The 72,089-nt window shown below is 43.2% G+C and overlaps 1 protein-coding gene across 11 annotated transcripts; it reads right to left on the minus strand.

Moving 5' to 3' along the window:
* Nucleotides 1–22,265: 22,265 nt before the first annotated feature.
* Nucleotides 22,266–35,912, minus strand: YPEL5 (yippee like 5). 11 transcript variants are annotated; one of them, XM_054677764.1, is made up of 6 exons: nt 35,737–35,826; nt 34,258–34,554; nt 27,719–27,872; nt 26,886–26,946; nt 26,003–26,167; nt 22,266–24,175 (listed from the first exon to the last, which is right to left on the minus strand). In XM_054677764.1, exons 5-6 carry the CDS (start codon nt 26,141–26,143, stop codon nt 23,951–23,953), a joined length of 366 nt encoding a protein of 121 aa, XP_054533739.1. In that variant the 5' UTR covers nt 26,144–26,167; nt 26,886–26,946; nt 27,719–27,872; nt 34,258–34,554; nt 35,737–35,826; the 3' UTR covers nt 22,266–23,950. The 11 variants fall into 11 exon arrangements, with proteins under 11 accessions (XP_054533739.1, XP_063645254.1, XP_063645256.1 ...); XM_063789184.1 differs by lacking the exon at nt 27,719–27,872 and adding an exon at nt 31,119–31,182; XM_063789186.1 differs by lacking the exon at nt 34,258–34,554 and having other exon boundaries at nt 35,737–35,912.
* Between the last annotated feature and the right edge of the window lie 36,177 nt (nt 35,913–72,089).

The raw sequence follows: 72,089 nt of genomic DNA on the forward strand, positions 1-72,089 counted from the left end.
ACCAAAAGTTAATCTAGAGAAACTCAAGTTGGTCATTGTATTTTTTGAACCACATAAAGGATTTGTCTTAGAAAATCCTTTCTCTGGTGGCTGGGCGCGGTGGCTCATGCCTGTAATCCCAGCACTTTGGGAGTCTGAGGCAGGCGGATCACCTGAGGTCAGGAGTTTGAGACCAGCCTGACCAACATAGAGAAACCCTGTCTCCACTAAAAACACAAAAAAATTAGCCAAGCATGGTGGCGCATGGCTGTAATCCCAGCTACTTGGGAGGCTGAGGCAGCAGAATCACTTGAACCTGGGAGGCAGAGGTTGCGGTGAGCTGAGATTGTGCCATTGCACTCCAGCCTGGGCAACAGGAGCGAAACTGTCTCAAAATAATAATAATAATAATAAAATAAAATAAAATCCCTGACGGATATTTAATGGGGATTTAATAAATGGCCATTTCTTTAAAAACACTAATTTACATTAAATAGAGAAAGTTACATGTGCTCAGGTTGGAAAAAAAATTGGTAAAACAAATGGTATAAAATGAAAAATTAGTATCTCTTGTAGCTCAGAGAAAGCTACTCTTAATGGTTACTTTTATTTCTTCTAGAAATTTTCTATGTAAAAACCTAACACAAATGGAAGCATGCTATACCAACAGTTTGGAGCCTTCATTTTAGTTAAAAATATGTAATGCTTATAAAGTTATCTGCACAAGGCCCAGACTCTGAGCAATGTCCTGACCAGAAACATCCACTACAACCAAAAGTTAATCTAGAGAAACTCAAGTTGGTCATTGTAGTTTTTGAACCACATAAAGGATTTGTCTTAGAAAATCCTCTCTGGTGGCTGGGCGCGGTGGCTCATGCCTGTAATCCCAGCACTTTGGGAGGCTAAGATGGGTGGATCACTTGAAGTCAGAAGTTCAAGACCAGCTTGGCCAACATGGTGAAATCCCATCACTACTAATAATACAAAAAAATTAGCCAGGCGTGGGGGCACACGCCAATAATCCCAGCTACTCGGGAGGCTGAGGCAGGAGAATCGCTAATAAAAATACAAAAAATTAGCTGGGCATGGTGATGCGCCTGCAATCCCAGCTGCTCAGAAGGCTGAGTCAGGGGAATCATTTGAACCTGGGAGGTGGAGGCTGCAGTGAGCCGAGATCACGCCGCTGCACTCCAGTCTGGGCAACAGAACAAGACTCCGTTTAAAAAAAGAAAGAAAGAAAGAAAGAAAATCCTTTCTCTTGGCTCACACCTGACTCCACTTGGCTCCACACCTGAGCTGACCTGCGTTTCCTCCTTCAAAATTCCCTAAAAAACTTCTCTCTCAGTGTGGGTCCTGCTTCCTCCTTTCTTTCTCTTGCTCATTCTCTCCTCCCCCATAGGAAAAGCTCCAGAAACTCCCCTAGCAAGGCTGGATCTCTCCAAGCTTCAGAAAGAGGAAGACAACTGAACAGGCAGGGCTCGCATCTTCTTTAGAGGCGGTGGAGTTGGGGGACAGCTGGTAACAGGATAGATAGCAACAACCACCTTGAAGATAATGCACGAAGTGTCAGCACTGCACAGTACATGAATGATCTCACTTAACTCCTGTGCAAACCCTATGCCACGGCTGCTATTATCATTCACGTTTACAGGATGAGGAAACTAATGCTCATGCAGGGTGAGTAGTTATGTTAGGGCATGTGTAATTTAGATAGCTAGTGTGTACAGAGACTAGGGTAAAACCTATGACAGTAGAGAGATTCCTGCTTACATGCTAGTAGGTTTTGTCCAGTCCCGCTTTCCCCCTGTTGACTTTTCTATGGACCTTCCCAAATGTCTAATGATGCCTCCTATTATATTTACAGGGGAAAGCCTCCCTTCCCTACATCATAATCATCAGAGCATAATTAATTCCTCTCTGGGAGGGAGCTCTTTGGGAACTGCTGGCGGGAGCCTGAATGAGTCCTCTTACCTCCTTCTTATGTGCCTAGGCTGGAGGTGGCATGGCATCATAAAAGCTAAAGTCTTAAGGTCTTTCGATCTGTATCTTCTTCAAATTTCAGCATCTTAGTTTTGCAAGGAAAAAGGAATATGAGAGCAACCTTAAATGCCCTTATTTGTCACCCTTAAACGTCCCTATTTGTCAAAATCCATGTAACTATGAGGCCTATGGTGGTTTTAAAATAGGTCCACAAATTCTTTAACCCTTCTCCCGCTAAAGATGGAAGCTATTTCTTTGTCTCTTAAATATGGGTAGGACTTAGTGTTATGTATTATAACAAACATAATGGGGCAGAAATGATACTCTGTGACTCCCAAGGTTATAAAAAGCATAAAGTTTCTGCCTGGCTCTCTCTCAGGAGCCTGGCCCTTGGACAGCCACCATACTCTGCAGAAGCCCAGGCTGCGTGGAGAGGCTGATGTTGGTGTCTGGCCAACTGCCCCTGCTGGGCCTTCAGCCCATAGTCAGCATCAACAGTCAGGCGTGTGAGTGAATGAGTCTTCAGATAATGCCAGCCCCAGCCTTTGCTTCTTCCAGCCATGGCCCCAGACATAGTGGAGCAAGGACAAGCCATCCTCACTGTGATGTGCCCTGTCTGAATTTATGAGCCATGGAAACTGTGAGAGTTAAATTATTATTGTTTTAAGCTACTAAGTGTTGAGGCAATTTGTTAGGCAGCAAATAGACAACTAATACAAAGCCATTTCCAACCTCTTGAGTGAATGACTGGAGCACAGTTTTCTCATTTTTTGACTATTCTGCTAGATGGAAAGCAAATTATAGACTCCTGTCCAATGCTTGACAGTCCTGGGCCTGGGACCCTGCTTGTCTACACCCACTAAGACCTGGAGTATCAGGGACCTGCCTTGGTTTCAATGGAGGCTTGCCTGGACCCTTCAGATCGGAGCTCCATTTGTCATCCTGCTTCTTTCTGGCTGCTAGAGTTGCTTCTCTTTCTTCCTCAGTTCCCTGGTACTCATGGTAGATGGTGACTGAGCAGAACAATGGGAGCCGATACCTTGGTTTATTCGTCTCTGCTGCGTACCATTTGCTATGGTCTGAATGTTAGTGTCTACCTACAAATGTATTTGTTGAAATCCTAACACCCCAGATGATGGTATTAGGAGGTGGGGCCATTGGGAGGTGATTAGGTCATGAGCCTTCATGAATGAGATTGATGCCCTTAAAAAAAGAGACCCAGGGGAGCTCTTTCACCCCTTCTGCCATGTGAGGACACAGTGAGAACACCATCTGCAACCCAGAAGAAGCTCTCGCCAGAATCTGACCATGCTGGCACCCTGATCTCAGGCTTCCCAGCCTTCAGAATTGTGAGAAATAAATTCCTGCTATTTGTAAGCCATCCAGTTTATGGTATTTTGTTATAGCAGCATGAACTGGCTAAGAATCCATTGCAGCAGGAACTCAGTGAGGGCATGTGTGGACCTCCAAGCCTTGCTCGTAGGTCCCAGGCAGAAAGCACCCTGCAATAGTTACAGGAGATATCAATGTTCCCCAAGTCCCTGCTGTAAGGTTATGAATTCAGCATATCAGCCCCAATTGCTATCTACGCTGCCATATGCTCCTTTGAGAGTGGTGAAGGAGACCTGCCCAGAAATGCTCTCCGACGTGGCTCTGGGACTGCCAGCTCCCCTTTGGGTGGGACCTTGTAGATGCTCATGTGGGCAGCAGCATCTCTGCTCTGGAGCCTGTTCAGCCTTGTGTTATTTCTGGGGCATGTTCTAACCCTTTCCCAAACATTTTCTCTGTTCCCTAGCACAGGACTCGCTGCTAGTCCTTCTAATTTCCAGCGGAAAGCAGTCTGTTTTGACGCTTCCCAGGTGTTCAGTCCCATAGGAGCAGCTGAGTCCTCAAGGCAGCAGCCGGTAGGCAGGCAGGTTGCCGTCCTTGAACCAGCCTGACCATCTGACTCTGCTACTGCAAGGGAGTGTTAGAGACTTTCTCAATTTGGTGACTCATACTCATCCTCCACTTGGAACATCCAGTTCTGAACCTTGCCGTCTCCCAGAAATTGTCATTCTAGCCTCAGCCTCATCTCTACAATGTCCTTTTGGCTTCCCAGTGATGTTCCAGGAAACTTGTTCATGCCGGGTCATCTGTCTCCCGTTTCAGGCAGCCAGCATGGAAATGGAATTTTGGCTCCCATCCAGGGGGATGATTTTAATTCAGGATGCAACTGGGCTCTGCCCTTTGACTTCAAAGCCACCCACGTGGTACAGATATAGAGTGGTATAAGGATTAATGAAATACGGCGTATCGTTCTACTTCATTTAATGGCTGCATCCTGTACCATGGATGTACCATAATTTGTTTAACTAATCCCCTATTGAAGAACATTAAGGTAATTATTATTGTTATTAGATGAGCAGCTGAACCTTGGAAACACACTCTTAAATGCTTTCCTTCTGAGGAAAATGAAGAAGCTGGCTGTTTCTTATCAAGAGGATCATGCCCCTTGGAGATGATTATGCCCCAGCCTGAGACACGCTGATATCCTCACAGGCTGTTCCCAATGGGAGGGGGCCACTCAGGGGCACTGGGGTGGGAAAAGATTGGCTGTCACCACACCCTTTAAGGAATGGATTTTCCAACCAAGGACAGTGAAGGGCAAGCCTCTAAAATGTCCGCTAATGAAAGAGTAACTACAATGTTCTTGTATGTTGCTCTGATTATCATCATCCCCAGAGCCTTCCTGTACCCTGCCATGGACTGTGTCTTCCTGGAAGTGCTTGTGGTTTGATGTTGCCTCCTTGCAGATGTTCAGAAAGGACTGCTTGCTGGAAAGGAGAGAAGCTGAGAGATGACCACATTCCTCCTGGATTAATATGGGCTCTGGTGGCTCCTCCCTGTGATGTGCCATGGTCGGTGCCTTGGGACCTTACTATGTCATCAAAGGCAGCCACATTTATGCATACATAAGGGAAGCCAGAATCTACAAGAACCGTCCCTCCAGGAGGGAAACACTCCATTGAACAGTGTCAAATGGACCTCTTCAGAACCTGGACTCGATGGGGGACCACAGAGAGACAGCCATGGAAGCAGAGGGCAGCTGCCAGCAACTATTGCTGCCATGTGCCAAACACGGTTCTTAACATCTCACGTCTCAACTCTCTTTAATCTCATAACAACCCTGTGAGGTAGGTGCTGTTGTCCCCATTTTGCAGATACAGAGGCTGAGGCACAGGAAGATTAGACGCCCATCCCAAAGCAAGAACCCAATGGTGCTGGATCTGAACCCAGGCACTGTGACTCAGGCTCCTACCACTGCACTGAGTGTCTTTCAATGTAGTTGAAGTAGAGGTGGTCACAGCAGAGAGCAGTCAAGAGGAGACAGAAACTGAGAGATGGATACAGAGCTTTGTGATCAGCAGGGGACTAAGGACATCCACTTCTGAGGGGACAACAAAGTGACCAGGCCACCATAATAACCCTGAAGGACAAGAATTTTGTTCCTGTGCACCGGTGGGTAGTGGGACATCTGAATGGATGGCTTCCCAAGCTCTGCAGCCTCAGGTAACAGGAGCCAGTCTTTGTTTCCTGTGGCTTGGAAGAGCCTAACTTGTTTTATTGTTAATTGTGCAGATAATCATTGAGTTAAATGGTGACAGAGAAAGAAAAAAAAAGGGATACCCAGGCGTGGTGGCTCACGCCTATAATCCCAGCACTTTGGGAGGCTGAGGTGGGCAGATAATGAGGTCAGGAGTTCGAGACCAGCCTGGCCAGCCTGGTGACACACTGTCTCTACTAAAAATACAAAAAATGAGCTGGGCATGGTGGTGCGCGCCTGTAATCCCAGCTACTCAGGAGGCTGAGGCAGGAGAATCACTTGAACCCCTGAGGTGGAGGTTGCAGTGAGCCAAGATTGCACCACTGCACTCCAGCCTGGGCAGTAGAGGGAGACTCTATCTCAAAAAAAAAAAAAAAAAAAAAAGGTTAGGGTAAGTAAACCAACAGCTCCAGGGCCCAGCTGAACAGCAGATCAAAAGACAAAGGAATTCCATATCTTGGGACTTTTAAAATTGGACCACACCACCTTGGCAACTACAGTAGTAGTCTGTGCATCAACAACTACCAATTATTTTCGATTACATTGTGTTTCACAGTTTCAATAGTTGTTCATGTCCTGTATTTACTTAATTGTCACGTCAGCCCAAGGAGTCATACCAGGTAGGTATTGCTATCTCCATTTTACAGATAAAGAAGCTGAGGCCCAGGGAAGATGTGAATTGCAAAGGGTCTTGCAACTAGGGAGCAATGAAGCCAGAAAGGGAACCAACACATCATTTTCATTCTTAGTTCCAAAGTACCAGTAGGACCAATGGGAGCCAAGTTATGTTGGCTCATGAGACACAAGTGTGCACACCATTCCCAACTCCACATTTAGGGATATCACTTTGGTAGCCTGAAATCAGTCATGGTAAGATTATTTACACCATGGGAATTGTCGAATGCTGCAAATCAGGGTTCCCCAACTCCCCCTGCTACACCCACACGGCTGAGAATATCCTGATAATTTCTTAAGTTGGTGCTAAAGAATATTTTATGGTCCTTAAGATCAAAGTTGATGCATAATAACCAAGATAGGGAAGTGCTGTCTTTCCAACCATTTCAAGTTCCCGTATTGTGGCGCAGAAATCATAAGAACTAATATTTATTTTGTGCTTGCTAAGTGCCAGTCTCTGGGCTATATGCTTTATACATCATCTCATTTATTCCTTATCATAACCCTTTTCTAAAGATGAGGACGTTTGAAAAGTTAAGTAAATTGCTTAAGGTCACACAGCCAGAAAGGGGTGAAACTGGGATTCAAATCTAGGTTTCTCTGCTTCTCAATCATGGAGCCACCATCCTAATTACTACTATTATTTCATAAGTAGACGTCTGTTTTATGGCACCCTATCTTCCTCCATCTTGTAAACATATAATGGAATTATAACTAAAATCAATCAAGACAACTAATTTCTAACACACAATGAATATTTTAAGGGCGACCTCAAATCTCAGTAAAATTCCATAACCGATTAGGCCATTTTAGCAATTTATGCTCATGGTCTATAGAGAATGTCAAAATTAATATTCTGCTCTCTTATTATTTTGACCATCAGAGAGATTTTACATGATAATTGGCTCTTAACAGCTGCAATCCAATTTAATTTATTTATGAATACCTTGTATTTATATTTTATGGATATTATTTTAATTATTAAATCACTACATCTTAGAATGAGAAGTAATTTTGTTATAGAGCAAATATTCTTCATGTTGACATCCCTAATGTCATTTTAAAAGTGTATGAGGATAAAAAGATCGCCTAGGTTTCAAAGACAAAATGTATTACATTTTGCTGAACATTTTTTCAGAAAATAAATACTTCACATGCAGAACTATTTAGAGAGCTAAAGTAACAATCTTGATGATTAAGGAAAAACCACCTGCTAATGCGCTTTAACCTGGACTATCCCAGAATTAATATCCTAATTCAGAGATGTGGGCTGACTGGAATTAGACAGCTGAGCCAGGAGGGCAGTGGATCTGGGGTTTATAGTGGAGACCTGGCTTCAAAGCCCAAGGCTGCCATCATCAGTCTCTATGACCTTGGGTGAGTTACTGAACCTACTCTAATCATAGGTTTCCCATTTAAAAAATAGGATTAACAATACCTACCAAACAAAAGGGTTATGGTGAGGACAGGACTGGCTCTATACTTTGCAGGTGCAGTGTAAAGTGAAAATGCAGGATCCTTTGCTCAAAAAGTATTACAAATGTCAGGAGAACAACAGCAGAACACTAAACCAAGCACAGGGCCCTTCTGAGTGCGCAGCCGTGTGCAGCAGCAAGGTCATGTATGTCTTCAAGACGATGGTGAGGATTACATTACATGTCTCATCCCCCTTGGGAAACTGCATCCCCCTTGGGAAGTGCCTGAAGAATGGCAACTATTTGTGTTTTGGCCACCTTACTTTTACTTTGGCTCAGTGGGCCACCTTACTTTGCCACCTGAAATCTAAGAAAAAAGTTATTGTTTTAAAAGATAGGCACAGGTCAAGCTTTACAGAGCAGGTTTTTAGATATCAAGGGCTCAACAGATTCAGAGCAGAGTGGGTCATAGGACCCAGGAGGGGGCCCAGGCCCAAGGCTGATGTACCCCCAATATCCTTTTTCTTCAGTTGTATGTCAATTTTTGAAAAAGAAATAGAGAACGCAGGATTCTGTTTCCTAGCGAAGGTCTTGAAACCATAAAGTTAATCTCATTGGGCTTTGCACTACATTGAATTAAACTCCTAATTCTAATTTCACCAAATAGGGTTACCGAAAGAACAGGAAGTGATGCTTGATAACTGAGTTCCACTGTCCAGAGGGAGTTAAGAGGGAACAGAAAATCAATTTTGTGACTGCTGAGAAGCGGGTAAAGCTATTCCAATATGCTGGGGGGAGGTTGTTTCTTTGTAATGAGGCAAACACATTTCTGACAAGAAATTTTTCATGTGGAGGCAGGCCATAATGTTCTTCTAAATATGTTTTTGGGGCCAGGTGCTGTGTCTCACGCCTGTAATCCCAGCATTTTGGGAAGACCGAGGTGGGAGGATTGTTTGAGCCCAGGAGTTTGATGCCAGCCTAGGCAACGTAGTGAGACTCTGTCTCTACCAAAAAAGAAAAAAAAAAAAATTAGCCAGGCATGGTGGCACGTGTCTGTGGTTCCAGCTACTTGAGAGGCTGAGGTGGAAGGATTGCCTGAGCCCAGGAGGTGGAGGCTGCAGTGGGCCGTGATTGTGTCACCACACTCCAGCCTGGGCAACAGAGAGCGATCTTGCCTCAAAAAAAAAAAAAAGAAAGAAAAAAATTTTGGGGGGCATTCTCTCCATCGTGGGCTGATAGAGGCTCTGCTGATTTTCTTTGTTCTTACGTACTCCAGGAAAGAGCCCCTGACAAGACTAGGGATTGGAAAGGTGAATGTACCTGGGATTGAAGAATTCTTCCATCTTGCATAGGTGTTCCAAAGAGCTCCTTTTTGGGTGATTTTTCCTAAAAATGCATAAATGTGCAGCTTCTCCCCAAAGCCTACCACTTAGACTCTCATAGTTCTCCACTTTCTTCCCTGGGCCAGAAGGGACCACCCCAGCTTCTTGATGGCTGTAGAGCACCCTTCATTTTGCACATGGCTGTGTTTTCTATGTAAATAGTGACTTAGTCTTCTGGAGGGTCCTGCACAGCCTTTAGCATCGTGCCTTAGACGTAGTTGGCACTCAATCATGATTTGTTGAATGAATATATTCCTATGGCACTGTTTCTTTTATCTACTTAGTTTTAGCATGCCCTACAGACCATAAGCCCCTTGAAGCATTCACTTATAAAAATACTTATTGAGCACCTGCTATGCAGGTAACAGGCAAATTCTGAAAACAAAAGGAATGAATGTGGATTAACCCTATCAAATACTAAAGCATATGCTATTCTACAATTATTAAATTCTGGCTATATACGTAATTCCAATGAATTATAATGTGCTGTAATATAAAGAAGACATTAAAAGTAATTTATAATGTTACTTTATGTATGTATTACAATGTGTAGATGCTTAAACACACCACATTATGAGAAAAAAAATGCCTCTGTTGCATTTCCACAAGTCCCCTCAGGGAGGTGGGTGGTCCTGCTTCCTATCCAGTCTATGGGAAGGGGGAGTAGGTGCCAGGGATCATTCCTGGGGCTGGGGCTTCTCGAAGTACCTTAACTTTTACCCTCTCACCCCTTGTGATGACCTCTCACCTCCAGCCCCATACACCAACAAGGAATAAGGTGAAGCATCCAGGATATGTCCAACTCTTTCCTCCCTCCCCTGCAAAGTGCTGCCTTTACTGGGCCAGGGAGATGTAGCAGAAGGACCTGGAAGGCCCTGATAGCCTGGGTCTCAGGTTCTGGGGAGATGCGAGCCGTAAGGGCTGTCTGTTCTTTCTGGAGGGCACAGGAAGAAAGCAGGAGGGTTTTCTCAGCTGTTTCACTCATCTCTCCCCTCTCCTGGAAGGAAGTAGGCCCTGCACTCTCCAGCCCTGACTCCAGCTGGCTGTGTGGCCCTCTTTGGGGCTGGCTGGCTGGTCCTTAGGTATGGTCCCTGATGATCTAAACTGGTGATTAGAGTGGATTCACAGCACTTCTAAGGTTGCGGCAGATCCAGTTGAGGCTGGGTTTGATCCCTACTTGGGTTTGCAAATGGGCATTGGGGAGGGACGGTGATGTCAGAGTCTGACGGGGGGCCCCAAATCCTCAGTCATCAGATGCTTCTGCCCTCCTGCAGCCAGAGACTCACATGCTTGTTATGAAGCAACCACAAGAGTGGTTACTGACAGCGTCAGGGGCTGGGGTTGACACAGGACAGCAGAAGGAGCAAGACCTGTCACTTGGGCCAGGTACTCTGCCCCTTCTCAAGGGCAGAGGAGTTGCTTGGAAGAGTTACAGGTGCCCTTCCCCAAGTGATGCCACTGGCCATGGCACCCTTCTTGGGGTCTTTGCTCAACTCCAAGAACAGGAGTTCTTTGGCCACTGGGGAGTTGTATTCAAGCCCATGAAGCAAGTCTCAGAATCATTCTCTGGGTTTCCTGGTACAGGGCAGGAGCCTGCTCTGAGCTGGTTCTTGGGACTGAGCATTCCCCTGGGGCCACCAGCAGCTCACTGATGGAGCAGGGGCCTGGGGTGGCTGGCCTCTCCTTTACTGGTCTGGCATCTCCTCTGGCCTAAGCTGGGTGTGCTCACTGCTTTAGTGAGGAAAATGCCAACACATCTAGACCAGAACATGGTCCAATGACTCTCCCTGCTGACCACATGCTGGACTGCATGGATTTGCAGAAGGAAATGCCAATCTGTTTTCTCTCACTTGGAAGGGAGAGGGAACTATTTTTTTTTTTTTTTTTTTGAGATGGAGTCTCACTCACTCTGTTGCCCAGCTGGAGTGCAGTGGCGCTTGGCTCACTGCAAGCTCCGCCTCCCAGGTTCACGCCATTCTCCTGCCTCAGCCTCCCGAGTAGCTGGGACTACAGGCGCCCACCACCACGCCCGGCTAATTTTTTGTATTTTTAGTAGAGACGGGGTTTCACCATGTTAGCCATGATGGTCTCAATCTCCTGACCTCGTGATCCGCCTGCCTCGGCCTCCCAGAGTGCTGGGATTACAGGTGTGAGCCACCGCACCTGGCCGATGTTTTTTTTTTAAAGCAATGTATTTGTTAATTTTTGCTTCATAACAAATGAGTGGCTTAAAACAATAAAAATTGATCATGCACAGTTTCTATGGGTCAGGAATTTGGTGGTTACTGTGGTCTGAATGTTTACATCCTCCCTAAATTCCCATGTTGAAACATAATCCCCAGTGTAATGGTATTACGAGGTGAGGCCTTTGAGAGGTGGTTAGGTCATGAGAGTGGAGCCCTTGTGAATGGGATTAGTGCCTTTATAAGGGGTGGAAGAGACCAGAATTTTTCCCATCCACCGTATGAGGACACAGCAAGAAGGCACCATCTGTAAGGAGGCAGGCCCTCACCAGACACTGAATCTGCTGGGGCCTTGGACTTCCCAGCCTTCAGGACTGTGAGAAATAAATGCTTTTTGGTTATAAGCCACCCAATTTATGTGTTTTGTTATAAGAACCCCCAATGGACTCAGACAATTTGGCTGGCCAGTTCTGGCTCTGGGTCTCCCATGAGGCTGCCATCGTACATCAGCCAGGGCTGCAGTCATCTCAAGGCCTGACTGGGGGCATCTTGGAGGCTGGATACCACAAGTACCTACCATGAGCTAGGTGGTGTACAAGTAATATATAGCAACAACAATCATAATGTACAATTGGAAGTTATTTCATGTTTACTATGTGTCCAGATGTTAAGTACTTTCCCTGAGTTACCTCCTTTATCTTAATAAAAACCCTACAAGTTTGGTCTGGTTATCATCTCATTGAAGAGGTTAGAAAACTGGGGCTTAGAGGCCAGGCCTGGTGGCTCATGCCTGTAATCCCAGCACTTTGGTAGGCCGAGGTGGGCGGATCATGAGGTCAGAAGATCGAGACCATCCTGGCCAACATGGTGAAACCCCGTCTCTACTAAAATTAAAAAAAAAAAAAAAAATTATCCGGGCGTGGTTGCACGTGCCTGTAATCCCAGCTACTTGGGAGGCTGAGGCAGGAGAGTTGCTTGAACCCAGGAGGCAGAGGTTGCAGTGAGCCGAGATCGCGCCACTGCACTCCGGCCTGGCGACAGAGCAAGACTCCATCTCAGAAAAAAAAAAAAGAAAAAGGAAAGAAAACTGAGGCTTAGAGAGGTTAGGTACTGCGGTCACACAGCTAGTAAGAGGTTGGGTCAGCATTCACACTCATAAGACTGTGCTCTGTGTTCACCGTGCTTGAATGCCTCCCTAGGCATTTAGGATTAACAATCCAGGAGGTGTGCACAGATGAGGAAATTGAAGTTCAGGGAGGTCAAAAACGTGGTCGAGGTCACAGAATCAGTAAATGGCAGAGCCAGGATTTAAACAGAGGCCTGACTCCAGAGCTCATGCTCTGTCCTCTCCATCACATTGCTCCAGAACAGAGGAGACAGACACAGAAAGGAGAGAGTGCAAAAGAGCCAGGTAGCCAGTCCTTGTAGCACCTCCTGCTTGTTAGAAAAGGCATCCCCTTCAGGGTGGCTAGGTGCTTGGCTTGGCGAGCTCAATCCACACTCTCCTCCTTGGCCAGGCACTCCTGGTCGGGGCAAAATCTGAGTGTGACAGCCCTGGGGAAGGTGACAGGAGACGAATGGGAAAGAAGTAGCCGTAAGCAAAGGAGGATGCTTGCAGAAGAAAGAAGAGAGAAAATAAACAGAAATAAAAGAGAAGGGAGAAAGAAAAATAAATTACCAGATGAGGAAAGAAGGGAAAAGAAAGGACAAAAAAACAACAACAGAAGGCCGGGTGTGGTGGCTCATGCCTGTAATCCCAGCACTTTGGGAGGAGGCCAAGGCTGGAGGATCACTTGAGCCCAGGAGTTCGAGACCAGCCTAGTCAACATAGGGAGGCCCTATCTCTGCAAAAGTTTAAAAAAGAAAACAAAAAGAAAGAAAGAAAAATAAAAAAACAGAGCAAGCACTTGGGGTCTGATTGGCCCTCCCAGGTGTAGGCTTGGGACCTTCTCCATGTGTGGCAAGGGAGCCCACCAGGTTGGGGGAGCAGGAGACCCAGTGGAGAGCTTGAAGCCTCCTCTGACTCCAGCTCGCATATTCTTCCCCATGCCCTTGCCTTTCTGGGTCACTCGTCTGGGGAATTAGGGAGAAGAAAAGACACTCCAGCATGTATCTGGCCAGAAGAAAAATGTAGCTTCAGAGAAAATGGGGTGGCAGCAAGGTGAGTTGCCTCCTGGGGAAACCCAATTCAGAGGATAATTGCTAGAGTATCAGAGAGCTGATTAATTGATTAAATAGACGACAAAATCGGCTGGGTTAGGTGGCTCATGCCTGTAATCTCAGTGCTTTGGGAGGCCAAGGCAGGAGGATCACTTGAGTCCAGGATTTCAAGACCAGCCTGGGCAACATAGAGAGACCCGTATCTCTACAAAAAAATGAAAAAGGACACAAAATAGGAAAGCATGATTAATGGCTTCACCACTGTGCTTCTCTTTGCAGTTTGGTTCCCAAAGCAAATGGCTTCATTGGCAGGGTTAACGTTGATTATCACTGGCCACTGATGAATCAATGTCTGTTTGCCCTTGTGTATAAATTAGTCAATTCTCACTTTTCCCATGAGGGTATTGAGTGAGAGAAACCAGCTGGAGGAGCTGCTAATTTGAAGTAAGTATAAAGAGTTATGAGACTTGGAGGCAGGAAGACCTGGATTTGAGTCCTAGTTCTGCCAGCAGCTAAAGATCAGGAACACCACAGCCACCCCATGGCTTCCAGTGGTCTTATGATCAGCCTTCAGTGGGCTGCTGCTCCTGAAAGCTGACCAGCCTCCTAGAGGCCAGTCTCTAGCAGGAGGGTTGAGCAGAAAAATCTTTTTTTTCCTGCCTCCTGCCTTTCCCTGTTCCAATAAGGTCTCACAATTGCCAACTGGCTTTCTAAAAAATATATTTGACCATTTCACTCTTCTACGTATAATCCTTCTATGGCTTCCATCACCGACAGCAGCAAATTCAAATTCCTGAGCATGGCAGGTCAGGCCCTTTGCAGTGTGCCCCCTCACTACCTTGTTAGTTTTGTCTTCTATCAGTTCCTGTGTACCTTGTTACTCTGGGCTTTTTCTTATGCTGTTAGCTCTTACTGAAACCACTTCTCCTTCTGCTTGCTTGGCACTCTGTTTCACCCTTCAGCTTGATCATCCATGTATCCATCCATCCATCAGCCATCTAATTATCCATTCATCCAACCACCCACAAAACTCAGCCTGCACTTATTAAAACTCTGTTTCAGTGCTTATCAAGCTTGTCTGCACACTGGAATCACCTGGTGAGGTTTGAAAAATGCTGATGGCCTGTTCCACCTTCAAAGATTGTGACTTAATTAGCCTGAAGTGGCCTGGCTTTGGAATTTTTTAAAGATACCTAGGTGAATCTAATGTGTAGACAAGTATTGAAGCTCTTGAAGACTTAGAGATAAAAGTTGGTTGAGACTAGAAATTTAGCATAGAAGGAGAAGTAGACCAGTAAATAATTGTACAACCATGTACACAAGTGCTATGAAAGGGGTAAGCCAGAGTTTCTCAGGAAGGGACACTGATGGGCATGAGAGATGGGTGGCCGGAGGAGTTGAGTCTTCGAGGACAAGTAGGAGAATTCCAGGGAAAGCAGGAAGTAGACATCCAAGTCAGAAGAAAGACCGAATGCAGCAGAGCAAGCTGGAGAGAGCGTGCCACTTCCGGGATGAACGAGGACTTGGCGTGACTGAAGCTTTGAGGGGAACGAACCTATGGAGGCAGATGGGGCCTCACAGGGCAGGGAGGGAAAAGCCGGTGAAGGCAGGTGTCATGGCTGTGACTGGTCCAACTAAGCAGCTGTGAGGTAGGGGAGGTAAGGGAGTTGGTGGACTAGGAAGGAAGATGGTAGAAACTGGTGGTTAGGCCTTCCCTTCTCCAGAGAAGCCGTCCTCACATTTTTCCACCCACATGCTCCTCCTCACGACAGAGATCCTGTGCATCTTTGTTCTTCCGGCCCACAGCTCTGTGCCTGGGAGAGCATAAATGCTCATGCCTCATCTCGCATGGTGAGGTAGGAAAAGCACAGGACAAAGAGCTTCAAAGGCAGACCAACTAGACTTAAGATCAATTCCATTCCTTACAAATAGTGTGCTGTTGGATGAGTCAGCCATATGCTCTGAACTCGGTTTTCTCTATAAGAAAATGGAGATGATGCCAAGCTCATAAGCTTATTTTGAGGATTAGAAAAAGAGGTATGTCGGTGGTTCTGAAAGTGTGCTCTCTGGACTGGCAGCACCAGCATCATCTACTAGTTAGAAATGCAGGTTCTCAGGCCCCACCCAGCCCTGAGGAATCAGAATCTCTGGGAGTGCAGCCAGCAGGCTGTTCTAACACACCTTGTGGGTGAGTCTTATGCATGCTCAAATTGGAGAAACACTGATATATGTCAACTACTTCATCCTTGCTTGCTTTTCTAGAAGCCTAGCTACTCTTGAAAAGTGGAAAGAAACAACTGGCACCTTGCTCTGGGATCTGTACCAGTCCCTCCTTTTGTTTTCCTTCCCAAGTCTGGTTATGGCAGATGTGGGGCTTAGATGGTCAGGCTTGGAAATCAGGCATCTAAAAGGGAGTTCCACATCAGCTGTCTGTGCGCACGCACATGCTTGACCTCTAAGTAAAACTGTGTGACCTTAACCTCTGAGCATCCATTTTCATCTATAAATGGGAGTGATGATAGTTATGGGCCAGTCATTGGTCTAAGCACTTTACATCTATTATCTCATTTTAGCCTCACAACAACCCTATGAAGGTAGTACTATTATTAACCCTGTTTTAGAGATGAGGGAACAGAGGTACAGAAAGGTGAAGAAACTTGCCTCAGGGCGTAGTGATCATGTGTGAAAGTTGGGATTCACGCACAGGCACTCCGGTTACAGGGTCCCCACTCTTTGCCAGTTTGCCTCACCGGGTTTCGAAAATATTACTACATTTGTAAGACATTTAGCATACTCTGCTGTGCTTTGTTAAGGTGAAATGTCTCACCCTGGGTAGTCATGTCTCTGCTCCTCACAATGAGAACTTGGCTTAGTCACTTCACTTCTCCTGGCCTTAGGTTCCAAATGTTTAAAATGGGAGGTTAGACTAAATTAAAGAATATAAACTGAAGCCCCTAAGGCCTAAAGAATAAACTGTATTTGGCTAGAATTTTCTCTTAAATTGAAAGTGGCCATCTTTAAGGGGTACATGCTCTTCCCTGCTCACCCCGTTAGCCCTGATTTCAGCTGTCTACCATAGGCCCACTTCTTGAGTAACCTGGCACCTGGAGGCATTTAAGTTGGAGATCACTGACACTGATCACAACCAATGGCTAAACCTGAGGTCCTACGGATTTACTATTCTTTGAATTTCACCTCCCTTCCTCCCTGCAATCCATCGTCATGCTTTACCTGGGATGTTTCTTGTGCAAAGGCAGCTCTGAGCCTTGGCTCCTTGCCTCTCACTGTTACAGAAGCCCTCTGCTTGGCCTGGCTGCCAGAGGTGTCAGTGTTCCTATTGGCGTATGCCCCAAAATTGCTGATTTATATTTGTTTCTGCAAGGGAGACAGATAAAGCTTGTTTTAGGGTGTATAGTTAAGCCAATTTCAGAATCTCTTACACATGGAAATAGATTTATTTTCACTTAATCTGAAAGGCTTCCCTGTTTCTAATGCACACATTAAGCAATTGCTGGAAGAGGAAAGACCTTTTATTCTGCTTCATGAGTTCATGCACCCCTACGCTGAATACCTTTCATTTCCTGCAGCAGGAATGCATTCAGTAATTTTACTGGCTTTGCAAATATCCTTCATCTGGCCGCTGGGAAACAGGTGCCAGGTGTTGTTCTATTACTATACTGCCTGACACACATAACAGGCACTCAAGCACTGCTGACTGGAGAAATGAACAGGCAAATTCTTTGCAGCAACTGGAGCCTACACTACCGGTTAAGTAACACTGAACCTCATTCAAGTTATAGTAATATATATCATTTTTAGAATTCCATACAGCTTATAAAGTCCTCACACGTTCTCTAGAAATTATTTTTCCTATTTTAAAGTCGAGGAAATGGAGCTTCCAGAGGTTAACTTCAAAGTCACACTGTGACATTTAATTTTCTGAGGCCTCAGGTTACCATTACCAAATTAAAAGCCAATATTAAAACATAGTTTTCGACAGAAAACATTTTTGAAGTGGTATAAGCTAAAGCTTTAGATACTAAAACAAACATTGCAGAAAAAAAATCATGTATCACAAAGAGGAAACAGTACTATTGCATCGCACTTGATAGTCTGCAAAGCATTTTCTCCATAATTCGATTCTGCCCAATGATGTCGTGCCATTGCAGTAAGACGGTCCCTTGCATCAGCTCCTGGTACTGCACCCTAGAGGACGAACAGCAACAAGAACTGACTGCCCCAACGTTTCTCTTTTCCAAAAGATAGGTTTGACTGGTGGTTGAGTGGAATTTCTTGCACACTCATGCCACCTACTGGTACTTTTCTGGTAGCAAAGCTTCCAGCTGATTTTTTTTTTTTTTTAATTAAAAACATTTTTTCAGTGTAAACTTTATCAGGATCATTTGAATGTTTTACTCATTAGCCCAGTTCTTAAAAATACCGTCCCCTCAAACTTTGAAACTCGCTTCCTGTTGCTGCCCTAAGGAGCCTTCTCTAACACAGAACCTGACTCACTTGAAAGGGACTGAAATATTTTATTCCTTTTGGCATATTGACAAGCTTCAGAGACGCCTCTGAACACCTTGCATTGGGCTGGGATCCTGGGGGAAGGGAGATGGGTTAGCTGGGAAGAGATTACACTCGTGGAATTTTCTGGAGTTCACAGTAATGTCTCCACTTTGCCCAGTATTTCCTGGGAGGGCTCCAGGTAGAGTGGGATAGTTGAGAAGGTGGTGGCCAGCTCCTTCCATGGCAGTTCAACTGCTGGAAAAGAGGGAAATTCTAAGTGAATTCCAAGGAGTGGCGGAAGCCAACCTCCTCTCCCGGGTCGGGGGCATACCAGGGAATTTCTCAAACTGCACCAGTTCCTGAAAACCTCTGGTCTATCCTCAAGGACACAAATATCACCTGCAAAGCTGGGCTTTCAAATTAGCTTTGGCTACAGGTTTTTAAAATTACTATATGGACTTTGTCTTTGTATTTTGCTTTAAATCCAGGAGGAAGAGATAACTTGTTCATCTGTAGGGCACATCAGAAGAAGTATATAAACCATTTATCTCACAACCTTAGGATTCTTTAAAAACTGGACGAACTTCATTCTAGCAGTAGTATGCAATAAGCTGAGACCAACACAGGAGAAAATGAGTCAGTTGCTGTTAGTGAAAGCTCTGGCAGGTTCTCAAAGTTAGCTTGTCTGCGGGGGGAAATGGTGGCTTTTTAATTACCATTGATATTATATTCAATGAGCTTTTTACCTTTTTTCTCTTCTGCTCCATGGTAGGAGAAAAATAGCAGCTTTGAAGATTTTTGAAAGCAATGTAAAATTATATTATAGAAGATTAAGAAAAATTCCTTATAATGAAAAGTCAAGATAGTAATATTTAGTAAACTGCAGATTTCAAATCCTCATTTGCTGAAAGGTTTAGCAGTACATGTTAAATCCAGAAAGGATTTAAAAAACTTTGAAAGCATTCTAGTCATTCTATAATTTAGAACAAATTAGGTTAAATTGTGAAGAGTTGTTCAGGATTACTGAAGAAAGTAGTTACTCCAGATATATGCATACTGCTTATCAACAGGTTTTTATGTTCTATATTTCACTATGTTCTGACAAGATTTAAGACAGGGCTTGTTTTTACAATTCACACTTGAGAGAACTAAGATTCAGAGGTTAACTGACTTCCCAAAGTCACACAGCTAAAGTTAGTCAGCATTGATGGTTTTTTTTGTTTGTTTGTTTTTTGAGACGGAGTCTTGCACTGTCGCCCAGGCTGGAGTGCAGTGGTATAATTTCGGCTCACTGCAACCTCTGCCTCCTGGGTTCAAGTGATTCTCCTATCTCAGCCCCCCGAGTAGCTGGGATTACAGGTGCTCGCCACCACGCACAGCTAATTTTTTGTATTTTTAGTAGAGATAGAGTTTCACCATGTTGGCCAGGCTGGTCTTGAACTCCTCACCTTGTCATCTGCCCGCCTCGGCCTCCCAAAGTGCTGGGATTATAGGCGTGAGCCACTGTGCCCGGCCGAAGATATGTCTTTATATTTCACATGTAGCAGTCTTCCCAGAAACTAGATGCCTCTTTCCCAGGGACTCCTCTGCTCCTTAAAGCCAGTTTATCTAATTGGTGTATTAATCCATTTTAAGACACTTTTTAAAGCAGATGGAAAGCCATATTAATCTGTTTTTTTTTTTTTCTTACCCATACTACTTAGCCTATCAGCCTCTTGTGACATAGGCTTTTATCAGGTGGTAACATACCACAACTATATTTTCAATAACCCTTTGAATGATTCTCATGTATTAGCAGATGTTTTGTAGCAGCAAGGTTGTATGAGGTGCCCATGAAAATGGGGCTCTCTTAACTATAGCACTGGCCATGACATGGGTAATGGGCATACATGGTGGGTGACTATCGGGGTCATCATAAAGCCAGTCCCACATGGCTTGCACATGAAGTATATTAGCTGCTTCATCTTGGGTGTTCTGCTTGGCATTTATAGGGGAAGTTGGACAGTCCCCATTGTCAGGGTAAACAGATCTTACAGTGGCTTTTTTAATCCAGTCCCCCAGACTAGCTGTTCCTCAGGAATAACCTCCTATGTGTCTGGATCATGTTTAACCATCTGCAATCTTTCAATAGTGAGCTGTGGGTCCTCCATCAACCCAAACATTTCTTCCATTCTGCAGCATTTAAAACAAAAGATACTGCCCCTAAATTACTCTCATAGTCCATTTTAGTAAAGGTTCCTCAGGAAGCTAATGATATGGTTCTACGAAATGCAACAAATCCTTGTACATTATACCTTCTGGTTTCAAGTTACTTGGTTTTGCCTTTCCCCGACATTGACTACCTTCTTGGTAACCACAGATCTGAGAGGTATTTTGTTGTTGCTGCATAACTTTGCCCTTGTGGGTGGCTCAGCGGCTGAAGCTCAGCCTGAAACCTAAGCTTGGTGCAGCATCAAAGTTGGACCCAGCACTCTGTTTCATTTTAGCTATTATAGATAATAACCAAGGGATTGTATAGTTCACTTTTTTCTTATTAGCTTGCATTTCCTTATGCATCCAGTGAATCACCTCTCTACGAGTTGGATCTATCTCTAAATTTTACTGGTAGTAACTGAGTGCAGCTGCAGCTCTATACCATGGGTGGCCATGTGGCCACCCAGGAATCAAAGGTTTCTGACCCATCACATTTCCATCATTTTTCTTGTCCACCTTTCTAAGCCAGGGCCCTTCTAGCAAATTCCATCTGTCTGACAGCAATTGGTAATCAACTTGACCTGCAGCCCCTTTCCCCTCCCGGGAGGTTGCTCTGTGAGGCTGGAAGCACCTCACCTTTAATCATGCCTGTATCTTTCCCATGATCAGCTCTACCCTGGCTATCAGTCAATATTCGCATACAAAAAGATAATCATTTGAAAATTCCAAGGATTTTAGGGATTGTATTGCTAGGAAATGGGGACGAAGACCAGGAGACCAAATACATATTTCACAGTATCAAAGAAACATGTTACTTTTGGAGATTGGCAAAAACAAACAAACAAACAAAAACTGGATTTTTGGCTCCATCCGAGACCCATTCAGTACTGGGGAAGGGTATGAGGACATAACTGACATGTTTAACAAGCCTCCCAGGTGGTTATGCTGCAGATGATTTTTAAAACCTAAATATGTAAAGTGATGCCTAGGATTATACAACCCTGAACGATGCTTTGGAATGTGTATTTTATGCTTTACCACAGACATTTCAATTTGAGAAGCCCAATATTTTAAAATAAGCCATACAATTAACACCCAACTTAGAATATCCACCCTAATTTCTGCTTAGTTCTGCTTTCTTCCTATAATAGATCTTATCAGTGCAACGTGCTAGCCTGATAAGAGTCCTTCAGTTTAATCTTGCTTTATTCCCAACTCACACAGATTAGAAGTAAATTTATATGGCTCCTGGTAGGAAACAGGTGTTAAACAGATGAACAATTAGTGGATATCTGTTTAAACTGAGATTTTTTTATAACTGATGTTTAGAAATGAATCATCATAAACATGTCTGAATATTTTACAACTGGTAATTTCTTAATTCTGCCCCACCAAAACTTACCTGTTGACTGACTTAAGCCTGGGCTTGGGCCCAGACTCTGATTTAAACATCCTATATGACTTTATGAGTAGGTAAATTTAGGAAACAGATGGTACTGATATTTTTCTCCTCCAATCCCAAAGTAACAACTCCTAACTGTAACTTAAATCTTCACATAATTACTAAAATTATTTTTACCAGGAATGTTCACTTGAGAGTCTAAATAAAAGCACTTTAAGATCAAAACAACTTACGGTTACTGTCACCTAAGACTAAGAGGAAGAATTTTCCTCTTCAGTCAGGGGGAAAAAAGCTTAAATCTGTATATTCCTCAGTAACCTACTTAGTTCTAAGTTCACCTCTACTTGTTTAACTCTCCCACCCCAAAGCAAAAATCATTCCTATTAATTAGTATCCCCATCTCAAAATAACAATGGTTTTCTGTAAATAATCCAAAGTAGACCTTCCAATATATATTTTTTTTTTTTTTGCAAATGGAAGTTTTTAAAAGGCACAGAGGAGCTTGCTGCTGGTACCTGCCAGTTACCTAAAAGTTAACCTAGTAATAGGAAATTTTTTTGTTTATATATACACTGAACTATAGTTATCAGTATCTAAGGCAAAATGATCTCAGAGAAGTTAATACTGGCAAAGTCAATGTCTTCATGTGTGAATTAGGCAGTTAATCAAGTCAGACATCACTATCATTGCCAAATGAAGAAAGCTACAGGTACTCAAAGATACCAAGTATGTGTTCAGAGATAAAAATTAAGATGATCACTAGACAAGATCAGTGGAAAATAAGCAGCAGTACTGCACCAATGCAAGACAAAATATACTTTATTGTGACAGCAAATGCACATAGTGCTGTAGGTAAGGCATGCTACTAGGAATCTGCATATAATCAAAAGCCAGTATGGAAATGAATGGAAATGAATGCTGTTGTTCTCAGATTGAGTCCATGGTGGAGAAAGGATAGTTTGTGTCCACTTATTTCAAATGCAGTATCATACCTACTTAATCAGTTACCTATGCTTCTAACCAACAGCCCAGTGGCAAATAAGAGGAACTTAACTGTACTCAGAAGTCACTTTTAATATCAACGACAGAAATATTTCACTAATTCAACTGAGGCAAATTTCCTTTCTAGACAAAGGACCTAGAAATTGAGCATGCAAAACATCCATCCATTCATTCATTCAAATAATTAGCCAATTTTACCGTCATTTAATTCCACCAGAAGCAAATACTAGAATATCTAGAAGTAGTTTGGGTAAAGAAACATTTACATTTTAATATTTTGTAATGTCATAAATTTGGGGCTAAAATAACACCAGGTCAAATTTGATCCCTTTGTATGTGAGGGTACAAAGTACAGTTTTCGTTTCAACAGCTGAACTTCTGAGAGAAGAGCTGAAAAAAATTATAATAAGAGATCTAGGCCTTTGATGGAAACTATTAGGCTCTACAGACTTGTCAAAAAATCAATGCAAAACTGAGGGGGAAAGGCTGAAATGCTTTGTAAAGCAGTATTTTTAGACAAGTTGCTTCATTTCCCCCTTTTCTAAAACAGATGCAGATTAAATTTTTTTTTGCATGAATGCACATTGACATTCTGTTCAACTGTTTTCTAAATGCAACACTGCGGGTTTCAACAGTATGCTTTCATTTAAACAAAGAATATTATATGCATGGTCAATTTAGTTTAAGAGATGAAAAAAAACTTTACTACTATGAAAATTGCTTATCAAATACTCTCCTCTTTTATAAGGTGTTTTTAAAAGCAACACAGGACCAAAAGCATCCAACTATTACTTTATTTATATTACTATGCTTAAGTTACATGGAAAAAGACAACCCAGCAGTTCTGTCCCATCTCAGAAAAAGTTTCCAATCAACACCAATTATGTGGTGACAAATAACTAGGAATGGTAACATCTTTGGGCCAAGACTGACAAGGAAGAATGGGCTCTGGTGCTACGGTTCATCTCCAACAAGAATATGGCACACCGGCCAGCACAAGCCATGCTAACACTGAGCCTTTAGCGCTGGGCACAGATTCGGATCTCTTCTCTGAAGCTAGCAAATCAAGTGAAATAACTGGGTTTAAAAAAAAAAGTTTAAAATGAAGCCCAAGTTTAAAAACCATACTCCTAACATTTTCCTTTCACAATTGACATAAAACACACTTTTTCACTCTAACAGCCCAGATTTTTTTCCTTACATAGCTCACCACATAGCTGCAGACAGACTCTTCTGCCTCAAGATGTAAACATAGGGTAAAAAATTAACGGCATCTGCATAATATTCTCTCTACACACTGCTGTTGGATGGAAAATACAAAATTAAAAAAAAAAAAAAAAAAGAAAGGTTCCATCTTAGATTCTCACAACCTCTTGTTCCGCAGTTCATTAATCCGACTCTGATGCTAAGGTGACAGTGTATGTAAGTAGATTTTTGTTTTCAGTGAAGGAGACCTGGGAAAAGATGGATTTCTCTCTGTATCTTCAAGAGTTATCAGATGGTACATGCTCCTCAAAGCCCTCACTCTCTCGAACTAGAGCACGTTCCAGGATCACGCGGCCTTCCTTATATCGCTGGCTGTCTTCAGTGGCAAACTCATAGATCCATCCCAGTTTGCTATTGCAGTTTTTGCAGCTCACATCTCGAACCATGTGGCGGCCAGTGAGCATGACCCGATCTTGAACTTCACTGTACTGCAGGTTAACTACCTAACAAGGGACAAGGAAAATCAAAATTGCAAGGCATGTTAGTTATTTGCCAAGTATGTACAAAATATTATGGTTAATGCAACAGCAACTTCAGAAAAGGAGAAAGAAGTTGTTACTTTAGTGAAACCTGTAATACCCAAGACTTATTTATAGAAGCTGCTGGGGCAGGCAGACATCTGGAAATTGCACTACACTAGACATCTAATGCAATCATGCACTACCATACTAGCCTAAGTCACACTATTTAAACATACTAGTTACATTTCTGTGTTGCAGGTAAGAAAAAGTCCTGGAATTGGAGCCATAAAATGTAGGTTTGGGTCCAGTTGTAGTAATTCATCATTATTCAATGATGAGTGCAAATAATACAATCCATGTAAAAGAACCTAATGCACCATAGTTATTTCACAAAACAGTCTGTCAGTTTGTTTCTGAAAATATACTTTATATATAGACTGGGACAGATTAAGCCTACTAAAGACCATACATCTGCAGTACATAGTTTTAAAGTGAATTCAAAGACAATGAACACAATGAAGTGGGTCTGAGACAATGTGTAATGAATTTCCACTGATTCTGAATACCCAACAATCTTCTACACTTTCCTTTTCTGTAAAGGGCCAGATAGTACATATTTCTGGCTTTGACGGCTCTGTGGTCTTTGTTGCAACTTTTTAACTCTGGCACTGTAGCATGAAAGAAGCTGTAGACAATACGTAACGCACAAGCAGAGCTGTGTTCCATTACATTTACCAAAACAGGCAGCTGTCCTGCTGCAGTGTGCCCTCCTCTGTACCAAAATAAATGTCAAAGAGTAAGCGCCATCAATTCTGAGAAAAGCTGCTTCTACATGGAACAGAGGAGTGCCCACTGGGGAAGTTCATCTGATCTTCTAAGAACAGTACCCTAGACTAGCTATGTTCCTTAGCCTAAAATACTTGGAAATTCAACTTTTCTATTATATACCAGATTCTGGGAGGCAGAATCACGGCATCCAATTTGAAAGCAAGCCAGAAATTAGAGAGACAGGCAGACTGGGCACACACTTGCAAATCAGAAAAACACTCTTCCTGTCAGCAAATCCATGGAAGGATGATTGGTGAGCATGAATTAGAGCATGAAAAGTTGGTTAGATGATCCTTATTCGCTGTCAAGTTATAATAGTTTAACGCCACTATCTCCCTATACGGATAAACCAGTGACATGTGGAGAAAGGTAGGTGGGTATCTTGACCTGTTCCTTCCATAGTCTGTGCTGAAGTCGCTACCAAATTCTTACACTGAACATTTCCTGAGGCAACAGAGATCACACTTCTTTATACTTTTTTTTTTTTTTTTGAGACTGAGTCTCACTCTGTTGCCTAGGCTGGAGTGCAGTGGCGCTATCTCAGCTCACCACAACCTCCGCCTCCCAGGTTCAAGCGTTTCTCCTGCCTCAGCCTCCCGAGTAGCTGGGACTACAGGCACACACCACCACGCCCAACTAATTTTTGTATTTTTAGTAGAAATGGTGTTTCACCATGTTGGCCAGGCTGGTCTCGAACTCCTGACCTCGTGATCTGCCCACCTCGGCCTCCCAAAGTGCTGGGATTACAGGCATGAGCCACTGTGCCCAGCCTACTTCTTCAAACTTCCAAGGTTAAAATCACATCCTAGTAACACCTTCCTAAGGTCCCATCAAAGACGAGCTAGTGGGCAATCATTTCTGTAGATTTCAAGCTCTCATTCTCACTCTTCCTGGTATCTCTAAGCTCTGAGGGGGTATTCTGGTGTTGCTGTCAAATACAGCCAATGAGCCCACTTAGGAATCAAACTTTTTCTCACTAACCTTGTTAAAAAGAAATGCTCTGCCAGTGGCGCCTGTGAAACGAGTGGAGATGAGTTCTGAGCGGTTGGTCAGGATCGTATCACAGTTTGCACAAGAAAACAGACGGGTACCACCGATATGATCAAGGAAAATTCTGCCCATTTTTATGGCTGAAGTTCTAAAAACCTAGGAGCAAATAGAAAAGGATAACAAATGCATTATAATAATCATGTTAGCACCTACTTGGGGGGTGTCATAGAGAACAATTTATATACGTTATTTATGTAATCTCTGCTTTGTAGTACTCAATGTGTGAAATAGCTGATCCTGAACAAAAAGATCCAAAGTTCACACACTGAACAAATAAACAGGCATGCCTAACCTAAGAAGATTTTAAAGCAGTGAGCCAAGGAAGTAAACCTATTAGCCAAGGCCAAAGAATAGTGTCACTTCTCTTATGGCTGGTGTGGAAAAAGAAAATGGAAAGTGGAATTTCAGAAAATGAATGCTGTAAAGCACTGGCAGAGAGGTGAGAAAAAAGGTTTAGCATAAATGTTAAGTATACGTTCTGAGCATGTATAATTTCAGAAAAGAATTGTGAGGTTTCAGTGGGATACAAGTAGATAAAGGGGCAATTAGAAAACAAGAAGAGAGTAGTCTGGTTTGAGAACACAGAGTGAGTAGGTCTGTGATCACCAGGTGCATTTACAACTATAGAGGTGATGACTAACTTTAAGTCAATGTCTAGGGAGCACTGTTACTAGGTACTTATTTCAAAATTGTCACAGCTCTGTGAGGTTGTTACCATCACTTCACAGATCATCCAAGTCAAGGCTAAAAAGGTTATTAACTGGTCAAAGGTTACAAAGCTGTTAACTACAGAAAAGTACAGAATGCAATTCACCTAATTCAAAGTTCTTCCATGATCCTACACTGCCTCCAAGATGGTCCAGGCTGGCATAAGGCTAAAGCAATGAGAACAGAATAAGGGAAAGATAAGCTTTCCCATACATAACTTGATTATCTTTAAGAAATCTTACTGATTCAATACATCATAAAAGCGCTGAAACACTGAAAAGACGTAAGTTTGAAACATGTCTGAAACTAGGCTAACACTTTATAACATTCAAAAGTTAGGGAAGTTACTATATGCAAGTTCTTAAATTCATCATAACTAATTATCCTAAACAGTATTCTTAAAGATCTAGATATAGTCAAGAATATACCACAGTTTTAATTTAAAACATAATTTATTCTCAGGTATAGTTATCAGCGCCTGTGTTTTAAATATTTATTATACATCTTTCCAATGGCATGCAGAGCTAATGTAACTGCCACTGTGGGAAAAAAAAACTCCAGAATGCATGTTTGTAACGAGAATCTACTGTTGTCTTAAGATTGGGGGAATTCCATTATAAATTTAAAAGGAAATTCCATTCCTTCTAGGTCTATGAACTTCCCCAGCCATTAGGCGGTCCTAATGTCACTAGAAATGTTATCACAAAAATCATTATGACTCCCCTTAAACATTATGAAAGTTTAATAGGGAATAAAAAACAAATGGTGAATATAATGACAATGTGCAGCTAGTAAAAGGAAAACCAGCATATTAGCAAGCATCACAATGAACCTTGCACTAAAACACAGACTTAAGCTATAATATTTAACTTTCTAATTACATTTCTATAAAACAACAAAAGGAAACACTTATTGCCTTATTTCAGCCTTTAAGATTACCGCATTATTTTTTTCCAGATGATTAAGAATACAACACTTGGCCAGGTGCGGTGGCTCACGCCTGTAATCCCAGCACTTTGTGAGTCTGAGGTGGGCGGATCACCTGGGGTCAGGAGTTCAAGACCAGCCTGGTTAACATGGTGAAACTCTGTCTCTATTAAAAATACAAAAATTAGTCAGACGTGGTGGCGCACGCCTGTAGTCTCAGCTACTCGGGAGGCTGAGGCAGGAGAATGGCTTGAACACAGGAGGCAGAGGTCGCAGTGAGCCAAGATCGTGCCACTGCACTCCAGCCTGGGTGACAGAGCAAGACTCCGTCTCAAAAAAGAAAACAGAATACATTTATTATTTATTTACATAGAAGTCAGAAGTTGCAAATTCGAGGCCTACAGGCTGAATTCATTTGGTAGCCTAGGAATACAGCAGTGAACAGATACAAAAATCCTTCCCTAAAAAACATATGTGGACATGTCTGTTTTATTTGGGTCACACAGTTTTTAATTTTCATTTTAAAAAGTTGAGATGACATTTAAAATTTGGAAGATCTCATTAAAGAGCCTGTAGTTTGGATTTCTTTTTAACAATGGGGAGGGCACATATTCTCCTATGGCAACAACTGACTGCAAGTGAGCTGCACCCCCTAACCCTCACCAGGCCATTTTATTTGCTCAGTCTCCACTTTGCTTCACACAATTACTTCACCTCTTTGGTCCTTGAACCAGTATTTGAATGTATGACTCCTGATATAAATAAAACATTCAACAAACCTGTGAGCAGTTAAGTTTGGTCATGTTTCTGAATCTTGATCATTAACAGAAGGGAATCAACAGCAAGGTTTTGGAGTCTCAGCCGTTGAGGTATAGGCCTCAGATTCTGTATGTGTTTGAAGACTAGTATTTGTGCAGTCATTTGTAACCTCCAGCTAGGGGTCTGGGATTCATTATTTTAAAGCCAATTTCCCTTAAGACTTTTAAATACAATATTCATGTTGTAATTTATTTCAACTGTAATGGAGAGTAACTACCTGTATCTACATTGACCACTGTGACACCATACGGTTGTGGTAAATGCGCTGGACTTCCAAGTGAACTTTCCCTATACCTTCTGCCTACATCATTTTATCCTTGGCTAAAAACTACTGTGATCATTTCCTACTGAGGGTAAATACACTTAACATGCCTTTTTCCCCTGATTCCATCTATTTTTTCTCTTTACCCAAGTATTTTTACTGGATTCAATTATATGATTCATTACCAAGACCAAAAATATCTGAGCAAAACCTTATGTTACACTATTCCTAGTTGTGGTTGCCATTTATAGAGAATTATATATATAGAACTGTAGAATGTAGTTTTTGTTTGCTAAGAAAGATAAGTTAGAATGACACAGGATCTAGCAGAAGCAAGCAAAACATCACTTGCTGTCAAAGGTCTTTAGGAAGTAGAAAAACCTCTGTAGGGTCCTTAGGCTCCAAGAGGTAGCCCTGGCCTTTGCAGGGTTAGAAACTCAACCTAACACTGCCACTATTCAAACTCTCAAGAGGCTGACATCCATTAAAATGCCACTGCTATAGTCTCAATGTTTGTGTACCCCCCACCATTCATATGTGATATTACCAGGTGATTAGGTCACAAGCACAGAGCCTTCAAAAATGGGATTACTATCCTTATAAAAGGGTCCCAGAGAGCTGCCTGCTCCTTTCCACCATGTGAGGACGAAGCTAAAAGGTACCATCAACAGACATTGAATCTTATGTTGGACTTCCTGGCCTCCAGAACTGGGAGAAATAAATTTGTTGTTTATAAGCCATCCAGTCTATAGTACCCTGTTAGAGCAGCCAGAAGGAACTAAGACAGCCACTTATTTAAGGAGGACAAAGGCCGGGCGCGGTGGCTCACACCTGTAATCCCGGCACTTTGGGGAGGCCAAGGTGGGCGGATCACGACGTCAGGAGATCGAAACCATCCTGGCTAACACAGTGAAACCCCGTCTCTACTAAAAATACAAAAAAATTAGCCGGGCATGGTGGCGGGCACCTGTAGTCCCAGCTACTCGGGAGGCTGAGGCAGGAGAAAGGCATGAATCCAGGAGGCGGAGCTTGCAGTGAGCTGAGATTGTGCTGTTGCATTCCAGCCTGGGCCACAGAGTGAGACTCCGTCTCAAAAAAAACCAAAAAAAAAACAAAGGAGGACAGTCATTAAAAAGCTAAGATATAACACTTGAATCAGGCTTCTCTGGACCTGAATAACATACTGAACTCTGCCTTAGACCTAATAATTATTTAGCATCTACACTGTATGGGACACTGTACTTGGTATTTACATACCACATTTAATTTTGACAATTTTTAAAGTAGGTATTTATCACCTCACTTTTATAGATGAATTAAAGAGACTGTGACTTTCCAGAAGTGGCCAAGCCACTGCATTCTATTATCTCTCTAGTGATTAGAGGGCTGTCAGATTTACTCTCTCCCTCAGGGTTTACCATCAGCCCTTCCTGCTTCCATGCTGTTCCTCCTGTATTCCCTATCTTGGTTGATGCCAACTGCAGTCACAAACTCTCCTAAACTAGAAACCCTAGTAAGTCATTTAAAGAACTGAAAAATTAACAAGACTTCCTAAATCACTTTTGGAAGTTTTCCTCCCTCCCCTTCATCACTGTATTAGATTCAAACTCTCCTCACATCCGGATAAAACTTTCAGGGTCAGTGAGTGTGACTGTTAAACCCAACATACATTCATACATACCACTTCATTTCTGCTACATAGAGCTACAAAAATATGGTCAAAGGCATGTGCTGCCCATTTCTAAAAGCTCATAGAGACTGCTCCTTTATAAAATATGAAACTTTTTTCTGACAGAATAGAAAATTGCAGGTTATTTTTTAAAAAGAAAAAAAAAAAACTGCTTTATTAAGGAATACTCTACATGACAAAGTTTACTCACTACAAGTGTACAATTCAATGACTTCTAGTCAATTTATAAAATTGTGCCACTATCACCACCAATTGGCTTTAGAATGCTTCCATCAGTCCCTCAAAAATTCCCACACACCAGCCTGCAGCCAATACCTTCTCCAACTCCCAGCCACTGGCAACCACTGATCTGCTTTCTGTCTGATTGCTTTTATATTCAAAATATTTCCCAAGTATGCTAATCACCTTGCTTGGACTTAGAGTAATCCCAGATCTCTTCAGCCCTGTATTTCTAAAACATCTTAAGAGTGAGCTGCTTTCACAGACAGCTAATGTTTGGTGTTGATTCTGGGGGCAGCTTACTGTGTCCTTTAGTAGCAACACACAGGCTTTGGTATATGTCAGTGCTGAAGTTCAAGTTTATAGTGAAATGAGAGCTAAACTCATCATAAAGCTTAAGTTTTATTTAAGATGTTCCCTACCTTATCATGTTATAAATAAGGCCTCTTTGGTACTATCTTCTTGTAGGTCCAGGTTATAAAAATCCTAAAAAGGTTGAATAAGAAAAGTACCAAGCTCGACTGTTTAACTGGAAGACTATTCTTAGTTTATTTGAAATTACCTGAAACAGTGAGGGGCTGGGATGAAAATATAAGTGAAATTTATAGATAATTTCATAGATCGTACTTTAGTATTATTTTCAATTTCCTCCCTCTCTCACCAATAGCATATTTAGCTATCTACAACTTCCAATTTCTCTTTTATCAGAAGACTCTGGTGAAATATTAACATTTTAGGATCTCTGCCTTGTTACAGAATTTTTTTTTTTTTTAATTACAGAATCTGTAAGAGGGGAAAAAAAAAAGATGATTCTCTTCAGAAATCTGCCAAAGAGTCTCCAGGAATGCATTATTTTAAAATGCATGATGGATATGATGGACTATATAATTTCCTAGTTTGCTTCCACATCAATAAAACAATTTTCTAAAAAGACTATTGGTTTATTTTACACATACACTATCAAGCGAAATACGGTATCTTGTTCACTTGTCTGGCTCATTGCTGACTGTTTTCCTTAAAAGCTGGGAAGGCTGTGGGTCAATTCAGCTCGCCACCTGTTTCTGTACTGCCCACAAGCTGAGAATGAATTTTGTACTTTTAAATGGTTGGGGGGAGGGGAGAATATTTTCTGACACAAGATATATGACATTCACACTTGAGTGTCAAGGTTTTTAGGAACACAGCCACGCCCATTTGTTTACACTTTACTCCTTCCACTTTACAATGAAGAGGTATGAGGAGCTGCTACAGAAACCTTCTGGCTTGCAAAGTTTAAAATATTTTTTACCTGGCCCTTTACCAAAAAAAAGTTTTCCCTGCTTAAAAACACATTCTGATAGTGAAAGAGCTTTGCATTTAGAAAGCAGTCTTTCCCAGAAAAAATGGAAACTTGGTTGGCATTTGGGATTAAAGCTAGATAGGAGTATTTGAAAAGATTAGTTTAATCCCATTCCCCTTTTCTTTACTGATTTTCTAGCTAAAATCCTTAACTTTCTGTAACCAGTTCAGCATGTTGAAGATCAACTCTAATAAAGATTATAAAAATAGATAATATCTACCAGCTGCTCTCTCCTCTCTCCACCCCCAGGACTTAAACTGTGGAGCTGAGACACTTGAATTCTGGAGATTCCTAGGTTCAAATCTCAGCTCTTCCCCCTTAATAGCTTTGGAAACACTGGGTGAGTTATCCTCTCCTGTTTCATCTGTAAAATGGTGAGAGCAGCAGCCATCTCTGAGTTATGAGAAATTAAGTGGAGATACTGTATTCTGAGAACGGTGCCTAGCACACAGTGAATGCTCAATAAAGGTCAGTAAAACTAGATTATCTTTTTCAACATTCCCCATCCCAACTCACCCTATGACAGATGAGAAAAGCATGGCTCACAAAGGATATGAAACAATAACAATTAACTGGCTTCACTTCCTGCTAATTATGCTAAAGCTAAGCGACCAGGTGATAGAAATCAGAAGCTGGAGGAAAGTTAGAAACCTTCTGAAGCATGTCACAGTTCTGGGTCTTAAAATAGTTACTTGTTGTCCCTATAATTAATAATCCAGTTTGGTTTCAACCCTGGCAAGTGGAATTAGTCAAGGGAGGCACCACTTCCCAGCCCTAAAAATACCAGGGAGGGTAGGTATCTATTTGCATCTCATAGAACCTTCTGATGGAAAAACACCCAGTTCACAGATAAACTTTTCCTTAGTAAATGAAACCATCGCCTCAGGGCATTTCCATAGAATACACACTTCACCAGATCCCCAGTGTTGGACAGACCACAGTGGGTTTTCCATTGCATCAGAAGATGGGACCAAGGCAAGGTACAAAGACTCTGCTGCAGGGAACTGAGTATGCAGGCATCTAGCGCAGAAAGGGTTAAAGGAACCTGCCCCTTGCAGAGGTGGTTTTGTTTTGCAATGACTCTGCTAAAATGGAATCCCGTGGAAGCCAGCTTTCCTATCTCGTTTTTAATCTCTTCCCTCGCCAAAACAAAGGATAAAAACCCAAATAACTTTTAAGAGTGCTGGGTTGATTACTATAATAATCAGCACTTACTGCTATTGTAATTTCATCAACTCTTTATACTGAGTTGTGACTAAACGCTATTTAAAAATCTACGTGGGAAAACAGTTTGATCCATACAATCAACTTTCCAATTTTTGTGCAAAATATGTAACAAGCTAAGTTTTCAGTGACACAAGCAAGCTCTGCTATCCTCTTGCAGTACGTGACCAGTTTACTTTGCTGTGTCAAATGATGTCCTGTTGTGGAATCAGGTCTTCATTTGCAGTACGTTTTAAGGATATATTTTTGTTCTCCCCCCTCAATAATGCCTTATTTTTTCCTGTTTTGTTAGATGACTTTGAAGTTCACTATATTTCAATAACACTTATATTTAAATATTAGAAAATAAGACTAGTCATTTCACTCAGGAAACCGTGTGTGTTAGTGCACAATCTGAGTTGGTCATCCCCCGCTAAACCCTAGCAAGACAATTTCATGGTCTCCTTTGTTGTGATGCAATACCAAAAGCCTCTAACTAGATGGATTGACGTGTAATTTACCTGTCTGGCTTCCCGACTCAAGTGTCAAGTAGCAACTTCAGGTCTAGCTAAGGTTCAGTTCCTGCATTACACTGACATTACTACACAGGATTATCTTAAAACTGACATTGATCTCTATAGTTATTCACCATTAAATCTAGAATGATATTTTAGGCACACATATACCTAGGACTACCTTTATGTCTCATGGACTGTTTTTCAGAGGATAGTAGCTGCTTTAATTACTTCTTTTCATAATTTTTGGCCTTATTTCCTTTCACTTTTTTCTAAACCTGTTTATTTTTCTCATTACTTAAATAGAAAACAGAAAAGGGAAATTAGTCTAGAGAAAAGTTCGCAATGATCCAACCAGGTAACATTATTTTCCAAGCTACATATATTTTACTAACGTCTCATAACTTGCTAAAATTATTGCTCGATCGCATTTGTCCACGACTTTTGATTAAGTTATAAGCTTCTAGAGAAACTATTCTAAATTCTTTGTACTTTACTTCTTACCTAACCCAGTACAAGTATGCGATAAACTTTCAGGAAACGAATTCACCAAGGCACTTCACTTCTGGCATGAATATGTACCCTGGGAACACCACATGCTTTTTGGTTCCTCTTTGGTGGAATGCAGCTGCGACGCTCTCTATGTGGCTATGCAAAGTTAGCTAATATCCTACTCCTCCCAGTTTCTTCACCACCAAGCCTACTAATTTTCCAAAAACACAAGGTTAGCCCGAAGTTACTTCAGGTTTTCCATCTGTCAAGACGACGTGGAATAAAAATCCTCAGATTACCAACAGATCTCTGTAAACAGAAAAAGTTTAAAAATAAATGAGCTGTACAGCTTCCCAGACTCTCCCTTGAAAGGAAGATTAGTTGGTATCAGGATTAAACAGATCTTTGTAGTATTTCAATTTCCCACTCCCGCTGATCCGCGCACTCATTTGTCCCATCTACCTGCAGAGAAGGTACAGGAAAGGGGTTGCAAGGGCACGCCCACCCTCCCAACTGCAAGCGGAGGGAAGGCCGCAGCCCGAATCTGGCGGAGCTGGGCCGGCCCGGGCGACCCCCGGGTGGGCTCACCCGGCAGCCGCAGTGGGGCCCGCGAGCGCCCCCGCCGGCCCAGCTGATGGAGGCCACGTGACGCCAGCCGGCCAATCGGGAGGGCCCGGGGCGGCAGAGCGCGGCGGCGGCGGTGGCGGCGGGGCCTCCCTCGGCACAACAAACACGAGCAGGAAACAGCTGAGCGGGTGGCCGGCGGGCTCTCTTGGTCCCGACACTCGGCGGGCTGCCCAACCGTCACCCTGCGCTGTCAGTCCCGGGTCCTCTGGGCAGGAGGGCGGGGGAGGCGGACGTTCATGGGGGGGAGGGGGCAAAGGGAGACACCGCCCCAGCCCGGTGGCTGGGCCGCTTGGGCCGGGCGTGGGCCCTGCTCAGGACGGTTCACGCCGTGCGGTCATCGCGGCCCAAACAACTCGGTCAAGTTCCGACTTGGATTCAGGGCGGAGACCGGGCGCGCCCCCGACTATGCGACGGGTGGGGGCGGGGCAGCCGCGGCGCGGCGCGGCGGGTGGGGGGTCGCGGCCAGACCGTCCGCCCAGGGGGCGCCGTGGGCCTCGGCGGCGGGCCTCGGAGGACGCGACGGGGAAACGGGGCGGAGGCGCGGGCGCCGCGCGGAGGGGTTGCGGCTGTTGTCGCACCGGTCGCCCGGCTGCGCGGCGGGGGCGGGCCGACGGCGGCCGCCGCGCCAGGCCTCACAAAGAGCAAACAGCCCCGCGCGTCCGCCTGCGGTCCCAGCGCCGGGGCCCACCCTGAAGGATCGGGGGCGGCCGCTCTGGGACCCTGGGAAGAGCGCGGCGAGGAAAAGGCACTTCCTGCCTGGGCCCCCCACCCTGGGCCGATCCCCGAGTGCCTCGAAGCCGCCCGACCCGAACGGGCGCCTCAGTCCCCACCGGCCCCGAGTCCAGCCCCTCCCGCGGGACTCACCCTGAGCGGCGGTGAGATCCGCGGCTGCCAGCGGCTTGTCGCTCTTCAGCTGGTATGAAGCCCCTCGGCCACCCGAGTCTCCAGGTTTAGTCAGGCCCTGGCCTTAGCCCCGCCTCTCCCTGGTTGGGCCTCAACGTCAGTCACCCGGCGTGGCTCCGCCCCCCCGCAGTCAGCTCTCCCGGTTGGCCCAGAACGCCCTTTATTTCTAGGCCCCGCCCGTGTCCTCGGCCTCCTGCCTTTTTCGCGGAGCCCCGCCCCTTCTCTGGCTCACCCTCCCCCACTCCCGCACCCCTCCGCTTCGCGGCCCACCCCTCTCGGAAGCCGCAGACCCAGGGCAGGCTTGCGACAGCTCGCCCCGCCCCTGACCCAGCACCTCGGACTCGTACAGCCAATCAAAGAGGCTAACTCTGCCCCTTCTCTCGAGGCGGCCAATGTAGTCAGTCTGGGGACCCCCCTCCCCCTTTCAGCTGAGCGCACACAACACAGCATCCACGTGAGTCAGCTTCTTAAAGGCGAAGGCTTGGCCTGTCTAATTGCGGCAGCTGCGAGACATCGCGCGTCATTAGCGTCACCAGGTAGCGGCTGGAGCCGAGCTTCCTGATACCTAGTGAGCCGCGGTGATGACAAATGAAAACAATAAGCTGTTTCCTAGACAAACAGCTGCCTACGTAACTAAAGTGCACCGTGTAATTCGTTTCTTGGAGGCCGTTTCCCCGACCACCCCTGGTAGAGGGCTGCCTTTTGCTTTCAAACCCCTAGCCCTCGAGTCTAAGCGCATAGGCACTCCTAAGAAACATCTGTGGATACAGGATTTTTCAACTGCGCTTGACTTTATTTACAACTCATGTGAATGTTTTTTCTGGGTAGTGGAAATGATTCTCAAAAAGATGAAGAAATTCAGTCTTCTATATGGCGAATTTCTGCCTCAGAGAGTGAGATTTGTTTATTGCAAAGAGCAGCTGTTCCCTTAACCCTTATCAATGCTTAAGATGGAAGATGTTGCTTCTCATTCCATTAGAGTTGCCCAGGTAATTACATCTCTATTAGCTGACTTTCGGGATAAAACCAAAATATTTGATGACGCATACCTCTCAGATTAAAAATGTAGGTTAGCATTTGGGGCTAGTTTGCAACATGTTTAAAGTCATTATTGGTGGAAGAGAAGCTGCTAAGCAAATTCTAGCACTTGACTCCCGCTCATCCCCAAATCCACAAGTATTTTCATTTAGTTCGTCTGAAGTTTACCTGAGCATCAAAGGCAAAAGGACTAGTTATCTTTTAATACGTGAGTTTTCCAGGAGATAAGTTTTTTTGTTTGTTTTCTTTTTGTTTGTTTGTTTCAGACGGAGTCTTGCTCTGTCGCCCAGGCTCGAGTGCAGTGGCATGATCTTGGCTCACTGCAACCTCCGCCTCCCGGGTTCAAGCAATTCTCCTGCCTCTGCCTCCTGAGTAGCTGGAATTACAGGCGCACACCACCATGCCCGGCTAATTTTTGTATTTTTAGTAGAGATGGGGTTTCACCATATTGGCCAGGTTGGTCTCGAACTCCTGACCTCGTGATCCGCCCGCCTCGGCCTCCTGAAGTGCTGGGATTACAGGCGTGAGCCACCGTGCCTGGCCAGAAGTTTTAAACATACAGTATTTTAGTTTATTTTCCTTTCTATTTCTTTATTTTCAATTAACATTATTTAATATAAAAGTTACACGTTTATTGTAGGAAGATCATACTGCCTCATTTGATGAGACTTCTGTCTTCTAACAGCTTCATATGTATCCTTCTATTCTTCCCAAATTGAATGTATTATACATAGAAGCATATTGTACTTCCTGTTTTTCAACCTGCTTTTTTTTTTTTCACTCAACAATGTGCTATAGCCATCCTTTCATGTCAGATGTGTCTTTTATCTACAAATTTACCTTTGTCTCCATAGTTTTCCATAGTACGACTTCACCATCTTTTTTTTTGAGGTGGAGTCTTGCTCTGTGCCCCAGGCTGGAGTGCAGTGTCGTGATCTTGGCTCACTGCAACCTCCACTTCCCAGGTTCAAGGAATTCTCCTGCCTCAGCCTCCCCAGTAGCTGGGACTACAGGTGCCCACCACCACGCACGGCTAATTTTTGTATTTTTAGTAGAGATAGGGTTTCACCATATTGGCCAGGCTGGTCTCAAACTCCTGACCTCAGGTGATCTGCCCACCCTGGCCTCCCAAAGTGCTGGGATTACGGGTGTGAGCCAATGTGTCCAGCTTTCACCATCTTTTCTAAATGTTTCTAAACATTTTTCTACTGATAGACATTCAGATTGTCTTCAGTCTTTTGTATTAAAAATAATGCTGTAATCGATACCTGTGTACATGGATAATATATTCAAGTATTTCTGAATATAATCATTTGAAAAGAGAGTACAATGCTTAAACCCACAGAAATGAACACTTTAAGTACCAGATAAAACAGTGGGGACAATGTTTATTTATATAACAATATATATAAAATTCTTCCTGTTGTAAGTGCCTTAAAATTATTAACTTTTAATTTTCATAACAACTCTATGAGGTAAGTACTGTTATCCCCATTTAACAGATGACAAAACTGAGGTACAGTGATTAACTAACTTGTCCAAGGTCACCCAGTAGAGTTATCGACTACAGTATTTGTAAACTTGAAAAATAACAATAAAAATCATATTTTAGAAAGATTAATCTAGATGATGATGATGTGCAGAGGTAAGGAAGGCAGGCAGGAATGGAGCTAAGGTGTGCAGGTTTAACTTTAACAGGAAGGGCTACACAGGACTGACTTTCTACCTGGGTTAAGGACAGAATTTTCAAAGTCAGAGGTTTTATCCTAGGTGACTGATAGTGTGATGGTTTCCCATTGCCAGATATAGTGTGGTTGAGAAGGTTGATTTGGGGTGAAAGAGGCTGAGTCTGAGCTGATGGTGGGACAGTCATTAGAAATAAAGTGTACAATTAAAGGTGATATGAGAAATATGGAAGAGAAATGAAAAAGAAAGGGTGAGAGGTTTGAAGAAAATCTTGCTGGGCTTTTGGTTAGAATTGTGTTATACCAGTAAAGTAATTGGAATAAATTGATACTTTATTGAAACTTTATAATACTAAGACTTTCCCACCAAGAACATGGTACATTTTTTTCCATTTATCCAAATGTTCATTTATGTCTTTCAGTAAAATTTTATGGTGTAGCTGCCTTCCTGTATGTTTTTTACATAACATTTTAGGATTGTATTTAGGTATTATATATATTCTGGGAATGCTATGGGCTAAATTGTGTTTCCCCCCACTGAAATTCATGCGTTGAAATCCTAATCCCCAGTACCTCAAAATGTGACTGTATTTGGAGGTAGAAACTTTAAAAGGTGATTAAGTTAAAATGAGGTCATTAGGGTGGGCCCTAATCCAATCTGACTGGTGTCTTTATGAGAAGAGGAGATTAGGCCACATGGAGAAACCAGGGATGCCTGCACACAGAGAAAAGACCTTTTGAGGATGTAGTGGGAAGATACCATCTGCAAGGCAAGGAAAAGGGCCTCAGAAGAAACCAAACTCACAAGAAAGCCAACACCTTGATCTTAGACTTCCAGCCTCCAGAATTGTGAGAAAACACATTTCTGTTTAAGCCACCCAATCTGTGGTGGTTTGTGGTGGCAGCCCTAGCAAACTAATACAGGTGGCTACTGTGAATGGGAACTTCCCGTATTATATATTACATCTCTAACCAGTTATTTGTTTTGTAGGAAATATGATGATTTTGTAGTTTATTTTCCTGGATTTTCTGGATGGAAAAATGTTTTTATCTGCAAATGATCACAGTTTTGCTGCCCACTTTCTAGTCATTTTGCCTTTTGTTTCTTTTTCTTTTCTTTTCTTTTTTTTCTTGAGACAAGAGTCTCGCTCTGTCACCCAGGCTGGAGTGCAGTGGTGTGATCTCGGCTCACTGCAACCTCCATCTCCTGGGTTCAAGCGATTCTTCTGCCTCAGCCTCCTGAGTAGCTGGGACTACAGGTGCATGCCACCATGCCCGGCTAATTTTTGTATTTTTAGTAGAGACGGGGTTTCACCATGTTGGCCAGGATGGTCTCGATCTCCTGACCTCGTGATCCACGTGCCTCGGCCTCACAAAGTGCTGGGATTACAGGCATGAGCCACCGCGCCTGGCCTTTTATTTCTTTTTAAATCCTTGCTCATATATCTTTGAGTATATCTGTGAATATTTCTATCAGACAAATTCATAAAAGTTATTACTAGTTTGTAATGTTCCTTTTTCTAAAGAATGGGCATGCAGTTTTATTAAATATCTTTTAGTGTCCATTAAGATGACCATTTTTTTCGCTTTATTCTGTTTTTTTATATGTATTACATTAGCCCATCTCCAATATTAAACTAGCTTTGTGTTTCTGGGATAAAAACTCCTTTGACATTTGACGTGTGCTGACACTGACATTCTTTGAGTAAATAAAATCAAAAACAGGAGTATACCAATGTACACCAACATACCCTGCTGCTTTATTCGGGTTACTGACTATACTTTCTGTCTGAAATTGTCACTCTGTCCTCAGTAGATGACTGTATTTAGTAACTACAAACCCTGAGTCAGGCTTTCAGAATGCCCTTCTTTTTATTTATTAGTAGAGATGAGATCTTGCTATGTTGCCGGCGCTGGTCTCGAACTCCTGGGCTCAAGTAATCCTCTCTCCTCAGCCTCCCAAAGTGCTGGGATTACAGGCATGAGCCACTGTTCCTGGCCAGAGTGGCCTTCTAATGGTGCTTCCATGGACCTCTCTTTTGCTCCGATTTTCTTTCTCTTGCTTTTGGAGCTGCTCCTTTAGAGGTGAGACCACCCTTCAAGTGGGTGAAATCAGCTGTGAGTCTCTCATTGCTTCTGTGTACTTCCCACAGCCTAGTAAATTTTCTCTTTGCTCCTCAAGCCCTGGAACATTTGGGCCTCCACCCACCTGTCTTACTCTCTGCGGAGAGTCTTGCTTCATATTTAGAGTCAGATTAAGACCAGTGGAAATGAACTGCCTTACATTTTCTCTGTTTCAGCATATCTTCCTCTGTCACCTATTTTCTCCAGGTTTGGATAAAAGGTAGTCTCTCCTGATAATTCTCAACACCTGATGGACACCTATTCCAGGAGAACACTCTGCATCCTGAAGCTCATTCTGTCCTAAATGGATCCCATATCTCCTCTCAACGCAGAGACAAAAACAAACATTCCTTTAGGCCTAGGACCATCACTTCCCTTGTGTCTGTTCATGGACCACAATACCTTGCCTGCTTCAATGGCTGCAAGTGTTTATCATCTCTGTCTTGTCTGGGCCCTGCATACAAGTGATCTGCCCTCATATCCAACACTCCAGTTTAGACCCTAGTAACCTCTTACTGGTGGGTTCTAATAACCTTTTAATAACTTCCCTCTATCTTGCCCCTTGCTTTATATTGAGATCATATTCATTGTTTCCCCTCCGTCTTGCTGCCTGGATCATGAATGATGTCTGTACCACAGGGACCAGGATGCCATCTAAGGACAATGGAGCAATGAGCTGGGAGGAACCTGGATCCTGAACATTGTGTGGAGTACAGCTGTCATAAGGCTGAGGCTGCATTTTGTGTGTGTGTGTGTGTTTACTTTAACCTGAGCTTATGAGAGCTCTGGGTAATGTAAATAGAATAGCTCCTTTAGGAAGTGCCTTAGTCAGTTTGGGCTGCTATAACAAAAATGCCGTATACTGGTGGCTTAAATAACTATTTATCATAATTTTGGAGGCTGGGAAGTCCAAGATCCAGACACTGGCAGATCTGGCATCAGGTGGGGGCCTGCTTCCTGGCTTATAGACAGTTGCCTTCTTGCTGTATCTTCACATAGCTGATGGAGAGATCATTTTGCTCTTGTGTCTTCTTATAAGGGCACTCATCCCATTTGTGAAGGCTCCACCCTCATGACCTGATTACCTCCCCAAAGCACTACCTGCTAGTACCATCACGTTGGGGATTAGGCTTCAACCTATACATTTTATGGGGAAATGAACAATCAGTCCATATCAGGGAGAAATAAATATATGTAACTATAATCACAAGTTAAGTAGTTAAAAAATATCAATACCTTATTCTGTGCGTGGCCCTGCCAATTTACTAAAAGCTGTCATAAAGGACACTGATCATAAAACTTAGCCAATCATTTTAGCCTGCACAAATTCTATACAGTATTTGAAATAATCAACCAAACAATAATTCTTCAAACTTTGTTTCGTTTTGTTTTGTTTTGTTTTGAGACAGTTTCGCTCTGTCACCCAGGCTGGAGTGCAGTGGCAGGATCTCGGTTCACTGCAACCTCCGCCTCCCGGGTTCAAGCAGTTCTCTTGCCTCAGCCTCCCAAGTAACTGGTACTACAGGTATGTGTCACCACACCCGGCTAATTTTTGGTATTTTTAGAAGAGACGGGGTTTCACCGTGTTAGCCAGGATGCTCTTGATCTGCTGACCTTGTGATCCATCCACCTTGGCCTCCCAAAGTGCTGGGATTACAGGCATGAGCCACTGTGCCCGACCTCAAACTTTTTATTCTCTTGGCCCTGGCAGCATAGTACTCACCTGTGGAAGACAGAATAATAATACAACCAAAGATGTGTATACCCTAATCTCCTATGAAGATATTACCTTACATAGCAAAAGAGACTTTACAGGTGGAGTTAAATTAAGGGTCTTGAGATGGGGAGATTATTGTATTTTACCACAATTTAAAAAATAAACTAGGTTTTCTAACATTTCTATATTATCCAGGTGGGGCCCTGTATAGTCACAAAGATTCTTATAAAAGAGGGTCAGAGTCAGAGAAAGGGACTAACAAGATGCTCAACATTGCTAATTATTAGGGAAATGCAAATCAAAGCCACAATGAAATATCACCTCATAAGGAAGGCTATTATAAAGGAAAACAGAAAATAACACTTTAAACATAAACATTTAAGACACCACCAAGTTATGTTGACTAGGGTGTGGAGAAATTGAGACCCTTGTGCACTATTGCTGGGGATGTGAAATGGTACGTCTGCTATGAAAAACAGTATAGCAAAAAGTTAAAAATGGAATTTCCATGTGATCCAGCAATATAACTTTTGGGTATATAATCAAAAGGATTGAAAGCAAGGTCTTGAAAAGCTATTGTACACCCATGTTTATAGCAGCATTATTCATAAGAGCCGAAAGATAAAAGCAACCGAAATGTCCATTGATGGATGGATGGGTAAACAAAATGTGGTGTATCCATACAATGGATATGATTCAGCCTTAAGAAGGAAGAAGGTTCCAATACATGTTATAACATGAATGAATCTTGAGAACATTATGCTAAGTGAAATAAGCCAGTTGCAAAAAGACAAATACTGTATGATTCCACTTATATGAGGTATATAAAGTAGTCAAATTCATAGAAACAGAAAGTAGAATGCTGTTTGCCAGGGGCTGGGTGAAATGAGTTATTGTTTAATGGGTATAGAGTTTCAGTTTTGTAAGATGTTAAAAGAAAAACTTCAGCTAAATTAAATTTAAAGGAGTTTAATTGAGCAACAAATGATTTGCAAATGGGGCAGCCCCCAGAATCACAGCAGATTCAAAGATACTTCAGCGCAGCCACGTGGTGGAAGAAGATTTATAGACTAAAAAACGGAAATGACATACAGAAATCAAAAGTGAGGTACAGAACAGCTGGATTGGTTACAGGTTGGTGTTTGCCTTATTTGAGCACAGTTTCAACACTCAGCAGTGTATTCATGGTTGAAATACGGCCTCTGGGATTGGCCAGGACTCAGCTGTTGTTACAGGTGCATACTCCTAAATTAGGTTTTCAGTCTTGTCTACCTATTAAACCAGGTGGCAGTTCGTCCACAGGGACTCAAATATAGAAGTACATAGTCCTTCTCAGGACATATTTAGTTCACTCTAACAAAGATGAAAAAGTTCTGGAGGTCTGTTGCATCACAGTGTGAATAGACTTAATGTGACTGAACCATACACCTAGAAATGATTGAGATGGTACATTTTTTTTAGAGACAGGATCTTGCTCTGTTGCCCAGGCTGGAGTGCAGTGGCATGATCAAGCTCACTGTATGTAACTTTGGACTCCTTGGCTCAAGTGATCTTCTTCCTTCAGCCTCCCAAGTAGCTGAAACTATAGGTGTGCACCACCATGCCTGGTTAATTTTAATTTTAATTTTTTGTAAAATAATAAAACAGTGAGACAAGGTCTCACTAGGTTGCCTAGGCTGGTCTTGAACTCCTGGCCTTAAATGAGTCTTCCACCTTGGGCTCCCAAAGCACTGGTATTACAGGCAGGAGCCACCGTGCTGGACAGAGGTGGTACATTTAATGTGTATTTTACCACACTTTAAAAAACTAGCTTTTCTAATGAAAAGGAAGTTAAGAGAGTCAGAGAAGGAGATGTGACCATGGAAGCAGAGATTACAGTGATATAGGGCCAGGGGTCAAGGAATGGAGGCAGCCCCTAGAAGCTAAAATAGGCAAGGAAACAGTCTCTCCTAGAGCTTCCAGCAGGGCACAGCTCTGCCACTTTATCCTCTTTTTTAATTTCGTAAGATCCATTTTAGACTTTTGACCTCCAGAACTATAAGATAATAAATTCATGTTGTTTTGGCTGGGCACGGTGGCTCACGCCTGTAATCCCAGCACTTTGGGAGGCAGAGGCGGGTGGATCACTTGAGATCAGGAGATTGAGACCAGCCTGGCCAACATGGTGAAACCCCATGTCTACTAAAAATGCAAAATTAGCTGGGTGTGGTGGGGCACACCTGTAGTCCTAGCTACTCAGGATGCTGAAGCAGGAGAATTGCTTGAACCTGGGAGGCGGAGCTTGCAGTGAGCCGAGACCATGCCACTGCACTCCCACCTGGGTGACAGAGCGAGACTCCGTATCAAAAAAAAAAAAAAAAAAAAAAAATTGTGTTGTTTTAAGCCACTGCATTTGTGGTAATTTGTTATGGCGGTGATAGGAAACTAATATATCACTATTTTCCTAAAGTCATATTTTATATTTTCTTATTAATTACTTGGTGCTGCATGTAATTCGTTTTAATTTTGTTAATACACATAACTGTATTCTTTCTAATGTACCTTATTTCCAGAAACCCTACTCAAGATAATGTTCAAGTGGTCAGGGAGCAGAGCCTTAGTTCACCACCCCATAGCTCTTACCTGCATCAGGTCGAACCTACCAAGAGGATAGTCTAATATTTCCCTTACATTATGTTAAAAACAAGAACTATAGTAAAATGCTCACAAACTTTTCTGACAATAAACACTTGGCATTTCAAAATCCGAGCCTTGGGTTAAGGAGTGATAAATGTCCCAAATTAGGTGGGGCCACTTAGCAGAATAAAATGGTGGTGAGAAACTCAAGCTTTAGAGTTAGTGAGCCCAAGGTCAGACCCCAGCACTGACAGACACACTGTCTGGCCATGGGGAGCGCTTCGCATAATTACCAAAAATTGTCATAACTTAGGTATTTGTGAGCATTAAATAATGCCGCTGACTTTAAGTGCATAGGCAATGTCCGTGGCACCTATTATGTGCTCAATAAAAGATGCTGCTGTGTTGGTTCTTATTGTGATATCCGTGATTCTTGATTATGAAGCTGAGTTCAAGGTGAGCAGCTTTTGCTGTTTTCTGTGTACCATCTACATGACAGAGTGTTAAGGTCACCTCACAGACTGCCAGGCCGATGCGTGATAGCTCTCTTTTGTGGTTCAACCCCGAATGGAGAGAATACTTGAAATATTGCCAAAAGTCTGACCTGATTTATGTCGTGGAAATGAAAAAGTAGTCATTCGACTTCTTTCCACAGCTATCTGCACACAAAAGGTCAATAGAAAGATCTCTGGGCTCTAAATGAGAATCCTGTCAATGAGATTACAGTAGTTTCCCCTGACCTTCAGTTTCGCATTCCAAGAATATTAAATGGAAAATTCCAGAAATAAACAATTTGTAAGGTTTTTCCCCAACACATAACATGGATGTATGATTTGTAAGTTTTAAACTGCGTGCTGTTCTGAGTAGTGTGGTCTAATCCGGCTCCGTCCTGCCCTGTCCTGCATGGGGCATGAATCATCCTTTGTCCAAGCTGTACACACTACCTGCCCATTACTGTACAGGAAGACGCATGGTGTATATAGGGTTCAGTACTATCCATGGTTTCAGGCATCCACTGGGGGTCTTGTAATGTATCCCCCATGAATGGGGGGGATTACTGTGCACACACTCCTACTGACCACCATTACCAATGATAGTCATTTAGGAGGACGCACTTTAAACATAGTCATTTAAGACACCACCAAGTTATTGGAAGAGAAAAACACAAAAAAATTTTAATGCCTAAAAACAGAAACAAAAAACCCACCAAGCACCAAGCAGATTATGTGAACTAATATATTATGATGTCCAAAAGATGTTATTAATTGGGAAATGCAAGCTATGTAGAATTCTATACAAGGTCTGATCCAATTTTTGTAAAATAAGATCATATGTATTTACATATGTACAGACATCTGAAATATTCCCTTTCTACACTGTCCTGGTTTTCATAAACGTATTTTACAATGGATATGTTTAACATTAGCAATTAGAAAACTGGTAAAGATAAATGTTATTGCCACAAGCATTTTTAATTTCAGTTTCTCCTCGGCTGTTACAGAGAATTGATACAAAAAATGATCATGTGAAGAATTTGCATCTTCTGCAGAACTACCGGTATCAGTCAGCAGTAGATTGTAAGTAGCAGAAATCCAGCTTGAAGGAGCTGAAACATAAGAAGGAAATTTATTGGCCCCTATCACTGAAGAACAGGAAGGGTGGTTGGATCTGGCCTTAGGAAACTTATAAGCAGCAAAGACTGGCTGGCTCTGTCTCTACTTCTCTTGCTCTTTGTAGGTTGACCCCTTGTACTCCATGTTTACGTCCTTGTGGGTTCCTGACTGGAAAGTCTTATCCCTGTAAGCTCAAGTCGAGAGAGTCCCAGAGAAGGATTCTGTTTGGCTTGGCTGGGTCAGGGACTAATTGCCAAGGTTAGGCGTATGGGGTCTTCTCATTGGCAGCCCCCATACCTCCCTAGTACCATAGGGCTGGAGTTGGGGAAATGGCATTTCCCAAACGAAGCATGGCTCTACTCTGGGCAGATAGAGCTGTATTATTATGATGCAGCTTGCAGGGAAAACTTGCAGCATCTGTTATAAAAGTTCCTCAGTGATTAACTTGCCCTTGAGCAAAGGCTCTGAGACAGGAACTGTCAGTGTGCTTGGGGAAGATGGGAAGACTGAGGAGCTCTGTTTAACAGAGTAGTATCTGTATAGGACAGTAGCCACAGACAATGTTGAAAGCCCAGGCTGAGAACAGATAGTAGACAGGCCGTAAGTGCCAGTCGAAGAAATTTAGCTAGACTAACTGATTCCTTTTAAAGTTTCATTACAAGTAATTTTTTTTAACCCAAAGATGTTAAAGTCTTGAGAGCCTCAATTTCAAGTTTTCCAAAACCTGGGTTTTCAGGATCAGAAGCTCACTATTGGAAAATTGAATGCTGTATGCAAATCTTTATTGAATGTCATTTTAATGAGTCTGTTAAAGATATATTGGTGACAAGACTGAGTGAATTAGGAGTTCTATCAAGATACCTTTACATCCTTACTGTAATTCTGCATTTTAACTGGTACCATCTAAATAAGCTTTGATCTGAAAAGATTTTATCCTTTGGAGTTCATAGGAAGCTCTTTGTTCTGATGAAGGTTGTAATCATATCAGTAAGCTGAGAAGTGGCTCGTGGCTAGCATATTTTTTATCTCTGTGGGTGTGTTCCCTGGCTCCAGTGGACTTTGGAGAATGAGCAAATGGATGGTTTCTTGGGAAGAGAGAGAAAGAGATACAGAATTTCAAAGATACAAAGATAATAACCACACGATGGATGGAATCACAGATCAATGTTTTGTTTATGTAATTTTAAATAGCCTTCTCCTTCTCCGGCGCCATTGCGTTCCACTGTGTTCCTGGGAAGCCTCGTGTCACCTAACGTGTACCAGGAAAATAGGGTTAACTATGTCCACTGTAACAACGCTGTTTCACTAGTACAGCTTAGGTCAGTTAGAATTCTGCAGAAAGACTTCAGGCAGGGCTGAGTTTTGTCTTTTGTGGACTGGCTGTCTGAATTTCAAGATGAACACACCACAGATAACGAATAACAAGCAGTGGCTTTTGGCGACGCTACATGGCAGTATAGTACACTGGCAGCCTTGTTTCTTTTCTATTCTTTTTTTTACATTTTCTCAGAGCAGTGCTATATCATTGTGTTTATTTCCTAGAAAACATTGAGAAGTATTAGGGTTTTCTTTTTTTTTTGATCCAGTTTGAGTGACATATCTTGAATATAGAATAGACATATGTGTAGTATTTTATGTGAACAAGCTGAAAAGGAAGACAAAGGGTAAGAAAGCTTAGGTAAAGGGAAGGAAATGGTTGGAGAACTTTTTACAATTTCTGAAGACATGAGGACCTTTTTTATAAGTAAAAAAAAAAAAAATATCAAGAAGTATTTAGTTAGCTCTGTCCTTCATGAAGTAATGCTTTATGCACCCAAATGAATCACAACAGCATCATAACAATAATGATAGTACTGGTATAGTATTTATCTTGTGCTACTCAGTATTCTAAGTATTTTTACCCATGTTAATTTATGTAATCCTCACAACAACTGTATGGAATGGATCTATTATTAAACCCATCTTAGATACAGATGAAAAATCTGAGTCATAGAAGGGTGGAATAATCTGTCTATAACTGAGTACCCCCATTTTTCTAAGAGAAAGGGACTTAGTTATTTTTTAAATTATTATTTTCTTCTTTTCTCTTTCCTCCTTTTCCCCTGTTCCCCACTTCCTACTTATCTTTTTAGAAATGCAGTTATCACCTTTACCTTCCCTTCACTAGCCACTCCCTACACAGCAAGCTTGTCTAACTGTGTGCTTACTTAGAAGCTCCAGAGCCAGAACCCTCTCCCACTAGGAGATTGTCTCAGGAGACAACAGTCTGTTTACATTTACAACCTAAAAGTATGCCCACGACAGAACTCTCTCCTACCTGGGCAGTATCTCAGACAATGGCCACTTTACAACCTAGCTCTGCCTGCGATACCACCAGCTTGACTTCTTGGTAGATAGAAGGCACCAATGCCAGTCACACAGAACCCCACCTGCTCGCTTCGTCTCCTGCATGCTGCTCATCCCAAGTCCCCTGCTTTCTGCCCCAAACGTGAAGCAGTACCCTTAAAGGCAGGAGCCTGTACTTCTTCCGCTAAGCTCGCTTTGGAATAAAAAGTCACTTTCTTTATAGCAGACCTTGCTCTTGTTCACTGGACTCTGCAAGCAGCAAGTGACTGAACCTGAGGTTTGGTTACATGTCCATGGCCCACAGTAAACAGTGGTGCCTAATATTAACACTCAAACAGGATGGCTCCAGAGCCCATCCTCTTGACTACTGTGTACTACTTGATTCACAATTTTTCCTTTCCCTTTTTTTTTTTTTTTTTTTTTTTTGAGACGGAGTCTCGCTCTGTCACCCAGGCTGGAGTGCAGTGGCACAATCTCAGCTCACTACAAGCTCCGCCTCCTGGGTTCACGCCATTCTCCTGCCTCAGCCTCCAGAGTAGCTGGGACTACAGGTGCCCCCCACCACACTGGGCTAATTTTTTGTATTTTTAGTAGAGACGGGGTTTCACCATGTTAGCCAGGATGGTCTTGATCTTCTGACCTCGTGATCCGCCCGCCTCAGCCTCCCAAAGTGCTGGGATTACAGGTGTGAGCCACCGCGCCCAGCCCAATTTTTCCTTTTCTACAGAACTTCATGTTCTACAAGCTACTTAACATACCCATGATCTCACATGGATATATAGACAGTAGGGGGACTTTTGCTGAATCTCAGAGACTGCAGATCTCACAGAGCAAGTACATGGAAAGGATGAGATACAAACTCAAATATTCTCAAATGGAGCCATGCTCATTCTTCTAGTCCACGGTTATCTCCCTAAAGGGCAGTAAAACTGTAAGCCAGCAATTCCACTTCTTGGAACTTAGTGTGTGAAACATTTATACCAGGGTACAAAAATATATATAAAGGAAAGTTCATTAAAGCCCTCTTTGTAATACCAAAAAAGCTGGTAATGATCTGAATGTCTATCAGTAAGTAAATAGTTCAATAATTATAATACAGATATACTATGATATCTTGTGCTGTGAGGTGTGTTTATATGTACTAACATAGAATGGTGTTTGTGTAATATTTTTAAAGTGAAAAGAGCAAGTTAAAAGGAGAATTAAAGTCATTATTTTAAAAATCTTGGTTATAGGCCAGACACGGTGGCTCACGCCTATAATCCTAGCACTTTGGGAGGCTGAGGTGTGTGGATCACTTGAGCCCAGGAGTTCAAGACCAGCCTGAGCAACATGGTGAAACCCCATCTCTGCAAAAAATACAAAAATTAGCCAGGCGTGGTGGTGTGTACCTGTGGTCCCAGCTGCTGGGAAGGCTGAGGTGGGAGGAACATTTAGGCCCAGAAGTTGAGCCGTGATCACGCCACTGCACTCCAGCCTGGATGACACAGCAAGACCTTGTCTCAAAAAATAAAATAAAATAAATTTTAAAAAATCTTGGTTATGTAAGTGTGTTTTTATTCTTTCAATAATTATTACTAGGGCACTTACTACATACCAAGCACTGCTTTAGAAATTGGGGGTACCATGCTAAGACCAAGTCCTTGCCCTTCATGGGTGGTGGACTGTAATGAGAGAAAAACTGAAAAAGTAAATAATTAAATACTTGCAGATGATTGCAGGTGCCTTGAAGAAAACTAGGCAGTGGAGTTGGGGTAGGGTGGCTATTTGAGGTTGTGTAGGAAGGAATATTTGAGAAGGGGCAGTGTGTTCAGATGGTAGAAAAGAGCGTCCCAGACAGAGGGGACAGGAAATTGGAGGTCCCTGAGTGGAAGGAGCTCACATGGATTGGCAGGGCTTGTGGGGCATAGGCAATGAAAGGAAGGGGATTGAAAGTGGGGCAGATGCCAGATTTTGTAGGACCAAAGGGGTCGAGTTCTATTCCAAGTGTAATGGAAAGGCAGTGCAGTAGGCCAAAGCTCAATTTCATTTTGTGTTTTAAAACAGTCCCTCTGGTTCTCCTGGAGGCATGAAGATCAGTCCAGAAGTGGATGCGGTGATCTAGGTGAGAGCAGATGGGCCTTACACCAGGGCCGCAGTGTAAGGGCATGGGGAGAAATGATGGCATCTGGGGTATATAACATATTCCAGTAGACAGGACTTACTGATGCATTGGACGTGGGATGTGAGGGGAAGAAAGGGATCAGAGCTGACCCTTAGATTTTAGCCTGAGCAATGAAATGAATATTGGAACCCTTTAGTGAGAGGGAAGCACAGGGGCCTCAAGGAATGGCTTTGGCAAGTGGGCATAGGGTGAGGAGAGTCAGGAGTCGTATTTTGGACTTGTTGAATTTGAGCTGTGTGTTTGGAGTAGGAGATGTTTCTTGGAGGTGGTTGTGTATTCCTATGTATGTGTTACCTCTCTGGAGTTGAATGGGAGACAGTTCAAGTGAAACTTACCCTTTTCCTCCGTAAGCTTCAGGATCTTCTAAAAAACATTATTTATTTATTTTTTTACAATAAACATTTTTCTTTTATAATTTTTAAAGTTCAAAAGAAAAAATGTGTATAAGTGGAGATATATGGGTTTGTGTAAAACAGGAAGTTTTGGAAAGAGACATCATACTGTGAGCAATGAACACCCTTAAGCAGTTTATACAGTTATGTATTAATTGGCTTTTTTATTAAAAACATATATTTTTTGAGATGGAGTCTCACTCTGTCGCGCAGATTGGAGTGCAGTGGCGTGACCTCGGCTCACCACAACCTCCACTCCCCTCCCCGCACAGCCCCGCCCGCCCAGGTTCAAGGAATTCTCATGCCTCAGGCTGCAGAGTAGCTGAGACTACAGGCATCAGCACCACGCCTGGCTAATTTTTTTGTATTTTTAGTAGAGACAGGGTTTCACCATGTTTGCCAGGCTGGTGTCGAACTCCTGACCTCAAGTGATCCTCCTACCTCGGCCTCCCAAAGTACTGGGATTACAGGCATGAGCCACTGTGCCCAGCCTGATTGACTTTTTAAAAATCCTGTAAAACCTTTGTAGTTTTTAAAAAAGAAGCCAATGCAAGTAAGCGCAGGTTATAATCTCTGCACCATCTCTGTTTCGAAGCAGGAACCCAAGGACACTGGTCTCCTTCCTGTACTCCCAGTTCTTAGTAGCCTTCCTCCCTTGTCCATTATATATAAAAACAAAACGTGTGAAATTCTAAATTTGTCTAGTTATATCAAGAACAAAAGTCTGGGTCAGGCACAGTGGATCACTCCTTGAATCTCAGCACTTTGGGAGGCCGAGGCAGGAGGATCACTTAAGCCTAGGAGTTGGAGACCGGCTTGGGCAACAAAGTGAGACCCCTGTCTCAAATTTTTAAAAATTTATTTTAAAAAAAGAAAGAACAAATGAAAGCCCCGAAAGCTGAGCAGAAGTTCTCCAGGAGTCATGCAAAGAATGGGTGCAAAACACAGGACAGTGGGCAACTCTGGAGAGTGGCCCTCCACTGACGTACCTGTGCCTGGTACGTCACCACACCCTGGGATTAATCACTGCACTGTCCATAAGAAAGATTCATTCCATTTATTGGTGAATAGGGTCAAAGAAAATCCCTTCTCTTTGGCAGTAGAGACCACATCCTCAAATTTGAAATCTTAACAAATTCAGTTTGTGGCAACATAGAACCGAAAGGACCTGGAGATTATGTAGCCCATCTCTCTCACTTTACAGATGAGGAATCCACAGCTTTGCGAGGAGTGATTAATCGTTGCAATCCCAGGTGTGATGCTAGGGTGATAGTGAAGTCTAAAGGAGCGGGTTGCCCTTCATGACTTGTCAGATGCCCATCTCTCTCTCTCTGACTTGTCAGATGCCCATCTCTCTCTCTCTGAGTCGGCTCAGGCCCCTCAAGAAGCAGGTGCCAAGATGGGACTAGATGTGCCAGGGACGAAATGGAGGAAGCCTCTGGGAAGGATAGAGGGACATGAACCTCAGTAGGCCAAAGAGCCAGCTGCTTGCGATGTAGATCTGACACCTGTGGAAGCAGAGAGGGAGGGAAGGAGGACTGGGTAGGAGAAGCTTCAGACAATGGGGCAACCCCAAGAGAAGGCAGCCTGTGAGCGGAATCCCGCATCAGGCAGAAGTGGCACCCACTGCATGCTCAGGCATGGGGTGGGAGCGCCAGGGACAGTGTGACTCTGTGGCAGGTCTGTGCGGGAAGCTGTGCACCCTGCAGCCGGTTCTTTTGGAGGGAGGTCTGAGGCCACCACACTCCATCTCTACTTCCTGTACCCATATTCTCCCTGCTGCATCCTCCACTGTGGGCCTGTTCCTATTATCCCCTTCCTACAGGTGCCTGATGCTGTGACCATGTTACACTCCTGGCCACTCTCCAGAGTTGCCCACCGTGCTGTGTTTTGCACCCATTCTTTGCATGCCTCCTGGAGAACTTCTGCTCAGCTTTCAGGGCTTTTGTTTGTTCTTTCTTTTTTTAAAATAAATTTTTAAAAATTTGAGATGGGGGTCTCACTTTGTTGCCCAAGCCAGTCTCCAACTCCTAGGCTTAAGTGATCCTCCTGCCTCGGCCTCCCAAAGTGCTGAGATTCAAGGAGTGATCCACTGTGCCTGGCCCGGACTTTTGTTCTTGATATAACTAGTCAAATTTAGAATTTCACATTTTTTTGTTTTATATATAATGGTATTTTTCTCACTACTTAAACCATCCAATATATTCATGGCACTTGCCTTCAGGGCATGTTCAAAGCTGTGTGCTTGTTCTAAAAATGTTCAGCCGAATCAAATGAGATTTCATATCTCTGTGTACCCACCATCCATATATATGCCCATCCGTCCATCTGTCTCTATTTCGCTCTGTTTCTACCTTTCTGTTTCTTCAAGCCTACTGTTGTCTCAATGTCTTACCCTTGTATGCAGTGTTGGAACACAAACTCCTATGTCTGGGGACACATTCTTTTGCACATTTTCACTATTGTCACAAACATGACTCTAGGAGAATTTTTAAAACCTAATGTCTGTGTTGAGAGTATGGGCAAATGGACAGAGTCTCATACTCTGTTGATGATGATATAAATTGGTGCAATATTTGTGGAGGGCAATGGGCAGAATCTATTACATTTTAAAATAGGCAAAAACTGTTTGGTCTTACATTTTCTACTTCTAGGAAATGAGACTAGAAATACATTAACACAAATAAATAGTTGTTTTCAGCAATATTTGTAATGTTGAAAGGAAAAAATATATATACTTCCACCATTATAAGAAATGATAAATCATGACACAGTCATTCAGTAGAATATTGTGTAGCCACTGATAGCAATAAAATACTGATATAGAAAAAATACCCAAAATATATTGGATAAGAAAAGCATGTTGCAGGACTATGTTTAGTATAATTCAATTTTTTGTTTTAAAAATGTAAATTATATATAAAGGTAGATAGATATTTTAGGTTATGCAAAAAATCAGAGTAGGCTGGGTGCGGTGGCTCACACCTGTAGTCCCAGCACTTTCGGAGGCCAAAGCGGGCAGATTGCTAGAGCCCAGGAGTTCAAGACCAGCTTCGGCAACATGATAAAATCTCATCTGTATAAAAACAAAACAAAACAAAAATTAGCTGGGCATGGTGGCATGAGCCTGTAGTAGTCTCAGCTACTTGGGAGGCTGAGGTGGGAGGATCGCTTGAGCTCTGGAGGTCAAGGGGGCAGTGAGCTGTAATCGAGACACTGCACTCTAGCCTGGGCCACAGAGCAAGACCCTGTCAAAAAATGCCCCCAAAAACAGAATCAGAGGAAAATATATCAAACCATTAATCGTATTTATCCAGAGGCAGTGTGTGTGTGGGTGGGGGGTATGGGAAGAGGCTGAAGGGAATGAGTAGGGTCTGGGTATCTTACAAGAAACTTTTTATATTATACACTTCTTTAATGCTTATTTTTCAACAAATATATATGTAATATTTTTTAAAAACTAAATTCATCTAGAAAAATTATTGGACAAAATCACAACCAGTCTATGAACATTGATATAGTCAAGATAGAAAACATTCTTCCACAATCACAAGGATGACTCATGTTGACATTTATAGCCACACCCACTTCCTTCTCACTCTATTCCAGCTTTAATTCCTGGTAACTACTGATCTGTTCTCCATTTCAAAAATGTTATATAAGTGGAACCACACAGTATGTAACTTTTTGGGGATTAGCTTTTCTGTTCACTCGGCATAATTCTCTGGCTATTCCTCCAGGCTGTTCATGTATCATCAGTTCATTCCTTTTTGTTTTCTCCTTCCTTCCTTCCCTTCCTTCCTTCCTTCCTTCTTCCTTCCTTCCCTCCCTCCCTCCTTCCCTCCCTCCCTCCTTCCCTCCCTCCTTCCTTCCCTCCCTCCCTCCTTCCTTCCTTCCTTCCTTCCCTCCTTCCTTTTTTTTTTATTTTGAGAGGGTCTTGTTCTGTCACCCAGGCTGGAGTGCAGTGGCGCCATCTTGACTCACTGAAACCTCTGCCTCCTGGGTTCAAATAATTCTCTTGTTTCAGCCTCCCAAGTAGCTGGGATTACAGGCGTGGGCTGCCAAGTTCATTCCTTTTGGCTGATGAATAGTATTTCATGGTACGGATGTATCACAATACATGCAATCATTTGCCATTGATGGCCATCTGTGTTGTTTCCAGTTTTTGGCTCTTATGAATAAAACTGCTTTAAGTATTCATGTACGGGTTTTTTGTGAACATGCTTTGCTACCCCTGTGGGACGTATGCCCACGTATGCAATTGCTGGGTCATATGGTAGCTGTGTGTGTGGTCTTCTAGTCCACAAACCGGGTATGACTCTCCATTAATTTAGAACTTCTTTGCTTTCTTTCGTCACTATTTTGTAGTTCCAGCATACTAGTCTTATGTTTTCTTAAATTTGCACCCCTTAAGCATTTTATTTTTTGAATGATTATAAATAGTACTTTTTTTTTTTTTTTTTAGATGGAGTCTCACTCTATCACCCTGGCTGGAGTGCAGTGGCATGATCTCGGGTCACTGCAACCTCTGCCTCCTGGGTTCAAGCAATTCTCCTGCCTCAGCCTCCCAAGTATCTGGGATTACAGGTGCCCACCACCACGCCTGGCTAATTTTTTGTATTTTTAGTAGAGATAGGGTTTCACTTTGTTGGCCAGGCTGGTCTTGAACTCCTGACCTCAGGTGATCCACCTGCCTCAGCCTCCGAAAATGCTGGGATGACAGGTGTGAGGCACTGCACCTGGCCAGTATTCTATTTTTTAATTTTAGTTTTCACATTTATTGCTAGTATGTAGATGTATTAACAATGATTATATTGATTTTTGAACACTGAACTAGCCTTGCATCCCTGGAATAAACCTCATTTGTTCATAGCATGTAATTCTTTTTTTATATTGCTGAATTGTTTTTGCTAATATTTTGGTAACGATATTTGCATCTATATTCATGAGGGATATTGGTCTGCAGTTTTCTGTTTTTGTACTGTCATTATTTGGCTTTGGTATCAGGGTATACTAGCTTCGTAAAATTATTTGGGAAGAATTTCCTCATCTTCTATTTTATGGAAAAGACTGAATAGAATTGGTGCTAATTCTTTAAACTTTTCATAGAATTCTCCAGTGAAGCCATCTGGGCCTGGAGATTTCTTTTTTGGGAGTTTTAAATTTTTACTTGGTAGTCATAGGGCTATTCAAATCATATATTCCATATTGGGTGAGTTGGGGTAGTTTGCATTTTTTGAAGAATTGATCCTTTTCATTTCAGTTGTCAAATTTATGGATGTAAAATTGCTTATCATATTCTCTTATTATCATTTTGATATATGCATGGTCTGCAGTGATATTTCCTCTTTCACTCTTGATATTTGTATCTTTTCTTTTTTCTTTGTCAGTCGTGCTAGAGACTTGTCCATTTTACTGATCTTTTCAAATAACCAGCTTTCTCTTTTATTGTTTTTTCCTATTGTTTTTGTTTTCAGTTTACTGAATTCTGCTCTTATCTTTATTATGGGATTATTTCTACTTGTTTTGGTGTTTGTTTTTCTATCTTCTTTCTCAGTGTTCTTAGGTGTGTAGCTAGATTATTGATTTTAGGCTTTTTCTCTTTTCTATTAGAAGTATTTAGTGCTAAAAAATTTCTTTTCCGTGGTATTCTAGTGGTGTCCCACAAATTTTGGTATGTTTTATTTTAACTTTTGTTCAGTTCAGTGTATTTTTACAATTTCCCTTGAAACTTTCTCTTGGCCCAGGAGATATTTAAAAGTTTGTTGTTTAGTTTCCAAGTGTTTGGAGATTTTCTGTTTTTCTACTATTAATCCCCTTCTTAGTTTGATCCCATGTGATCAGAGAATATACTCTGTATGATTTCAATTCTTTTAAATTTGTTGAGTTATTATTTTTTAAATGACACAGAATATAGTTTTTCTTGATATGTTCCATTGGCACTTGAAAGGAATGTGTATTCTGCTGTTGTTGGATGAAGTGCTCTCTAAATATCAGTTAGATCTTAGTATTAATGGTGTTGAGTGCTATATCTGTCCTGATTTTTCTGTCTTGTTTCTCTATATACTTTTGAGAGAGGTTTAAGTCTCCAGCCACAATTGTGGATTTGTCTGTTTTTCTTTTTAATTCTATTAGTTTTTGCTTCACATATTTTACCTCTGTTTGGTGCATAAACAGTTAGGATTGCTGTGTCTTCTTGGCTGGACTTACTGTTTTATCATTATGTAATGCTCCTCTCTGTCCCTGGTCACTTTTTTTTTGCTTTGAAGTCTACTTTATCTAATGGTAGTATAGCTACTCTTGTATTCCTTCGATTAATGTTTTCATGGTATATTGTTTTCCATTCTTTTACTTTTAAAATCTATATTGTTATATTTGAATTAAATGTCTAGTAGACAACATAGAATTGGATATATATTTTAATCCCTCTGCCAATCTCTCTTAATTAGTATATTAAGACAATTTGAATTTAGTGTAATTATTGCTATGTTAAGACTTAAATATGCTTTTTTTTCCTCTCCATTGTTTTCTGTGATTTTAATTTTTTTCCCATTCCTATGGGTTACTTGAAAAAGTTTTAAAATAATTTGTTTCCTCTATAGTACTTTTGGTTTGTTTTTGTTTTTTTGTTTTAAGACAGAGTCTCACCATGTTGTCTAAATAAAGTCTCAAACTCCTGGGCTCAAGCCGTCCTCCCACCTCAGCCCTTTAAGTAGCTGGGTATTACAAGTGCATGCCACTGTGCTTGGCCCTCAGTCGTACTTTTTTGAATGTATGTCTTTGTTAGCTTTTTAAGTTTGTTTCTCTAGGTATTTCATTATATATACATAACTTATTACTGTCTATTGCCAACATTTTACCAGTTCAGATGAATTATAGAAACCTTAGTTCTTTTTGCCATCTCCATTTATAGTTGTCTTACATATTTCCTCCTTACAGAGAACTGGATCAGAGTGTTATAATTTTTGCTTCAATGATCAACTAATTTTAAAAACTGAAGAGCAGGAAATATTGTACTTATCCATATTTTTTGCTTATGTTCTCTTTCTTTCTTCCCATTGTTCCAATATTCTTTTTAAAAAAACATTTTATTTTTCTTTTTAGAGAATGTTCTTAGCTATTCTTCCAGTGTAGGTCAGCTAGCAACAACTTTTTTTGGTTTTCTTTCATTGAGAGTGTCTTGATTTCCTCTTCATTCCTACAGGGTATTTTCTCTAGATATAGAATTCTGGGTTGACAAGTCTTTTTTCAACACCTGAAAAATGTCGTGCCACTTTCCTTTTGAACTCTATGGCCTCTTTTGTGAAATCTGTTGTCATTCAGATTGTTTTTCCCTTACAAGTAAGATGTCCTTTTTTATTAGAATTTTCTTTTTTTTGTCTTTAGTTTTCAGAAGTTTGACTGTGACATGACTTAGTATAGATTTCTTTGGGTTGATGTTGTTTGGAGTTTTCTCGGCTTCTTGAATCTGTAGATTTGCATCTTTTGCCAATTTGAGGAAGTTTTCAGTTATTACATCTTGGAGGACTTTTTCAGCCTGGCACTTATTTTCCTCTTTTTCCAGGATTCTGATGACATTAGTGTTAGATTTTTTTGTTTTAGTCCCACAGATCCCTAAAGCTCTGCTCTTTTTTTTTTTTTTTTTTCAGTTTGTATTATTTTCTGCTCAGATTGACTAATTTCTGTCTTCAAGTTCACTGATTTTTTACATTGACTTCTGCTGTAAGCTCATCCATTGAGTTTTATAAAAATTTATTGTGATTCCCACTTCTAAAATTTTCATTGTTTCCTCTTTATGTCTTCTGTTTCTTTACTGTGTGTTTTTATTTGTTTTAAGCGTGTTTGTAATTGCTCATTGAAGGATTTTTATGATGGCTGCTTTAAAAATTTTGTTGGTAACATCTTGTCATCTTGGTGTTGGCATCTTTTTTTTTTTTTTTTTTGAGACAGGGTCTCACTCTGTCTGCCAGGCTGGAGCACAGTGGCATGATCATGGCTCACTGCAGCCTCAACCTCCCAAGCTCAAGTGATCCTCCCACCTCAGTCTCCCCAGTAGCTGGGACCACAGGCACACATTACTATACCCAGCTAATTTATTTTAATTTTTTTGTAGAGACGGGGCCTCTACAAAATTACCTATATTACCCAGGCTAGTCTTGAATTCCTGAGCTCCAGTGATCCTCCCACCTTGGCCTCCCAAAGTGCTAGAATTGCAGGGGTGAGCCACAGCACCCAGTGGTGGTGGCATCTATTGATTGTCTTTTTCATTCCGTTTTAGATCTTCCTGGCTCTTGGTATGATGAATATTTTTCTATTGGAATTTGTATACTTTGGGTTTTATGTTATAGGATTTTTAATCTTGTTCAAACCTTCTATTTTAGCTGGCTGTAACAGGTGTCAAATAAACTCTAGTGTGAGCTCAGTAGGGGAAAGGGAAAGTGCTGCCCATTTTGCCAGGAGTGGGGATAGAAGTCCAGATTCTCTATTTTGCCTCCATTGACACCTGTGAGGCAGTGCTCCTCAGTACTGCTGGGTGGAGGTGGGTGTTCTTGATTCCCTCTAGGCTTATACACCCTGGCTGGAAGAGACAGGAGTGCCACTGCTCCCCACATGGCTTCACTGACACCATGGGAGGAGGTGGCTTCATTTTACTAGGCAGTGGTATATGTCTTAACTCTCCACCAGGCCTCCTCCAAGCCCCTAGCCCCTCCCTAGTGGGGACAGGGAGGGGTGTCTCATTACTGCAGGTTGGGGGCGGAATTTGAGGCTCCCCACATGGTCTCCACTGCCACCACATGGCTGGATGGTGGGAGGTAGGAGGGGTCTCTGCCACCTGGTAGAGATGAAACCTCTGGCTCCACGCTTGGCCTTCTCTGACACCACCCTGGGAGGGGGCTTGGGGCACCTTGATACAGCCTGGTGAGGGTGGAGGTTGAGGCTCCCCACTGGCCTTTGCTGGTGAGGGTGAGTATGGAGCCACTGTTGCTGTTGTTGTTTCCTGTAGCATTTGGCTGGAGTTGAGTGGCTGCTGTCTAAAGATTTTCTCTTTTGCTAGGCTGCCCTTTTCCTGGTCCTTTGCTAAAGAAAGCAGACTTTTATTGGGGATGTTTTTGTGTGCGCCTTTTGCCATTTCTGAGTTGCCAGCTCCTTTAGCTCCAAGACAACAAGAAAGCTCCAGGGACTCACTACTGAATCATTCCTTGTGGCCCAAGGCCGGCCCCTAGCCTGTCTGCCTCCTTCTCTCCATCTTCAGATTCTCCTCTGTTTGTTTTATATATAATGTCCAGGGGTTTTACTTGTATTTAGAGGTAAAAATAGGGAAAAGTATGCCTACTCCATCTTCCTGGAAGCAGAAGTCCTTGGGTAACATTGAAAAAAGGGCAAACTGTAAGAATAGAATCTAATGTCAACTCAGCTCACTATTTACTCAAGAAGCCCTGCAGGGCACACAGAAGGGATTGCACCAGGAGATGTGAGGAGGGGGAGCAGGTGGGTCTCCTGTCACAAGCTGGATTTTTCTAAGATTGGGATGGAGTGAGTGCTAGGGCTAGTGCTGGAACCCACCAGACCACACTGGCCATGGCTCACACAAAGGCCCCTGGAGAAGAGGACTTCTTACTTACTGTGGGAAGTAAGTCACAGGCCACATTCCTAGCCAGGGTCCACTACTCTCCGAGGGCCCCCACTCTAGTCATGCAAACCTTCCTTTGCTTCCTCAAATAAGCTAAGTCCATTCCCACAGCCTCAGGATGTCTTCTGTTATGGTTCCCTCTTACCCAAAGGCTCTAACCCCTCAATGGTTACTGGCTTCCTCCTTCGGGTACTGCGTCAATGCCAGCTCTTCAGAAAGGCCCCCTGAAGACTCTTCCTGAAGCAGACTCAGAGATGGAGTTAGCATGTAGGAGCTCCAGTAGGGAGTGCTTTTGGGATCAAAGCCTATGGAAGAGAATGGAAGGGGAAAGAAGAGGAAGGGGAAGGGGAGAAGGAGGGGGAAGGCAGGGAAGCAGGATCGTGTAGAGGGAGATGCCAAGACTCCATGGAAGCCACCGCTAACCTACCAGGGCAAGCTGAGGTGGGATGAGCTTTCATAGCTGTCCTGACTTGGGAAGAGAAGGTCAGGCCTTTGTACACTTGTATTGCCAGTCACAGGGTGTGTGTTACCCCGAAAAGGGATGTGACCCTTGGCAAGACAGCCTTCTTTACTGAGGTCATCCCCAGGGTTGGTGACTGCAGAGGCTGGCCTTGCAGCCGCCAGGCTCCTTCATTCTGAAGGGTGCTGTGGGTGACATGCCACGGACCTGCCACACTTACCTTTCTTCAGCTAGTGACAAAGAGCTCTGATCACAATGCTTCTCTGTGGCCAGACCTGGGGACCGACGGTACCTGTTGATCGTCTATGTCCTTGATGCTGTTCTTGAGGAAGGGGTAAGCCCTGGACATGGAATGCTTTCCCTGGTTATTCAGGCTGGATGCCAGCAATGAGTGCAGAGTTCTTACTCTGTTCCCTTTCATCGTGTCTGGCTCCAGCCAACTTGGCTTCAATTTAATCTCCTCTTTTTTCAAGACTAAGCTGCCACGTTTAAAGACATTATTGTTAACAGTACTAATAATATGACTATAATTGATTGAGCATTACTATGTTTCAATCAATTTACATATTTTATTTTATTGAGTGCTCATAAACACTCTATGTGGTAGGAATTATTATTGCTCATTTTGCATATGAGAAAACAGAGGCTCAGAGAGGTTAAATCACTTGCCCAAAGCCTACAAGTTACTAAGAAGCAGGGTCAGAACCAAACTCTTGTGCTTTTCCCACCATCCAGTGCCATCTGTATCCTGTTCAGCAGGGTCTCAGCTGGCTTAACAGAGCCATTATCATGTAGCAATACAGCACATTCACTTTGTCCTCTGTACAAAATGAGACTGTCATATGCAATTTCAGTTTTAAAAAGAATTTGGAAGAAAATATTTCAAAATATTTACTTGGGTTACCTCTAGACTAGTTAGGGTTATAGATGATTTTGAAAAAACTTTAGCATTTTATAACAATTTTACAAGAACATGTATTACATATATAAATAGGAAAAAAAACCTTTTAAAAAGGAAAGTAAATAGTGAGACAACAAAAATTGTTCAGAAATGAAGCCAGCTGTCAGTGGGCATGGTGGGAAAGAAAAGCAACAGAGCCTGAGAATAGTCACGATTTGTGGACTCTGCCCTCATTTGTTAAAATGATTCCATTTATATCCTAGATGTCTCTGAAATGCAGATTCTAAATCTATTTTTTCTAAGTCAGAGTCTATTTTGGAAAGACTAGGGAAAGTGCTTATATAAATATTGTAGTAATTTCCTCATAAAGTTATAATCATACATCTATTTGTACCTTACAGTTTACAAAGCACTGAACGTATACTCTCTAGTTTGATCCTCCCAACAATAATGTGTAAGGCGTTGCTTTCTTCTTTCTACAGGTATAAATTCAGCCTGAGATTCCAGAATATTCTGTATATTGACCCCCACAGCAAGAAGAAAAAGTCCACGTAGGACTGAAATGTAAGTCTTACGATTGCTCAACCTGGTCTCTCTACCATAACACCTTTGAATTGAGTTATCTCACAAATAATAATTTCCATGTCTACTTGAAGTGGATTTGTTTATAGAGCATTGCTTTCATTAATTCATTCTGCAGCTGCTGAGTGCTAGGGTAAGCCAGGCTTTCTCCCTTGCCTGGGGATGCAGCAGTGAACAAAGTGGACATGATCCTCCTCTCTTGAGTTTTAGTCTGTGGGCCAGGAGTTGGGGGGTAGGAGAGGAAACTAGAGGGGCAGGGTCATTTCCTCTGGGGGTTGAGAATGATGAAGATGAAAAGCATAATGCTGGGGGAGACAGAGACTTGTTGGTGTGTGGGTGTGGGGCCACTTCAGGAAGAGTCTTCAGGGGGCCTTTCTGAAGAGCTGGCATTGACGCAGTACCTGAAGGAGGAAGCCAGTAACCATTGAGGGGTTAGAGCCTTTGGGTAAGAGGGAACCATAACAGAAGACATCCTGAGGCTGTGGGAATGGACTTAGCTTATTTGAGGAAGCAAAGGAAGGTTTGCATGACTAGAGTGGGGGCCCTCAGAGAGTAGTGGACCCTGGCTAGGAATGTGGCCTGTGACTTACTTCCCACAGTAAGTAAGAAGTCCTCTTCTCCAGGGGCCTTTGTGTGAGCCATGGCCAGTGTGGTCTGGTGGTTTCCAGCACTAGCCCTAGCACTCACTCCATCCCAATCTTAGGAAAACACGTCCCTGCATTCCCAGCGTCAATTTCCCTAGGAAGAGGGTTGTCACTGTCCTCTTCCTACTGAATTCATTTTTTCCCTTCCTCACAAGACGACAACCTCTGTGAAGACTGTAATGAGGTCACTCCTTTCTAACTTCTCCACACTCCCAACTCATCCATACACCTACACCCAGAAGCATCCAGGCCATTTTTGTTCTATCATGGCAGATCAACTGATATACAAGCTAGGGATTTAAGAAATACACAGGGGTTGGAATAAGCTGGATTTATTGGCCAATTGTAAAAACTGATACTAATATTTATTAGCTATAGAAAGAAAAATAGAGGCCTGCGTAGGCACTGTAGCCAGCTGCTAGCTCCCAGCCACCCCCACCATCCGGGTCTGGGGACAGAACCCACTCTTCAGTCCTTTCCTGCCCCCAGGGATGACTTGCTGGGAGGATGATGCTGTCTTGCCTGGGATTTACCCATCCGAACAGCCCGTATTTCACACCTGTGGCTCCCCACTAACTACATCTCCTCTGAAGAATTAGTGAAAGGAAGGAGTCTTGCGGGAGGGGTAGGTGATGTTTGCTTAGCTTCATGCCCAGGGATAAAAGAGCAAGCTTTCCAAAATTCCAGTCTGATCTGTAGTCCCCCACTTCATGCTGGGCTGGGCTCCCCATCACCCTCAGAAAGAAGTCCCCTGTCCTGGCCAGGCGCTTTTGCTCACGCCTGTAATCCCAGCACTTTGGGAGGCCGAGGCAGGTGGATCACGAGGTCAGGAAATCAAGACCATCCTGGCCAACATGGTGAAACCCCAGCTCTACTAAAAATACAAAAATTAGCTGGATGTGGTGGTAGGTGCCTGTAATCCTAGCTACTCGGGAGGCTGAGGCAGGAGAATCACTTGAACTGGGGAGTCAGAGGTTGCGGTGAGCCGGGATCGTGCCACCGCACTCCAGCCTGGCGACAGAGACTCCGTCTCAAAAAAAAAAAGAAGTCCCCTGTCCTTACACTTTCAAGTCCTGCAAATTCTAGCCCCCGCCTGCCTTCCTTGGGGTGCCCCCGCTCCCTGTTCTGTTTCTCTGGCTCTGTCTTCTGGCCTTTCTTAGTCCCTGGCATTGGCCATTCTTGCCTCTTCCCTATGGTTGAGAATCCTCTGTGCCTTTCCCCTTGCCTCACTCTTTGGCAGGTGAGCTCATTCCCACTTTCATCCCTCATGTCTCATTTAAATATGGCTGCCTTTTGGACCCCCTGGGAGAGAAGTTTTCTGTTCCCCGTTCCTTCAGCCCCAAGCCCCATCTTTGGCATCTTGTCATAATTTGCCTTTAATGGCTGGCTTCCCTGTTGGCTATAAGACCCTGAGGACAGTGGCTGCATTTGTCCTGTTCGCAGGTGGTTTTTTTGGGGTGAAGGGCGACAGGATGTCACTGTGTCACCCAGGCTGGAGTGCAGTGGTGCAATCATGGCTCACTGCAGCCTTGACCTCCTGGGCTCAAGCGATCCTCCTACCTCAGCCTCCCCAGTAGCTGGTACCACAGATTTGTACCACCACACCCAGCTAATTTTTAAAAGTTTTGTAGAGATGGGGTTTTGCCACATTGCCCAGGCTGATCTCAAACTCTTGGACTCAAGCAATCCTCCTGCCTTGGCCTCTCAAAGTGCTGGGATTACAGATGTGAGCCACTGAGCCTGGCCTCAGTGGCTTCTTCCTACCTCACACAATGTCTGGCGTAGGAGCCATAAAACTTGGTTGCATGGATGAATAAGTGAACCAGGAAGGCCTTTGAAGCTTTTCCGCACTGCTTAGATTTCAGGGTGAAATTTGGGGGATCTCTTGAACTTCAGTTTCTTAGACTCCAGCAAAGAACAGGACCTGTAACTTGGAAGTGAAGGTGAGAGAGCCACAATGACAGGAGCATTTTTAAGCTCTGACCTGCTAGCCTAGAGCCTAGCGCCAGGCCCTGCTCTAGGCTCTTTGCATGAATTATCTGGTGAATCTCACAATTGCTGTTATAATCTCCATTCTTCAGCCAGTCCTGGGAGTAAGGGGAAGGGTGCGTGAGTACCAGGTCAGAAGAAAAGCAAGAAGTAGGTGGTAGAAACTCTAAACAGAAAAAGATGCAGGCTCAATTTGGGGGGTCTGCTGGAAGAAACAGAAGAGGCCCCAGGACTCTGGCTTCAGGGCCAGGGACTGTGTCTGGGTTGCTTGGTCAAAGACAGACAGGCTTCACCCAGAGCTGGCCAAATGCTGGACACTGGGCTAAGAGGACTTTATATGCCTGCTTCATCCAACTGCACAACAGCCCACCGAAGAAAGGGACTTTCAGAACAGTTAAGTCACTTGCTCAGTGTCATACGGCCAGTGGCAGAGGTGCAATTGCAAAGTCCCCTTGCTCACTGGGGCATTCCCAGATGGTCAGTGAAACAGCAAGCTCTGGTTCGCTTCCTGAGTGTAGCCCAGTTGAGTTCATTTGAGGCACTGACACCATCTTAGAGATTTATACAAATACCACACTGCTCAAAGCAGCAAGGGCACGCCTGTAAGAGCAGATGCAGAACCTGCCTTCATAACAGGAGAGCAATTGTAACTGAGGTTCCTCAGTCTGGAGGCCACCAGAGAATCCCCTAAGCCCAGCCCAGCCTCTTGATCAGGACTTTTTGGGCTAATGCCCCAAGTCATTTCTTTGCTGTCTGACTGAGCCTCCTCCCTCTGATAACCGTACAGTGCCATCTCTTCTATAAAAACAAAAGTTTTCTTCTAAAGCTGTCTTCCACCGCCAACCAGAAGCCCAAGGCCTCTTATTTCTTACAAGTTTCTGCTCCCAGAGCCATTTTATTTCTCCTTATTGGGTGATCAACTTTTCCCTCTTCGCCTGGGACTTTTCTGCTTTTAGGATTGAAAGTCCTTGGTCGTAGGCAGTCCCCTCAGTCCCAGGTAAAAACCAGAATGGTTGGTCACCGCCCTACACTGGGAGAGGGTAGAGAAATGTTTTTTAATTCTCATCTATACATCAGTTTCTTTAGCTGCTTAATGTATGCAGCCTGTCCGATTTTGTGACAAACTGTCACAACATTCCCAGAAATGGCGGCGGGTGGAACCACATTCAGGGGTCCCACTGGAGTGCACTTGTCCGACCTAGTCGACTTGTTGCAGACCTGCACTTCCGCTGTTGAACACTAGATGGTGGCCTCGCACCCTTGTTTAGAGAAAGTAGCGACACTGAACCTGGCCTTTAGGAAGTGCTGGGCATTTGGGAAGAACATGGGCCAGAGAGAAGTGAAAAAATATATGCTTATGGGACAGCCTAAAAGAAGCAGACCAGTGTGCAATGGCAAGCGCTAAAAAGGAAAAATATCAGATTTGGCTTAAAATTCCTTAAGCATTTAGACATTGGGATGGAAAGAAAGGCATGTTTATTTTACCAGGAAGTGGGTCTGCTTTCACCAGATGATCTGAATAACTTGTCCACTGGGAATACATCGTATAAAGGAGAAAAAAAAAAAAAAGCGAACAAGTTGGTCAGACACAGGGAACATCTGGGTGGGTTTAATTACAGCTTTAGCTCCCTGGGTGAGCTAACATCCCGATACCAGAGCCGGCGCTGCAGGTGTGCTTAGCCAGCCCAGCCAGGGCCGAAGATGCTGACAAGACCGGAGGAGGCCCCTCCCGAGACTGAGTGACTCACACCACCTGCAGAGAGCACAGTTGCCACGAGCCTTGATCATCCTCCTCGAGCAGCTAAATTTATATTCTGAGAGCAGAACACTGGCGCTGGAGCTGTCAGGAGGGAACAGGGAGGAGATGGGAAGGAAGAGTGCCATCATCTTGGAGCCGGCTCGGGGGTGGAAGTGGATTCACATTCTAAGGGCTTTGTAAGTGAGCCCACAAGATTTTTCATGGAGAAACTGGTGTCTGAGAAATTATAGTTTTCTCTTAAATGTTCCCCTCTCCTCCACTTAAACCCCAGTAACAGCTGTCAAGGTCAAGGGAAAATCTTCCCTTTCATTCTCTGAAGTTTTGCGGAAAAATCAACTCACAAAAGGCAGATAATAAGAGAAAAGGCATAATACACATTTATTAGCATGCACAAAGCTGAATCAGAGTGACTGCCCCATATCCTGGTGGGGCCCAGATACTTACATAGCCTTATTTCAGATGGAAGCGGGGAGATGGGGAATATAGGTACTTCTGTTGAGAGGCAAGAAATGATTACTAGGGAGAATAAATGGATCGGGAACATAGATTAACTTGTAAATGGTTATCTCTGGAAATTGAATGAGCCTGAGAGACAGACGTTATCCTGTGAAAGGGTCTCTTCAGGTGTGGTTACATTGGATAGATAATAAGATAACAGGAAGAGGAAGGAAAAACAATTACTTTCCTTGGTGGGTTCACCTGGTCTTTATGCAGATAGGATAAAAGTCTCTTCTAGCATCTGTTGATCTCTAAGGGCCTTCAAAATACTCATTATAGGCCAAACATGGTGGCTTATACCTGTAATCCCAGCAGTTTGGGAGGCCAAGGTGGGAGGATTGTTTGAGCCCAGGAGTTTGAGACTAGCCTGGGCAATATAGTGAGATCCCCTCCCCACTGCCATCTCTACAAAAATAATTTTTAAAATGAGCTGGGCACGATGGTTCACACCTGTAGTCCCAGCTACTCAGGAGGCTGAGGTGGGAAGATCTCTTGAGCTCAAGAGGTCAAGGCTGCACTGAGCTGAGATCACGTTGCTGTACTCCAGCCTGAGTGACAGAGTGAGACCCTGCCTCAAAAAAAAAAAAAAGTTAAAAAACCCAAAATCCTCATTATACCAAGGAGCCATATTTTGGGGTGAAGTTGCCTGCACCCCTTCATTACTAACAAGTTATGCTACTGAACTCCCTTTCAAAAGCTTGAGTTAACGATTAACACCCTGCCCTTCACAAGACATACTCATCAACCCAGAGAATGGTGGAGCTGGCCTGGCACTCAGTGACCCGGAGGCTTTTCAAACTGCTGGGGAGAGCTAGCTCTCCATACTCACCCCAGGGTTTTCTTATACAAAGATGCATTTCATTCTGCATGTAGAATATTTAAGATATCCAAAGAAGCTGTTACCACTTTTTATCTTTTTATGAAATCTGGAAAAACTGACCTTGAAAAATAAATCCCGTACTAAAAATACAAGTTTGATTAATTTTACAAGCTCAGAGAGATGAAGTAAAACCACAGCCTTCCCCTAGAGCTGGTCCAGCAGGATGACTAAGCCCAGGCAGAGCCCAGTCATAAGGCACGCTTTTCCTGCCCTGATGTCATGTCCTTGGAGCGGGTTAGAAGAGGTCTCTAAAGCAGTGGCCTGGAGTGGAGTCACAGCGTGGAAGATGAGGGGGTTTGCAGGAGAAAGCTTGAAGGAGGCTTCACCACAGAGCTTCAGTGGAACCTCACAGTTGCCTTGGTCCTTCAGAGAGTGGGCCTTTGATGCCTCAAATCTGTTTTTTCTTAGACTGTGGGGCTGGAGGAAGGTTTTCACTTTTGCATCTGCCCTGCAGGTGTAAGTCTGATAGGGCACCAGCTGAGGACAGCCCTGAACTGCAGGGCTGGCAGGAATGATCCAGACTGGATAGAAACGCCATGTGAGTGGTGGCGAGTAGTCGTGTGACAGTAGGCAGATAGTCAGGTATCAGCAGGGCGGGAGAGGCCTCCCCCCACACACACCAGGAGTGCTGGGTGACCATCAGGTGAGGGTCAGGTGGTTGTTACCTATTTCTCTAAAGTAATAATTGTTCACAGCGGTACCAGGGAAAGGCGGTCTCCTAATAGATAGAAAACATCTGAAACTGGTGATCAGCAGCTTCCCCATAAAAGATCTCAGGAGAGGGGAGAAGTAACACAAGACCCCGAAAGTATGTTGTATTAGAGTTCTCTAGAGGGAAAGAACTAATAGGATAGATGTCTATATGAGGAAGAGTTTATTAAGGAGCATTGACTCATACGATCACAAGCTGAAGCCCCACAATAGGCCGTCTGCAAGCTGAGGAGCAAGGAAGCCAGTCCGAGTCCCAAAACCTTAAAAGCAAGGAAGCCGACAGCACAGTCTTCAATCTGTGGCCGAAGGCCTGAGAGCCCCAGGCAATCCAGTGGTTTAAGTCCAAGAGTCCAAAGCTGAAGAACTTTGTCTGATGTTCGAGGGCAGGAAGCATCCAGTCAGAAGACTCAGCAAGTCAGCTTCTCCTACCTTCTTCTGCCTGGTTTATTCTAGCGGCATCAGCAGCTGATTGGATGGTGCATACCTCCATCGAGGGTGGGTCTGCCTCTCCCAGTCCAGTGATTCAAATGTTAATCTCCTTTGGCAACACCCTCACAGACACACCCAGTAACAATACTTTGCCTCCTTCAATGCAGTCAAGCTGACACTCAATATTAACCATCACATATGCCACCGTATAAAACCCCAAGTCAAGAGGTCAAGCCATGCAATTGGTCTTTCCAGTTGCCCTCTTGGTGTTCTTCCAAGTGTATCTTCCTTCCTGCCTTTCATTCACTATGCTACAGCTTTTTTTTTTTTTTTTTTTTTTTTGGGACGGAGTCTCGTTCTGTCACCCAGGCTGGAGTGCAGTGGCGCGATCTCAGCTCACTGCAAGCTCCACCTCCTGGGTTCACGCCATTCTCCTGCCTCAGCCTCCTGAGCAGCTGGGATTACAGGAGCGTACCACCACAACTTGCTAATTTTAGTATTTTTAGTAGAGACAGGGTTTCACTATGTTGGCCAGGCTAGTCTTGAACTCCTGACCTCAAGTGATCCGCCCTGCCTGAGCCTCCCAAATGCTGGGATTACAGGTGTCAGCCACCGCACCTGGCCTGCTCTACAGCTTTTTAATAAACGTTCACTTCTGCCCTAAAACTTGCCTTGGTTGCCAGGCACAGTGGCTCATGCCTGTAATCCCAGCACTTTGGGAGGCTAAGGTGGGTGGATCACCTGAGGTCAGGAGTTCGAGACTAGCCTAGCCTGGCCAACATGGTGAAACCGTCTCTACTAAAAATACAAAAATTAGTCGGGCGTGGTGGCGGGCACCTGTAATCTCAGCTACTCAGGAGGCTGAGGCAGGAGAATCACTTGAACCCGGGAAGCGGAAGTTGCAATGAGCCAAGATCGCACCACTGTAGTCCAGCCTGGCTGACACAGTGAGACTCTTTCTCAAAAAAACCAAAAAACAAAACAAAATTTACCATGATGTCTCCTTCTGCTTTATGCCCCTCAGCCAAATTCTTTCTTCTGAGGAGGCAAGAATTGAGGTTGCTGCAGACGCAGAGGGATAACCACCACTGCTAAGAGTAGAAGGAGGGAGCCTTGAGCGGTAGGAAAACAAACCTGGGTCTCTTAACTCCCCAGCCCTGGTTTCTTCACCTCTCACGTTAGGTATAGTAAAAGAGGCTCTACCCATTGCCCATGGTCATTTTCAGAAACAAATAAAATGATGAAGGTGACCAGGTGTTTTAAAATAGAAAGTCAAGTATTTAAAATAGCTGACAGTTTTTGAGCACTTACCATGTTAAGCACTTTGCCACCAGCTGTGGTACTTCTGTGGTGGCACTTCTTAGGCAAGTGAGAAGCAGCGACACCGTGACACCTGCACGCCGGAGCCCTGCGTTAGGCTGGGTGAGGGCTGGGACCTGGGCATCACACAGTCTTAGATGTGGGCCTGCCTCCAACAGCTCCCTCCTGGGTGTGATGCTGAAGGGGGTCCTTGACACCTCTGAAGTCTCAGTCTCCTCAAGGTCACACCCAGTTTATAGGATTGTGCTTCTGTGGATTAAACAAGACACAGCAGTCCTCCCTTATCCATGGTTCTGTTTTCCTTGGCCAAAAATATTAAATAGAAAATTCCAGAAGTAAACAATTTATGTTTTAAATTGAATGTTATGATGAAATCTCACACCATCCTGCTCCATCCTGGCTGGGCGTGAATCATCCCTGTGTTCAGCATATCCACTATCTATACCCGCTACCCCTTAGTCACTTAGTTACTGTCTAGGTTGTCAGATCAAAACCACAGTATGGGCCGGGCATGGTGGCTCATACCTGTAATCCAGTGCTTTGGGAGGTGGAGGTAGGAGTATCATTTGAGGCCAGGTGTTTAAGGCCAGCCTGGGCAACATAGTGAGACCCTGTCTCAACAAAACATTAAAAAGTTAGCCAGGCGTGGGTGGTATATATCTATAGTCCTAGCTACTTGGGAGACTGAGGTGGGAGGATCGTTTGAGTTCAGGAATTGGAAGCTACAGTGAGCTATGATTGTGCCACTGCACTCCAGCTTGGGTGACAGAGGGAGACCCTGTCTAAAAAACAACAAAGAAACAAACAAAAACATA

Source organism: Pan troglodytes, chromosome 12 (assembly GCF_028858775.2).
Source record: "Pan troglodytes isolate AG18354 chromosome 12, NHGRI_mPanTro3-v2.0_pri, whole genome shotgun sequence".
Lineage (NCBI taxonomy): Eukaryota > Metazoa > Chordata > Mammalia > Primates > Hominidae > Pan > Pan troglodytes.

Bases quoted from the DNA above. Each gene is read 5' to 3' on its own strand.
- YPEL5 (XM_063789186.1), bottom strand. From the start codon at position 26,143: ATGGGCAGAATTTTCCTTGATCATATCGGTGGTACCCGTCTGTTTTCT. The intron at 24,176-26,002 runs GTTAGTGAGAAA...GTCCCTTGTTAG, and splicing joins GAGCATTTCTTTTTAACAAG to GTAGTTAACCTGCAGTACAG.